The sequence below is a fragment of the Leopardus geoffroyi genome, chromosome D1, assembly GCF_018350155.1.
Source record: "Leopardus geoffroyi isolate Oge1 chromosome D1, O.geoffroyi_Oge1_pat1.0, whole genome shotgun sequence".
Taxonomy (NCBI): domain Eukaryota; kingdom Metazoa; phylum Chordata; class Mammalia; order Carnivora; family Felidae; genus Leopardus; species Leopardus geoffroyi.
This window is the reverse complement of record NC_059329.1, coordinates 66,186,172-66,258,260: the sequence shown is the minus strand read 5'-3', so window position 1 is coordinate 66,258,260 and position 72,089 is coordinate 66,186,172. Positions and strand designations below refer to the sequence as shown.

General features: G+C 38.6%; 1 protein-coding gene, 2 long non-coding RNA genes and 1 pseudogene across 4 annotated transcripts in view; all 4 read left to right on the top strand.

Moving 5' to 3' along the window:
* Positions 1-8,355, top strand: part of LOC123601354 — a 15,441-nt gene extending 7,086 nt beyond the window's left edge. The window contains exons 2-3 of the long non-coding RNA XR_006714063.1: positions 2,217-2,350; positions 7,945-8,355. This is a non-coding gene — a long non-coding RNA (uncharacterized LOC123601354). The remainder of the gene's footprint in view (positions 1-2,216; positions 2,351-7,944) is intronic.
* Positions 8,356-18,863: 10,508 nt separating this feature from the next.
* LOC123601353 lies at positions 18,864-22,871 on the top strand. Its single transcript, XR_006714062.1, has 2 exons — positions 18,864-19,780; positions 22,194-22,871. It is a non-coding gene; the product is annotated as an uncharacterized LOC123601353 (long non-coding RNA).
* Positions 22,872-29,156: 6,285 nt separating this feature from the next.
* Positions 29,157-53,666, top strand: TMEM41B (transmembrane protein 41B). Of its 2 annotated transcripts, none has more exons than XM_045484450.1 (8): positions 29,157-29,292; positions 29,408-29,533; positions 40,411-40,528; positions 42,776-42,904; positions 47,899-47,992; positions 48,551-48,655; positions 49,769-49,907; positions 51,756-53,666. In XM_045484450.1, the coding sequence occupies exons 2-8, from the start codon at positions 29,413-29,415 to the stop codon at positions 51,923-51,925; spliced, it is 876 nt and encodes a 291-aa protein (XP_045340406.1). In that variant the 5' UTR covers positions 29,157-29,292; positions 29,408-29,412; the 3' UTR covers positions 51,926-53,666. The 2 variants fall into 2 exon arrangements, with proteins under 2 accessions (XP_045340406.1, XP_045340407.1); XM_045484451.1 differs by having other exon boundaries at positions 29,191-29,292; positions 29,411-29,533.
* A 10,961-nt stretch (positions 53,667-64,627) lies between these two features.
* LOC123600468 lies at positions 64,628-67,011 on the top strand (annotated as a pseudogene).
* Positions 67,012-72,089: the final 5,078 nt, after the last annotated feature.

Here is a 72,089-nt window from a genome sequence, read left to right as displayed (position 1 = left end):
GTCCCTGAGGACAGGATAGAAGCTGCACCCCTCAGCACACCCCACCCCTGAATTGGCAGCAGTTAACTCCTCCAGCTTTAGCTTCCTCTTCTATGTGGATTCTATACTTCAGCCATGTTGCTATGCCTTGTAATCCTGCAGATAGAGCCATTTTCTCACTCCTGCCTCTTAAAAAAAACATTTTTTTAAAGTTTATTTATTTTGAGAGTTAGTGAGCAAGAGAGGGGCAGAGAGAGAGGGAGAGAGAGAATCCAAAGCAGACTCTGAGCTGTCAGCACAGAGCCTGATGTGGGGCTCAAATACATGAACTGTGAGACCATGACCTGAGCCAAAATCAGGAGTCAGATGCTTAACTGACTCATCTACCCAGGTTCCCCCGCCTTTTGTTTTGTTTTGTTCTGTTTTTAACTGGAATGCTCTTTCTCCCAATGTCTGCTTACCAAAACTTTTGTTCATTCAAGGGCCCAGATTCGACTTCTTCCATGAAGCCTTTTTTTGATCACCCCAGAAAGGAATTATCTCCTTCCTTTGAGTTATGGAGGCTTCTGCCAATCACAAGACAGCTTACACTGCCTCTCTGTCTTTAACATTGTGTTTCTTTCTTTAGTTAAAATTTGAATCTCTGGAGGTAGTGATCAAGTTTTTTTTGCTTTTTTTTTTCTCTAACTTTTTTGTTTTTTAAAGTGGGTTCCACACCCAATTTGGGCCTTGAACTCATGAGCCTGAGATCAAGAGATGATCTATGGACTGAGCCAGCCAGGTGCCCCTTGTTTTTATTTTTTAAACCCCTTACCCCAAAGTCCTTGCAGCTCAAGATGTTCTGTATTTTTTTTTTTAATTTTTTTTAGGTTTTATTTATTTATTTATTTTGAGAGAGAGAGCATAAGTGGAGGAGGCACAGAGGTAGAGGGAGAGAAAGAATCCCAAGCAGGCTCCACACCAGCAGCACAGAGCCTAGTGTAGGGCTCACACCCATGAACCGTAAGATCATGACCTGAGCTAAAACCAAGAGTGGTCACTTAACTGACTGAGCTACCCAGGCGCCCCAAGATGTTTTGTAATTAAAATAAGCACCATTTATTGAAAACCTTTTAGGGCCAGGCACCATATACATTATATCTGTTTCTCATAATAACCCTAGGACATAGGTAATATTATTCCCATTTTACAAAAGGAGAAACAGAGGCTCAGAGATATTAACATGCCCCATATAGGCAGCTAGAAAATAGAAGATTTAAGATTGAACAGGGATCTGATAGGCTCTGAACCTTGTGTTGTTTTTCATTGTATTATGCTGCTATTCTTATGTAATAGTTGAATGAATGAAAGAATACATTTTTGGGGCACCAGGGTGACTCAGTTGGTTAAGTGTCTGACCCTTGATTTCAGCTCAGGTAATGATCTCATGGTCATGAGATTGAACCCTGCATCAGACCCTGTGCTGACAGCATGAAGCCTGCTTGAGATTCTCTCTCTCCTTCTCTCTATGCCCCTCCCCCACTCTTCTCTCTCACTCTCTCAAAAGAAATAAATAAACATTTAAAAAAAAGAAGGGGCACCTGGGTGGCTCAGTCGGTTGAGCATCCGACTTCGGCTCAGGTCATGATCTCACAGTTTGTGGGTTCAAGCCCTGCATCAGGCTCTGTGCTGACAGCTTGCTCAGAGCCTGCAGCCTGCTTCAGAGTCTGTGTCTCCTTCTCTCTCTCTGCCCCTCCTCCGCTCATGCTCTGTCTCTCTCTGTCTCTCAAAAATAAATAAATGCTAAAAATAAATAAATAAAAATAAATAAAAAAAATTTTAAATTTAAAAAAGAATACATTTTTGAGCATTTTTTTTCAACTTGCTTTTCTTCACTATATTTTCAGCCTAGAGGTTTAATCAGCTGGTCAGGCAGAAGGAAATACCAGTCAGTCTTGTCAGCTGTATTAGTTTAATTTAATTTAATTTTATTTTATTTTATTTTATTTTATTTTAAAGTAGGCTCCACACCCAGTGTGGGACTTGAACTTACAACACTGAGATCAAGAGTTGCACACTATCCTGACTGAGCCAGACAGGAGCCCCAACTGTATTAATTTTAAAGTAATAGAAATCCAAGTCCTACTGACTTACACACTAAAAGTAAATATGTTGTCTGATAAACCAAGGAGTCCATTGATGGATTGCTGGCTTTAGAATTGGATCAATGTTGTAACCAATTGGCTTCTCTCTTTCAGGTTTGCTTTCCTTTGAGTTGACTTCATTCTCAGGCAGGCTTTCCCTATGTGGGAAAAAAGATGGCCACCAGCAGCTCCAGGTTACATTCTACCAATTTAGTAACCCTAGCAAAAAGCATCTCTATCATTCTCAGGTAAGACTGTCATTGGTCCAGCTTGGGTCATGTGGACATTTCTGAAACAATCACTGTGTCTGAGGTGTGTTGTGTTGCTCTGGTTGGCCAGGACTAATGCTGGAGTCTGGGTCAGCCCAACCAGAACTTTATGGATTGAGAATGGGGATGGAAAAGTCATGATATCAGAAAAGAAGGGATGATGGGCAGGTAAAATGGATGTCCATCACACACACATCCATTGAACTAGTGGGACTCAACAGTCTCTGATACAGGTTGCCTATGCCTGAATAGACACTATGGGTGATTCTCTGATCTATCCTCAAAGGGCTCACTACACAGGGCTGTGCTTTTCCTAGTTTGGTCTCAAGGGTTGCACTGTTCTGCAGACCAGTTATATAACAAAGCATTCTGTTCAAGGGAAATGGCTCATGCCTGGCTTGAGTTCTGTGGTGGCCTGGGCCAGCTGAGTGAAAGAGACAGGTATCTAATACCACAAGGGGACACAGTGTCAGCTGCAGAAGCACTGAGCAGGCCAAATCTGCCATTGGGAGGGCATACTGACAGACAGCAAGCTGTAACATAGGCCAGCAGTTGGTATCTGAAGCCAAACAGAAAATGATGTGTTGTCTTACTGAGAAGAATTCTGAGATAGTAGATACTCAGGATTTCAGACAAATAGATAAGTCTGGTCAGCTGCTAGTAGGACCCCAGTCCCTGGACCAAAGTTCGGGGACATTCCAGTCCCAAGGAGTGGGTAATTGAAAGGAACAGGCAGGCATGCCCCAGTTGCAGGGTTATCAGGATTGGATGTAAGGCACTAGGACTGGGTCTGGAGTCCAAGGCAGGGCTGAGTCTTAATGAAACTGAAGGTCATCTATCTGATAGAACTTGGGTATAAGTTCAGACGAGCAACCCTAGCTAGAGTGAGGGACTAAAGTGCCATAAATTCCTCCTTCTGTGTGGGATCCAAAGACCAGATAAAGCCTGAGCCTACAGGTGCTATTGATGGCCTCAGCTAAGGGGAAGGAGGGAGACAGAAGATGGCCCCACCACAAGGTCTAACAAATTACAAAATATAAAAGGCATGTGTTCTCTCATTGGAATGCATAACTTAGTAAAAATTAAATTGAAAAATTTCAGCTGGAATGTATTAAGAAACAAAGAACTGAGAAAGAAATAGATGCACTTCTAATTGGATGTTAAATGAGATATCCCTGTTTCCTTAGTTCAGAGCTTAGAATAATAGGTTACAAGTGCCCCCGTGTTGCAAGGAGATGTGTCAGATCATTTAAGCATGACTTGCTCAGGGGGTAGCCCCCTAATTGGTTCTAAAACCTGTAGACTGTCACCCACTTTTGTCCTGAGAAAAGAAAATTAAGGAGAAGAGGGTTTTTTTTTAAGTTTATTTATTTATTTTGAGAATGAGAGTGTGCAGGCAGGAGAGGGGCAGAGAGAGAGGGAGGGAGAGAGAGAGAATCCTAAGCAGGTTCAGAGCTGTCAACGCAGAGCCTGAGGTGGGGCTTTAACTCACAAACTGTGAGATCATGACCTGAGACAAAACCAAGAGTTGGACGCTTAAATGACTGAGCCACTCTTGCACCCTAGGAGAAGAGGCTTAAAAAGCAAGGATTTCTTTGAAGACAATTTTCAGAGTGCTGTGTTTGTCTCACTTTCTAGTCAAGGGAAGGGAAAGAGTGGGGATCTGCCAGGAAAGGAGACTGACTGACATCTCATGGCCGTGTGTGCTGAGTGGAAGAAATGCCCCTGAGGTAGCTGGGAGGTAGAGCAGAGTGTATGGAGATAGAGTTTTTGAGACAATCTGACCTGAGTGTCCAGAGTTGTGAGGTAGAGGGACTGATGTTTTATCTCAGTCCTGAGGGCTAGGTCAGAGGCTGGAGGACCAAAGACTGTAAGTTAAAGGGATTGGAAGGGAGAGTTGACAGAGTGAGTTTGAAAGGCAGTAGTAAGAAAGAATAAATTAAGAAAGAATAAAATTGTTCTTTCCTTTGTATAAAAGGGAAGACTGAGTTTTCTTTTTAGCTGTGCCACAAATTAGCTGGGCGAGTGTGGAAAACCACTTGATCTTTCTGGGTCTCAGCTTTCTTTTCTATAAAAAGAAAAATTGGATTAGACTGTCTTTTTTTAAATTAAAAAAAAATTTTTTTTAACTTTTAGAGAGAGAAAGTGAGTGGGGAGAGGGGCAGAGGGAGAGAGAATCTCAAGCAGGCTCCATGCTCAGCATGGAGCCTGATGCAGGGCTCGATCCCATGACCCTGGGATCATGACCTGAACCAAAATCAAGAGTAGGACACTCAACCCAGTAAGCACCCCTGGACTGGACTGTCCTCAAGTTACCTTCCATGACTTTCTAATTCCATGGGTGTATTTGGCTGAACTCTATGGTGACTCCTGGACTAGAGCAGATTATTATAGTATATATACATTCTATTACACTAGATGCTAGAAATTCGGGTCTCAAGGGTACAGCATTATCCCCTTCCCCACCCCCCTTTTCTCTTAACAAGTATTTAAAAGATGAACTAACTTAAAAACTTCATAGGAAAAAGTCACCCATAATACCACCAACCTGACATATTACTAATTATATTTTGGTACTTTCCTTTCCAGATCTTGACCACTTATACATGTATTTGCTCTGGGTGCAATCACTACCACACACTTTTTGTGTTCTTATAGCACACCAGTTCAATAATAAACTGTGCATGACCAAGAGGAAAAAGCTTAGAGTGCTTCCAATTATTGCACAATAAGAGTAGGCAAGGAACAAGCTGGACTTTGATAATACAGTCTTTTGGGGCACAGGACTACTCTGGTGTAGCCTCTCTTTCTTCTTAAGTCCCCTTCCCCCCATCCCCACCCTCACTTCCTGATCCTTTAGCAACAACAGGAACTCAAGAGGCCCAGTAGGGCTAAGCCACAGCAGCCTGTGATCTACATGACATTCATTCTGAGGTTGTTTCTGGGTTAGAAATACCAGATGATCCATTTAGCAGACATCACGACAGCCACCAGAGAGTTATGTCAAGCCCCGAAAACCACAGAGAAAACTAGTATCAAGAGGGATAGAGAGATGTACTGGTGATTCTACTGTTGTTAAGGTAGGAATGAGGAGATGTTTGCAGATGATCAGTAGGGTGATGACACTCCACCCACTTCAGTGCCAACACTTCTGCCTCCATCCCTATGACTTCAGTCTTAATCACAGGAGCGCAACTGAGTCCAGCGCCATCAAAGTCAAGTTTTTGGAGCAGCCTTTGTACTTCCTCACCTACACAGAGAAGGAGATGGCTCAGTTTAAACCTTGAGATGCTGTGTCTTATAACAGTCTGGTATTATGGAAACTTAAAGAACAGAGCTAGAGGTAAAGGGCAATGGGGCTACAGAAGCAGGTAGGTAGGACTGGTTCATGGAGTCCCTGGGGCTTGCAGGGGTGGAGGAGTCTCAGACAATTTGAAGCAGGGATGTGACATGCTCAGATTTGTGTTTTAAAAAGATCACTCTGGTAAAAGTGTGGGTAATTACTTGAAAACAGCAAGGCTGGAGGCAGAGACCTGAGGTTATCATAATTCTGTTAAGACATTTAAATTTGTAGAAAAAACATAGGATTTCATCATTAGAAGAGAAAAAGGACAAAATGTGCAAGATGCTAGAGAGAATACCATCCCCTTGGAGAGTTCCACAGCTGAAATATCTTCTATGTGGGTTGCTTCTTATTTGGCATTGAACATGCTAAAGAAATATGAGTTCACATTATATTCTGATTACAAAAACAATTGATACTCATTGTAAACATTTCAAACATTTCAGAAATATTTCATTTAGGAAGTAAAAGTCCTGCACAATCCACCCCTTACCCCTCACCCCGAGGTAACAGCTGTTGCTAGTAAAATACCTTTCTCACAGTGGGAAATCCTGCTCTTACCAAAGGACTTGAAATGCCTTACAACCAGATCTCAAAAGGCAATGCAATGCTCAGATTCCCCAAAGAGTAAATGATGAAAGAGTATTCAGAGAAGGAAAGCTATACAGAAATAACTGGGTGAAAAAGATTAAATGCTAAAGGAGGTAATTCCCAATTATATCTCCTGCTCAAGGGTTCACTTGCCTGAAGCTATCTAGGGTACTTGGCTAAGTGGGTGGCTAGTGTTCACTTCAGTGGAATAAATAAGCTGTAAAACTTTACCTTCATTCTTGTTAACTGTTGATATGTTGCAGTTTACTTTTGGAAAGAAAAAGTGTATTCCTGAGGCTAAAAAGGGTTTTCTATTCCTAGCAGGTGTGTTGACCTGGTAGATAACAATAGAAAATAATTAAGATCACAGGAATCTACCCCCAAAACCAAGAGTACACTGTATACGCTTTATGTTAGCCAACTTGACAATAAATTATATTTTTAAAAAAAGGAAAATAATTCAGGATCTTTGTGCCCATGTGTACTTGTCAGATTGGGATATTAACACCTCCTGACTCCCTAGACAGGTAATGAAGCAGTTGGGTGATTTCTTCTTGGTCACTTGCTTTTGAAATGACAGGGGAAAAATCTAGATTTGAGGCCTTTTTAAGAAAGGAATTGTCCATTCTAGACAATTCTTGGAGAATTTCTTTAGAAAGAAAGCCTTTCTTGGAACCCATCCTGAGGTTTAACAATTTTTACCATCAGGAATCCTGAACTTTTTCAGGGCACCTGGCTGGCTCAGTTAGTTGAACCTCCAACTCTTGATTTTGGTTCAGGACATGATCCGAGGGTCATGGGATCGAGCCCTCAGTTGGGCTCTGTGCTGAGCATGGAGCCTTAAGATTCTGTCTGTCTTTCCCTCTGTCTCCTCTCCCTAACTCATGTGTGCTCTCTCTCTCTAAAATAAATAAATAAGTAAAAATAAATAAATAAAGTAATTAATTAATTAAATAAATAAAATAAAAATAGAAAGAAAGAAAGAAAGAAAGAAAAGAAAGAAAGAAAGAAAGAAAGAAAGAAAGAAAAAGAAAGAAAGAAAAATTCTGAACTCTTTCGATTGCTATAACAGAAACTTAATTCAGACAATCTTCTGTGAAAAAAGGAAGGTTACTGTTTCATTCCTCTAACACTTGACAAAGGTAGAGTTGGTTTCAGGTATACAAACTTCTTTGGGAATTATAATTAGATTCGAGAAATTCTACTTCAGTACCTGCATGATGCTTGAGTGGAGGAGGCACATTCTTAGAAGTTGTGGAATGGTCATGTTTGGCCATATGCATGGTCAAAACATTGAGAGCTAGTCTTTGATGGCAGAGGATGCCAAAACAGCTGTGCAGAAAGAAATAGAAAGATGGTAAGGGGATGATGCTTTGCTGAAATACCTTTTCTTTGCACTAGTTTGATGTGAATTTCTCTTAGTTGCAACCCAAAGAATCATGACTGCTATGGATTGAATATTTGTGTCCCCTCAAATTTCACATGTTGAAGACTTTAATCCCCAATATGATGGTATTTGGAGGGGGGAGGCCTTTGAGAGATGATTAGATTTAAATGAGGTGATTGGGTGGAGCCCCCATGATGGGTTAATGCCCTTCTAAGCATTGGAAGAGATACTAGAACTCTCTTTCTCTGCCAGATGAAGAAGGAAACAAGAAGGCAGCTGTCTGCAAGTCAGGAAGAAAATCCTCACCAGGAGCCAAATCAGTGGGCACCTTGGTCTTGGACTTCCCAGCTCCCAAAACCGTGAGAAATAAACATCTGTTGTTTAAGCCACCTAGTCTAGGTATTTTGTTATGGTAACCTGAGCTGACTAGGACAATGACTAAGAAAACTACTAGAGAAAATTAGTAATAGCCTTTGTTGTATACTCTCTAAAAGATGTAGAGAAAACATCTATGCTTTGAGAGGGAAACCTCTCAAAGGTCATCAATTTCTAGTTGCCAAACCCAATGATTCTCATTCAATTTCCATTCTTCTTTGCCATGTTGACTGTCTTTGCCTTCTTTTTGTTTTTTTAAGTTTGTTTATTTACTTATTTTGAGATAGAGGGAGCACAAGCAGGGGAGGGGCAGAGAGAGGGAGAGAGAGAATCCCAAGTGAGCTCCACGCTGTCAGTGCTGAGCCCAATTCAGGGCTCAATTTCACTGACCACAAGATCATGACCCAAGCCAAAATCAAGAGTCAGTTGCTTAACTGAGTCACCCAGGTGCCCCATCTGTCCTTGCCTTCTTGAATCTCTTCTACTTTGGCCTCTGTGACTCCCCCCATCCATGGATTCTCCTTTTACTTTTCTGACAGCTCTTTCTCTGTATCCTTCAGTCTTTTCTTTTCTCCACTTGCCCTATACAGGAGATCTCTGAGATTTGTTCTTGGACATCCTATCCTCTTGCTCTACCCACTTTGCTGAATAATTTTATTTACTCCCACAATTTTCTGTCTCACTCATAGGCTGTTCCTACATATCATTTCCTCATTTTTTATTCATAGCCTTAAAGTTTGCTGAGCTGTAGGTCCTGATTTTTACTGTCCTGGTGAATACCTCCACCTGCATAAGATGCAAAGACTATAAATATGTCCCAAACTGAACTTCTCCTTATCCTAATCTAGTCTCAAAACACTTTTTTAGTTACCAGTACCTCTAATACTGGCAATCCACACTCTTTTCCAGGCTCTAGCTCAGTTTTATAGGCTTCCTTCACCAACACCGCTTCTCCTCTACCCCATTCCATTCTCACTTTCTTGTCTAAATCCTGCCTTGTCCAATATTCATTTTCCTCCTTTTGCTTTGTTGACTACTGCTTTCCAAGAACATGCCATACATTTTTATGCTTTCATGAGTTGCTTATGGTTTCCTTCTCCTTGGAACGCTGTTTCCCCACTGTTACCTATCTAAATCCTACTTATCTTTCAAAATCCAACTCAAATGCTAATTCTTCTATGGAGCCTCCTGACACACCTTGTCAAAACCAAGCATTCACCTCTTTGGACTCCCAAAGAACCACCAGAACAAGTACTATAATCCTTTTGGAGGTATTGTGAGTTATGTATTTTCTTTTCTCTCCTGGTAGCGTGTGATTTTTCTTGAGGGAAGGAAGCATCATAACAGTGCACTGCACAATTCAGATGCTCAATAACATTTGTCAAATTGAATCAGAGAAGAAAATAATTGAAAAAAATGAAGATATCTTTAATAAGAGGCAATGTTGCTTAAGAAAGACATTAATACTTTGGAGGACTATTCTCTTATATAAAGTCTTTGCTGTTAAAAAAATTGAGTGACGGGGCACCTGGCTGTGTCAATTGGTAGAGCATGTGACTCTTGACTCTTGATCTTACGGTTGTGAGTTTAAGTCCCATATTGGTTGTGGAGCTTCCTTAACAAATAACAGTAGAGTGAGAGACAGGCAGTAGCACACAGGGCAGATTCCTTCTTTTTTTTTTTTTTTTTTTTTTTTTTAATTTTTTTTTTTTCAACGTTTATTTATTTTTGGGACAGAGAGAGACAGAGCATGAACGGGGGAGGGGCAGAGAGAGAGGGAGACACAGAATCGGAAACAGGCTCCAGGCTCTGAGCCATCAGCCCAGAGCCCGACGCGGGGCTCGAACTCACGGACCGTGAGATTGTGACCTGGCTGAAGTCGGACGCTCAACCGACTGCGCCACCCAGGCGCCCCGGCAGATTCCTTCTTAACTCTTCTTAGCAGGTGATTTTCATTTGGCCTTTACCCTGCAACCCAAGTGGGCCTTCCCTTTAAAATGTTTTGTTTGAATAAGCTGAGATTTCTTAAAATTCATATCTTGAGACATTTTATTGTTTAAGCAGAAGAGAGAACTCTGAACTCACACATTATCACATTATATGGTTTTGATATGTGGTGGGCTCCACATATATTACTAATTGGCTTATGACGAAATCTAAACCTATCAGGACAGAAGAAGCAGTAGAACATATTAAGTGAAAGCTTGGCTCTGGAGCAGGACTGCCAGAGCCTGAATTAGGCAAATTAACTTCTTTGTGCCTCAGTTCCCTCTTGCGTCCAGTGGAGATTGTAATGGACCTACTTCACAAGCTTATTATGAAGATTAGACAGATTGATGTATGCAAAGTTCTTGAACAGGTTAGGCACGTGGTAAGCATTTGGTAATTATTCTGTGTTATTATTATTTTCAATTACCACTTTCAACTGGGATGGCAAATCCCTGTCTCCTGTACCTTAATGACACCCCTCAAGATTCTATGACTTGACTACTACAATTCAGTTCAATCTGGTTTCAAACATCAGTCTCATGATTGGTTCGAAGTTCTCTGCCTCACCCAATACAAGCTAGACTTACTGGCAGGAGGACACTGTTTGACTTTTTCAATCCCTGGATCATGTTCTGGGGCACTGGGTCCCCTTCCCAGTTCTTGGGACTGGGTCAGGAAGAGAGATGAGTCAGTCAGAGCTCTCCTTATATAGCTAGCTTCCTCTTGTTAGGAATGCATCCCTGAAACTCACTGCTGTGGTTCTGTTTTGTTCTGCTCCTGCTGTGGCCTCTGATGAAATGGTAGCTTCCACTGGATGGGTGCACACTGTTTAGTTTTACCCTAGGTACCTCTTTAGTGTTAGATTACTGAAGCACAGTTGATGCTGGAGAGGAGACTGGAAACGATGCTTGATTTTGTTGTTTTATTGTTCTGACAAGAGGGACAGCTTACAATTAGAACACTCTTATTTCCCACCATGCCTGCTGAATAAGCCTCCAGGGAGGATGTATAATAAAGCTCAGTGTGGCTGAAGCAGATCACAGACCAGAAGCCCAGATGCTACTCAAAGGGTTTCTGGATCTCAAGTACCTTTATATTTTTATTTTAAAGCTTTTTAAAATGTTTATTTGACACAGAAAGAGAGAGAGAGAGAAAGAAAGAGAGAGAGAGTGAAAGGGGGAGGGGCAGAGAGAGAGAGGGGGACAGAGGATCCAAAGCCTGATCCTGGGCTCGAATTCATGAACCAGGAGACAATGACCTAAGCTCAAGTTGGATGCTCAACTGACTGAGCCGTCCAGTTGCCCCATGGATCAATTACTTTAAAGAGATTGATAACCCAAAAATAACATTTATTGAATATCTACTAAAGCTAGGTACTTATGCCTAAAGCTAGGTATACATTATCTATTGTATATGATAAGGATTACTAGTTCTATTTTACAGATGAGGAAAGTGAAGGTAAGAGGAATGAAATCAATTGCCATTATGTTTGAGGGCCTTGCTCCTTACATAAAATTTCCACACTGATCCAAAAAGATTTCAGAGAGGAGAGGTGTTTGAGTGGCTCAGTTAAGCCTCTGACTCTTGATTTCAGCTCAGTTCTTGATCTCACTTGTTCATGAGAGGGTTTGTGAGATGGAGCCCTGAGTTGGGGTCTGCACTTGCTGTGGAGCCTGCTTGGGATTCTCTCTCCCTCTCCCTCTGCCCCTCTCCACTCACAGACTCAGTCTCTCTATCTCTTAAAAAAAAAAAAAAAAAAAAAAAGATTTCAGAGAGGCAATATTACCAAAGTCATATTTTGGACATTTAGGATAAAGCTGTGATTGCTAATGTTAATTTTTTTAATGATGCAAATATACATCTTTACTTGGTATTAATTCATCACAAGTATAAAGGCCATAAAATATCTTAATTTTTACCATTCTTATAGTATTTTCCCCCAGTATTTACTTATTTATTTATTTATTTATTTATTTATTTATTTATTTATTTATATTTAAAACTCCAGTATAATAAACATACAGTGTTATGTTAGTTTCAGGTGTACAATATAGTGATTCAACAATTCTATACATTACTCAGTCCTCATCACAAAAGGTATGCTCTTAGTCCCCTTCACCTATATTGCACATCCCCCTATATTGCCTATCCCCACCTCTCCTCTGGTAACCATTAATTTGTTCTCTGTAGTTCAGAGTCTGTTTCTTGGCTCGTCTCTCTCTCTCTCTCTTTCTCTCTTTTTTTTCCCCTTTGCTCATTTGTTTTGTTCCTTAAATTCCACATATGAGTAAAATCCTATGGTATTTGTCTTTCTCTGACCGACTCATTTCACTTAACATTATACTCTCTAGCTCCATCTGATGCGGTTTTGGAGTGGTGGTGGGGTCTGGAGCCTATGGCCAAGAAAGAATTCTTGAGACATCTTTGGAGCAAAAGGTGATTTTATTAAAGCATGGGACAGGACCCGTGGGCAGGAAGAGCTACACTGGGATTGTGAAGAGTGACTGGTTATATATATACCTTGGAGTTGGTAAAGGCCAAAGGGAGATTTCCACAAGGACTTTGATATGCTAAAGATGACTCATAAGATACTGGAGGCCTAGCTATCGTCAAGCTAAGGTTGTTTTTCTCTCTAGCCAATCATTAACATTAAGATAGTTGGGAGTTTCTGGAGAAATGGTATATTCCTCCTGCCTCAAGTATTAGTCAATGGGCTGCAGGTTATAAAGGAATTTAATTGTATCTACCATTTCTGTCTTGTCTTTGTTCCTCACATCACTATGGAAGGGATGGTGATGATAGGGCTCCAGGAAGCGGAGTCTATGGGTTTCTAGAGACTAGGCTATTGATAAGATTGCCTTTTTTTCTGGTGATTTACAAAGACATTTATAAACTGATGGAGACAGGAATATCACACATACCCCACCTGAGGGAGGAGGGTTTTGCGGGGTGTCAGCTTGATTTATGGTCCCTCATCACATTTACATCATTGAAAATGGCAAGATTTCATTTCTTTTTTATGCTAAGTAATATTCTAATATATATATATATTTATATATATTTATGTATATATATGTGTATCACTTCTTTATTCATCTAAAGATGGACATTTGGGATGCTTCCATATCTTGACTATTGTATAATGCTGCTATAAACAAAAGGGGTACATATGTCTTTTTTTTTTTTTAATTTACATCCAAATTAGTTAGCGTATAGTGCAACAATGATTTCAGGAGTAGATTCCTTAGTGCCCCTTACCCATTTAGCCCATCGCCTGCCCTTGCACAACCCCTCCAGTAACCCTCAATTTGTTCTCTATATTTATGTTTTTGTATTCTCTGGGTAACTACCCAGTAAGTGGAATGACTGGATCATATGGTAATTCCATTTAATTTTTTGAGGAACCTTCATATTGTTTTCCACAGTGGCTGCACCAGTTTGCATTCCCACCAATAGTGCACAAGGGTTCTTTTTTCTTTACACTCTCACCAACACTTGTTGGTTCATATCCATCTTTATAGTCTTTTCACCAGAGAACTAAAGAAAAGGATGATCTTATTGATACTAGTTCAATGGGCCCCTCCCCTTTTTTTTTCTGGTGGGCACTTTTTCTATCCTTTTTTTTTTTTAATTTTTTTTAACGTTTTTTTATTTATTTTTGAGACAGGCAGAGACAGAGTATGAACAGGGAGGGTCAGAGAGAGGGAGACATAGAATCCGAAACAGGCTCCAGGCTCTGAGCTGTCAGCACAGAGCCCAAGGCGGGGCTCAAACTCACGGACCTCGAGATCATGACCTGAGCTGAAGTCGGCCGCCCAACCGACTGAGCCACCCAGGTGCCCCTTTCTATCCTTTTAAAATGTGTCTTCTCAGGGCGCCTGGGTGGCTCAGTTGGTTAAACGTCCAACTTTGGCTCAAATCGTGATCTCATGGTTTGTGGATTTGAGCCCTGCATTAGGCTCTGTGCTAACAGCTCAGGGCCTGCTTGGGATTCTCTCTCCCTCTCTCTCTCTGCCCCTCCCCCACTCTCTCTCTCTCTCTCTTTCTCTCTCTCTCTCTCTCTCTCTCTCTTTTTCTCTCTCAAAATAAATAAACTTTAAAAAAGGTTTTACTGAAAACTATAGAAAGCTTATGAAAGAAATTGAAGAAAACACAAAAAATGGAAAAACATTCCATGCTCATGGATTGGAAGAACAAATATTGTTAAAATGTTGATATTGCCCAAAGCAATCTACACATTCAATGCAATCCCTATCAAAATAACACCAGCATTCTTCACAGAGCTAGAACAAACAATCCTAAAGTTTGTATGGAACCAGAAAAATGACCCCAAAGAGCCAACACAATCCTGAAAAAGAAAACCAAAGCTGAAGAAGGCATAACAATTCTGGACTTCAAGCTGTATTACAAAGCTGTAATCGTCAAGACAGTATGGTACTGACACAAGAACAGACACTCAGATCAATGGAACAGAATAGAGAACCCAGAAATGGACCCCAAAAGGTATGGTCAACTAATCTTTGACAAAGCAGGAAAGAATATCCAATGGAATAAAGACAGTCTCTTCAGCAAGTGGTACTGGGAAAACTGGACAGCGACACGCAGAAAACTGAACCTGGACCACTTTCTTACACCATACACAAAAATAAACTCAAAATGGTTGAAAGACTGAAACGTAAGACAAGAAGCCATCAAAATCCTCGAGAAGAAAGCAGGCAAAAACCTCTTTGACCTTGGCCGCAGCAACTTCTTACTCAATGTGTCTCCAGAGGCAAGGGAAACAAAAGCAAAAATGAACTATTGGGACCTCACCAAAATAAAAAGCTTCTGCACAGCGAAGGAAACAATCAGCAAAACTAAAAGGCAAGTGGCAGATGGGAGGAGATATCTGTAAATGACATATCAGAAAAAGGGTTAGTACCCCAAATCTATAAAGAACGTATCAAACTCAATACCCAAAAGACAAATAATCCACTCAAGAAAAGGGCAAAAGATATGAATAGACACTTTTCCAAAGAAGACATCCAGATGGCTAACAGACACATGAAAAAATGCTCAACATCACTTATCATCAGGGAAATACAAATCAAAACCACAAAGAGAAACCACCTCACACCTGTCAGAATGGCTAAAATTAACAAGTCAGGCAACAACAGATGTTGGCAAGGATGGGAAAAAAGAGGAACCCTTTTGCACTGCTGGTGGGAATGCAAACTGGTGCAGCCACTCTGATAAACAGTATAGAGTTTTCTCAAAAAATTAAAAATCAAATTACCCCATGACCCAGCAACTGCACCACTAGATATTTATCCAAAGAATACAGGTGTGCTGTTTTGAAGCACATGCACCCCAATGTTTATAGTAGTGCTATTGACAATAGCCAAAGTATAATGGAATATTACTCAGCGATCAACAAGAATGAAATCTTGCCACTTACAACAACATGAATGGAATTAGAGTGTATTATGCTAAGTGAAATTAGTCAGTCAGAGAAAGACAAATATATGAATTCACTCATGTGGAATTTAAGATACAAAACAGATGAACATAAAGGAAGGGAAGCAAAAATAATATAAAAACAGGGAGGGGGCAAAACATAAGAAATAATATAACATAAACATAGAGAACAAACTGAGGGTTGCTGGAGGGATTGTGGGTGGGGGGATGAGCTAAATGGGCAAGGGGCATTAAGGAGGATGAGCACTGGGTGTTATATGTAGGGAATGAATCACTAGATTCTACTCCTGAAATCATTATTGCACTATATGCTAACAAACTCAGATGTAAATTTTAAAAAGTTTTACAATGTGTCTTCTCCATACATGTGTAATCTCTTCATGTTAGTTGAGCAAACTTTTTCATTATTAATTTGCATGTTCCATTGAATAACAGTATGTTTTAGGGAGACTCTTGCAAGAGCTAATGAGGAAAACATGTATAATGGTTTCTAAGATTTGCTAATGGTTTTTTATTTCCTCTGATCTCAGATCCAAGTGGTGAAACTAGCACTCTGTGTTTTATACACTCATACCATGTAAAGAAACTGGGGCCAAGAGCACAGTTAGAAGTTGGCAATGGACACAATAATCCCAATTCATTTCTTTTTCTTTTTGGCAAGAAGATAATTCACTGAAAATTAAAAATTTTTCTTTTTAAATCTTTAAATAAATCACCCTTCCAAAGCTCTTTCTCTTAGTCACTTGCTTGCCATCTGTGAACCACCACCAATTCAATTATAAATAAATATTTATAAAAATCCTGCTGTGTACCAAGCAGTGCTGGAATACTGTGGTCACCAAGGGAGACAAGGTGCTTGCTTTCATTGTGCTTAGGTCTTAACTAGGGAAATGGACAATAATCAGATGAATAATAAAATTTCAGGTGACGTGATATGAGGACAACAAGACTAAGTGTCATGAAGCAGAGTGATGAGAAGAGGGTAATAGCAAGTAGGATAGTCAGGAAGGACCGACATTTGACTGAAACCTGAATGACGAGGAGGCAGCTACTCAAAGATTTGGGAAAAGAGCTTCTCCAGCCAAGGAACTAGCAGGCACAAGGACCTGGGAATTATTTGGCAATTTTAATGTTTTGGATACTGAGAGTATGAGTCCTCTCTTCATTCCCCCCAACCCTCACTGACAGAACCCGATGGCAAGTACAGTGTGAGATTGAAAGATTGTGTTTAACTTCTGGAAGTTAAAAGGCCTGTAGGGAAATATGCAGAAGTCAAGAAGAAAATAAAGGTGAACTGAAGCCCAAATTGTAGTCCAGGCCTACTAAGAAGCTTTCCTATCATGAAGGTAAATTTGATTCCGTTGAATTGATTCAATGATGTTATTGACTAGCAAAGAATCCACCCTAAATCACTCTTCTGTGCTCATTGCATCACTTTATTTATAACTAAATGTTTCCTGAAGTAAAGTAGAAAACAACTACTTTGCTCTCCGTATTTATGCTCCTCAAAAGAGATCCCATAGTAGACTTTCTTACATTTGTGGTAAACTACTTTTAACCGTGCATCAAGGCAATAAAAATAGTTTTTATATGATTATGCCTTTGGAAATCTGGCACAAAATGTGATTTCACTTAGTGAGTGTGGTGTGACAGCTGTAAATTGCCACATTCCAGCTTAATGCTTCAATATTGTATTTTCAGTGTGGCTGAGTTGCTGGTTTTTTCTGGCTTTGATTGCATTTTACACAGAGAAGCTGGCACTCAGACAAATCCCCTGAGACACCCTCACAAAGAGATGCTGACAGATTTCTGTCTCTCAGAGGTTCTAACTGGGCAGTGTTCCATCCAGACATGCTGGGCATGAGCCTGGGTTATCTGTGTCTGTTGGCCTATGGGAGGGTCTTCTCATTTTGTTTTGCCAACAGCCAAGAGATATAGAGAGCCCCTTGGGATGGGAGTTCTGTCCTGGGGCCAACATGCTCTGGTAGGAAGGCACTGGACCAGTTTAATAGGGCAAAGAGTCTTATTCAAAGAAGCCAGAAGTATTTGAAGAATCAAATTTGTCTACCCAGTATGTGGGTGGGTCATTGACTAAGTGCTTAATAAATAATTGGTAGAGTGTTCAGGCATTCTCCTCAATACTAGTGATGTATGGCTGAATACCTAATTCAAAGAACTCACCCTAACTTGTTTGGGGAAGTAGCATGTAGTGGCCAACCCTTTTTTGGCTGCCCCTTCCCAACCCTAAGACTGCTTATAACCCATTCAATGAATTTTCAAGTAGTTATTATCAAGTACTTCTTATGGGCTAGGGACTGTGGTCTGCCTAAGATGTGCAGAAATGAGCAAGACAGATTTTTCTAGGATTAGTATTGTACACACCAAAATGTTATAATGGTTATCTTAAGGGGGTAGAATTAGATGGAGACATGGTGAAGGACACTTAATTTTTCATTTTGAACTTTACTATTTGAACTTTTTGTGACAAGCTGTTGGCCATGATACTTTTTTGTATCTCGACAAAAATCTTCCTTGGGTGAACCCTCTTACACTGTTGGTGGGAATGCAAATTGGTGCAGCCGCTCTGGAAAGCAGTGTGGAGGTTCCTCAGAAAATTAAAAATAGACCTACCCTATGACCCAGCAATAGCACTGCTAGGAATTTATCCAAGGGATACAGGAGTACTGATGCATAGGGGCACTTGTACCCCAATGTTTATAGCAGCACTCTCAACAATAGCCAAATTATGGAAAGAGCCTAAATGTCCATCAACTGATGAATGGATATAGAAATTGTGGTTTATATACACAATGGAATACTACGTGGCAATGAGAAAGAATGAAATATGGCCTTTTGTAGCAACATGGATGGAACTGGAGAGTGTGATGCTGAGTAAAATAAGCCATACAGAGAAAGACAGATACCATATGGTTTCACTCTTATGTGGATCCTAAGAAACTTAACAGAAACCCATGGGGGAAGGGAAGGAAAAAAAAAAAAAAAAAAAAGAGGTTAGAGTGGGAGAGAGCCAAAACATAAGAGACTGTTAAAAACTGAGAACAAACTGAGGGTTGATGGGGGGTGGGAGAGAGGGGAGGGTGGGTGATGGGTATTGAGGAGGGCACCTTTTGGGATGAGCACTGGGTGTTGTATGGAAACCAATTTGACAATAAATTTCATATATTAAAAAAAAAAAAAAATCTTCCCTGGGTGCCTGGATGGCTTAGTTGGTTAAGTGTTGGACTTCGGCTCAGGTCATGATCTCACAGTTCGTGAGTTCAAGCCCCATATTGGGCTTTGTACTGTCAGTGCTTCAGATCCTCTGTTTCCCTCTCTCTCTGTCCCTCCTCCTCCTCTCTCTCTCTCTCTCTCAAAAATAAATAAACATATTTTAAAAAGTCTTCTGAGCAACTGTTTGTGCCACTCTTCTGAGCTTTGAGAACACAGCAATGAATGAAGCAGAAAAAGTGCCCTGTTCTCACAGAACTTCCATTCCAACTGGAGAAGCACCACAAAACAAAATAGTCCACACAAGTATGCCATATAATGATGATTAATGACATGTCCTATGGAAAAAATAAATACTTTTTAAAAATAAAAGAGTTATTCTGATTTGTTCAGATACTCTTGACTCTTTGGAGACCAGGATTCTTCACTGGCCTGGGCAAATAGCATTGACGGAAGTGGGCCAGAGGGCCAACCCTCAAAGCCTTGAACCATTTGGACTCATTCTGCACTCTTTCCAGCCAGCATAAATGAAAAGGCAGTCTGAGCTGCCTACATTCTTTGGGCATAAGAGTGATGTCAGTCCAGAGAGTCTGACCTGGCTAGTTGCTCTTGATTGGAGCCCAGGCCTTTTCCCCACCCAGTCTGGGGACAGAACTCACTGCTGTGCCAGTATTTGAAGGTACTGACCCTGCCTACCCCACATTCATTGCCTGCTTCTTTCCAACTTCACCAGCTGGTTTCCAGGGACCTGATCCTGCTGGCTTTTGGCCTGCCCTGAAGCTGCCTGAACACTGGGACTTAAAAATTAGTTCTAACTGCCTGAGTCCAGCCACCACATTCCAATCTATTTTTAGGACCAATCCTCCTTCTTTGGCTCCCTGAGAAACCACTCTTCTTTTTCTGTTTCTTAAACTACTTCCATTCCCAGTTCAGACTGAGGTCTCCTCACCTGGGAATGCAAAGCTTAGGGTTTCCAGTTCCCGCTCACCAGCCAAGGAGAAGATGCTGTTTTCACTCAATTTCTCTAGTCTGAGAAGAGGTAAGACTTGATATGATAGTAAGTTAAAGAAAGACAGCCAAAATTGTATGCACATGGACATTACTAACATTTAAAAATTATTTTTATTTTAATCATGAAAGTGACACAAGCGTATTGCAAAAACTTTAGAGAATACAGTAAGAATAATTTATATTTTAATTATTATTTTCTTCTTGATCTGTTCTTGTGCTCAGAAGTTTGTTGTTATTGGTTAAATATATTATTCGTGCACACAGGATAAAATTCAAGTAGTAAAACATCACTGTTCGGGGCGCCTGGGTGGCGCAGTCGGTTAAGCGTCTGACTTCAGCCAGGTCACGATCTCGCGGTCCGTGAGTTCGAGCCCCGCGTCGGGCTCTGGGCTGATGGCTCAGAGCCTGGAGCCTGTTTCCGATTCTGTGTCTCCCTCTCTCTCTGCCCCTCCCCCGTTCATGCTTTGTCTCTTTCTGTCCCAAAAATAAATAAACGTTGAAAAAAAAAAAAAAAAAACAACAAAAAAAAAACATCACTGTTCCCCTGCCATCCGGCTCTTCTCCTGAAGGGAATTGTTCATAATATTCTTTTATAATCCTTTTTATTTCTGTAAAATCTGTAGTGATGTTCTACTTTCCTTCCTGATTTTGGTAATGTGGTTTTTCTCACTTTATATTTCAGTCAACCTAGGTAAAGATTTGTCAATTTTGTTGATCTTTTTGAAAGAACCAGCTTTTGGTGTTGTTGATTTTCTTCATGTCGTTTTTCTATTCTGTTTTTGCCTCCACGCCATTGTTCTCTTTCTACTGCTAGCTGTGGACTCAGTTTGCTCTTCTTTTTCTAGTTCCTTAAGGTGTAAAATCAGGTTGTTAATTGACTTTGCCACTCTTTCTAATATACATGTGTATGTATTATTTTTATTTTATTTTAATTATCCTACAGTATAATTGAGTTTTTGCAATGCTGTTTTATGAATTTTAGCAAATAAACAGATTTACATAACTAATGTCACAATCAGGATACAGAAGATCTACTTATTTTGTTAGTTACTGAGAAATGAATTGCAAAATCTTCAACTATAATTGTGATGTGTGCATTTATTTCTTTCATAATTGTTACCAGCAGTTGTTGATATGATATATAAAGTTACTTTCTCCTTTTGTAATTAATCATATTTTATGGTGTTTTGAAACTATGTAAATATTATATTTTCATCAAAATTTTAATTTATTCATTGATTTTAAATTTTTATTTATTTTTTATTTCATTTTAGAGAGAAAAAGCACATGAGTGGGGGAGAGGAGCACAGGGAGAGAGGGGGTGGGGGTAGAGAAATCTTAAGCAGGCCCCAAGCTCAGAGCAGGGTCAGGCTTAATTCTATGACCCTGGAATTATGACCTGGAATTATGAGCTGAAATCAAGAGTAAGACACTGAACCGATGGAGCCACCTACATGCCCCTGATTTTTTATTAATATAAATTCATAATTTCATATTTTATCTGATGGGCTATAGTTAAAATATCATTATTTATTTTGCAGCTCACATTACATGCGATTTCATCACTAGAGCTTCTTCAAGCTTGCTCGAGTCCCTTTGATATGTCCCTGTCATTCTTTGAGCACTTCCTTGTTTCTTGCACAAGATGTTCCAGTCTCACTTGTATTTTTCCATGCCCCAAACTTGCAATCAGCCATTTCTCCAAGAAATGGAGAATGTTATTTAGAACCAAGATCTTGACACTAAGTATATTGATTGTTTTTGGGTGTCATTGCCCCTAAGCTCTTTTATTTTTTATTTTATTTTATTTTTAAGTAAACTCTATGCCCAGTGTGGGAGTCAAACTCATGACCCTGAGATCAAAAATCACATGCTCTAGGGGTGCCTGGGTGGCTCAGTCGGTTGGGCGTCCGACTTCAGCTCAGGTCATAATCTCACCGTCCGTGGGTTCGAGCCCTGCATCAGGTTCTGTGCTGACAGCTCGGAGCCTGGAACCTGCTTCGGATTCTGTGTCTCCCTCTCTCTCTGCCCCTCCCCTGCTCAAGCTCTGTCTCTGTCTCTCTCAAAAATAAATAAATGTTTTTTAAAAATTTAAAAAAAATCACATGCTCTACCATCTGAGTGAGCCACGCACTCCTACCCCCAGGCCCTTTTAGTAGACACACTTATTTATATTTATATTCATTCCTACATCGATCCATCATCTATTGATCTACCTATCATCTATCCATGTACTGAAAACTATGATTTTGCACCGATACCTCCAATTTCAATCCAACATCACGGGTTTCATTCCACTTTTCTACCTTTCCGTGTTTCTAACTCTAATACTGGTAAGAAAATCCAGGCTTCTATTATTCCTAATACTATTACTTATTTTTTATCGATCTACTAGTTTGTAACCAATCTCTTATTCCTGTACCCCTCTCTCTCCTGTGCAGATGCCCACCTTATCCCACTTGAACTCCAACAGACACCTTGCACCAGGTTGCCCTACATGGAGGCACTTTCACCCAGTTTTGCCTCTGACTTCTTGTGCCATCATTGCCTCCTGTGGGGACACTCTCCTCATCCTCCTTTGGCATTGAAAACCTGGTTTGAGCTGTTGCTTCTGAGGGATACCCTTGTCACCTGGTGAGCAGAGAAGAGTTAATATAGCAGACCTGAGACTGCTCTCCATAGAAGAGCCTGCTTGAAAGGTTGGCCTGTGGCTAGCGTCTGGTAACTTGGATTTCAGGAAGGTTTCAGCATTCCCATGAGAAGGGTGGCTCACTGTGTCCCAACTGTTTGTATAAATAACATGCTTTATACTGAACAAACTGCTTTCGTTGTGGGTATCTGGGATTCTGGCTAGGCATAGAGTGCCTATATGACCAACTTCCAACAAAAACTTTGGGCCCTGAGTCTCTAATAGGCTTCCCTGGTAGACAACATTTCATACATGTTGTCACAATTTGTTGCTGGAGGAATTAAGCATGTTCTGTATGACTCCATTGGGAGAGAGAACCCTCAGAAGTGTGTGTCTAGTGTCCTCTGGACTTTACCTCATGTACCTTTCCTTTTGCTGATTTTGGTTTGTATCATTTTGCTGTAATAAATCCTAGCCATGAGTATGACTATGTGCTGGGTCCTGGTTAATCATTGAACCTGGGGGTAGTCTTGGGGACCTCTGTCAAACCTGGCTTGGGTTCTGAAAACTTGGAATGGGCTGCCTCTCTGTAAGGACACTCTCTTCACTTGCCTGGGTTTTAAACTTCTATGCCAAACCAGCCTCCTCATTCTGTCTGGACTCTGACACCCTATGCCAGCCCACCCCACTTCAGGGACACTGTCCTCACACCATTTGTTTCCAGTGATTTTAGCTATTGTGATTATAGCTGCTACGAATATTTGTGTATAACTCTTTTTGTGGACACTTGTTTTCAGTCTTGATGGGTGAATACTTAAGAGTGGCATTGAGGGGTCATAAGGTAGGTGTTTATTTAGTTTTATAAGAAGTTGCCAAACCTTGTTCCAAAGTGGTGGCTGTACCATTTAAAACTCCCACCAATAATGTATGATTACCAATTATCTTCTAAAAATTATATGAGGAAAAGTTCTTTTATACTTACCTGTGTTTTAGCATTTGGGGCACTCTTCATTCTTCTGTAGATCTGCATTTCCTTCTATATAGAAGGAAAATTATATATATATATATATATATATATATATATATATATACACACACACATACATATATAAATATATACATACATATATATTTTTATATATATAATTATTTTTGAGAGAGAGAGTGAGCAGGGGAGAGGGGCAGAGGGAGCGAGAGAATCTTAAGCAGGCTTCATGCTCAGCAGGGAGACTGACATAGGGCTTAATCCCACAACCCTGGGATCATGACCTGAGCCAAAATTGAGAGTCAGATGCTCAACTGACTGAGCTAGGTCAGCTAGGTCAGGTGCCCCTCCCACAACATTTCTTATGTTCCAAGTCTGCTGATGACAAATCTTTCATCTTTTGTTAAACTAAAATATCCTTATTTTACCTTTATATTTTAAGATATTTCTGCTGGATTTAAAATTCTCAGTTCACAGTTTTGTTTTCTTTAAGCACTTTAAAGAAGTCATTCCATTTTTTTCTTATTTGCGTTATGTTTTATAAGAAGTCCACATTTGTTTTTATTGCTGTTCCCCTGAATGAAATGTGTCTTTTCCCCCAAGTCCCTTCTGGCTGTTCCAAAGATTTTCTTTTTATCTTTGACTGTCAGTATCAATATGATATACCTAACTATGTTTTTCTTTATGTTTATCCTGCTTGGGGTTCAATGAATTTTTTGATCTTTGGGCTTATTATTTTTTTTTCAACAAATCTGTAAAAACATTGGCCATTATTTCTTAAAGTACTTCAGATACTTTAATTCTTTCCTCTCTCTTTCTGAAGTTCTAATTATGCTTATGTTAGACTCAGCCTTTTTCTTTCTGTGCTACAGTTTGACAGATTCTTTTGCCCTGTCTTCAGGGTCACTGACTGGTCTTTTGTTCAATGGTGTCTGGTCTGATGTTAAATTCATCTAGTGAATTTTTAACATCAGATATTGTGTTTTTTAATTCCAGAATTTTTATTTGGTTCTGTTTTATGGGTTACATTTCTTAATGACCTCTGCAATCAGACAGCACAAAGAAATAAAAGGCATCCAAATCGGCCAGGAGGAGGTCAAACTTTCACTCTTCACAGATGACAAGATACTCTATATGGAGAACCCAAAAGATTCCACAAAAAAACTGCTAGAACTGATTCATGAATTCAGCAAAGTTGCAGGATATAAAATCAATGCACAGAAATCGATTGCATTCTTATACACCAACAATGAAGCAACAGAAAGAGAAATCAAGGAATTGATCCCATTTACAATTGTACCAAAACCCATAAAATACCTAGGTATAAATCTAACCAAAGCGGTGACAAATCTATACACTGAAAACTATAGAAAGCTTATGAAAGAAATTGAAGAAGACACACACACACACACACACACACACACACAAAAGGAAAAAGATTACATACTCCTGGATAGGAAGAATAAATATTGTTAAAATGTTGATATTGCCCAAAGCAATCTACACATTCAGTGCAATCCCTATCAAAATAACACCAGCATTCTTCACAGAGCTAGAACAAACAATCCTAAAGTTTGTATGGAACCAGAAAAATGACCCCAAAGAGCCAAAGCAATCCTGAAAAAGAAAACCAAAGCTGAAGAAGGCATAACAATTCTGGACTTCAAGCTGTATTACAAAGCTGTAATCGTCAAGACAGTATGGTACTGGCACAAGAACAGACACTCAGATCAATGGAACAGAATAGAGAACCCAGAAATGGACCCCAAAAGGTATGGTCAACTAATCTTTGACAAAGCAGGAAAGAATATCCAATGGAATAAAGACAGTCTCTTCAGCAAGTGGTACTGGGAAAACTGGACAGCGACACGCAGAAAACTGAACCTGGACCACTTTCTTACACCATACACAAAAATAAACTCAAAATGGTTGAAAGACTGAAACGTAAGACAAGAAGCCATCAAAATCCTCGAGAAGAAAGCAGGCAAAAACCTCTTTGACCTTGGCCGCAGCAACTTCTTACTCAATGTGTCTCCAGAGGCAAGGGAAACAAAAGCAAAAATGAACTATTGGGACCTCACCAAAATAAAAAGCTTCTGCACAGCGAAGGAAACAATCAGCAAAACTAAAAGGCAAGTGGCAGATGGGAGAAGATATCTGTAAATGACATATCAGATAAAGGGTTAGTACCCCAAATCTATAAAGAACGTATCAAACTCAAAACCCAGAAAACAAATAATCCACTGAAGAAATGGGCATAAGACATGAATAGACACCTTTCCAAAGAAGACATCCGGATGGCTAACAAACACGTGAAAAAATGCTCAACATCACTCAGGGAAATACAAATCAAAACCACAAAGAGAAACCACCTCACACCTGTCAGAATGGCTAAAATTAACAAGTCAGGCAACAACAGGTGTTGGCGAGGATGCGGAGAAACAGGATCTCTTTTGCACTGCTGGTGGGAATATAAACTGGTGCAGCCACTCTGGAAAACAGTATGGAGATTCCTCAAAAAACTAAAAACAGAAATACCCTACGACCCAGCAATTGCACCACTAGATATTTATCCAAAGGATACAGGTATTCTGTTTCGAAGGGGCACATGCACTATCGACAACAGCCAAAGTATGGAAAGAGCGCAAATTTCCATCGATGGATGAATGGATAAAAAAGATGTGGTATTATATACAATGGAGTATTACTGGGCAAACAAAAAGAGTGAAATCTTGCCATTTGCAACTACATGGATGGGACTAGATGGTATTACAGTAAGTGAAATTAGCCAGATAAAGACAAATATCATATGAGTTCACTCATATGAGGACTTTAAGGTACAAAACGGATGAACATAAGGGAAAGTAAGCAAAAATAATATAAAAACAGGGAGGGGGACAAAACATAAGAGACTCTTAAATATGGAGAACAAACAGAGGGTTACTGGAGGGGTTGGGGGGGGATGGGCTAAATGGGAAAGGGGCATTAAGGAATCTACTCCTGAAATCATTGTTACACTATATGCTAACTAACTTGGATGTAAATTAAAAAATAAATAATTAACAAAAAATAATTTCTTACCTTGTCTTTCTGCTGCTATTGGGACACTCCTCAATTCTATCACCGAGAAGTCAGAATAAGATTTGTAAATACTAATCTTAATATGTCCCTTTCCAGTTAAAAGTTCTTCAATGACTTCAGGTATCTTTGAGCATTAAGTTCATACTTCCAGCACTTTGTGACAAGTCCTTTGTCTTATCTCTCTCATCTCATTTCTTTCCATTCTCCCACTCTTTGCTTGCACTTATTTTTCAGAGATTAGTAGTAGCTTCCAGCTTTTGCAAGTTTCCTTCTGCTTTCTTTTGCTAATTCCTAGCCATCCTATATTTGTATTTAGAGAGAGAACAAGCTTGTGAGCAGGAGAAGAGGGGAAGAAGGAGAGAGAGAATCTTAAGTAGACTCCATGCAGGGGTTTTATCTGGCACCCTGAGGTCCTGACTTGAGCTGAAATCAAGAGTTGAACACTCAACTGACTGAGCCGCCTAGGCACCCTTCCTATTCGTCCTTTAAATCAGCTTAATATTCATTCTACCTACTCTAATTTCACTCTACCCACTCTTCACTGCAACCCACTCTAATTTAGCTACCCCTCTTCTGCTAATGCATTCTATGTACCTCTCAGTCAGTGTTATCACACGGCATTAATGAGGTTGTTCATCTTTTCCTAATTTGTTGGCTATTTAACTTTTTCTTCTGAGAACTGACTATTCATATCCTTTGTTTGCTTTTCTGTTGAGTTGTGCTTTTGTTATTAATTTGTAGTAATTATTTAATTTTTAAATTAATCTCTGCACCTAATATGGGACTTGAACTCACGACCCCAAGATTGAGTCATGTGCTCCATGGATTGAGCCAGAGAGGCACCCCCCCAATTTGTAGTAATTCTTTTTTACGTGGCAATATTTTTTCTCAGTCTATTCCTGGGTTTTGGGTTTTTTTTTTTCTTTTGGTGCTTTTATTATACTTTTAACTTTTTTATGTAATAAAATATATCAAATGCTAAAAAATCGTTGTATCTTACTGAAGACTCTCTATCCTGGGATGCCTGGCTGGCTCAGTGGGTGGAGCATGTGACTTTTCATCTTGGGGTATGAGTTTGAGCCCCAAGTTGGGCATAGAGATTACATCACAAAAATAAATAAAAATACAGAAACAAAACAACAATACTTTATCCTAAAAATATAAATTTACTTTCTTAAGTATTTCATATTTTTGTTTTTTATACTTCTTTGAATTTTTGTCTTTTCTTTTTTTTAAAGTTTTTTATTTTGAAAGAGTGCGCTAGTGTGGGCACACAAGTAGGACAGGGCCAGAGAGAAGAGAGAAGCCCAAGCAGGCTCTGCACTGGGGGCTTGATCCCACCAACCATGAGATCATGACTTGAGCTGAAATCAAGAGTCAGTCGCTTAACCCACGTGCCCCACTTCTTTGAATTTTTGAATAAGCATTTTCCACATTAATCTCTTCATAAATATAATTTTCTATGGTTGAACATTTATTCAGCGAATTTACTGAATGCCCACTTAGATGCTGGCATTCTGTCAGCTGCTGGGGGATACAATGGTGAACAAAAAGACAAGGCCCTTACATTGTAGAGGTGGCAGACAATGAACAAGTAAACAAATAACCCAAATAATAATTGCTTTTAATGACGATCATGAAGGAAATAAAATGGGGAGCTACCTCCTAGAGTGGTCACTGAAGGTCTTTTAAAAAAAATTTTTTTTTTAACGTGTATTTATTTTTGAGAGACAGAATGAGAGTGGGTTAGGGGCAGAGAGAGAGGGAGACACAGAAGCAGAAGCAGGCTCCAGGTTCTGAGCTGTCAGCAGAGTCCCACGCAGAGCTCAAACTCATGAGCTGTGAGATCATGACCTAAGCCCAAGTCGGACGCTCAACCGACTGAGCCACCCAGGTGCCTCTGAAGGTGTTAATGCAAGTAGGCAGAGGCTGTGTACATAAAACAGTTCCCTTCAATAAGCTCCCATAATTTAGTCAACTATTGTTTAGCGTTGGGTTTTTAGGTTGCTTCCACATTTACCATTATACTAATAAATAATGCTGTTAGGAATAACTCCCTGTGTATCCTTACTTCCATGAAATAGTTTCTTAGAAATATAATTACTGGAACAGTATTTTATACAGACTGCCAAGTTGCTCTCAAGAGGAAATTCCAATACACTCACCAGTAAGCTGAACACTGTTCTGAGATTTAAGTGTGGAAAAAGTTAACAGTCAACAACGGCACGTTTGGGCTCAGTGAAAGAAAAAGCTAAATGAGGTGACCTGGGTTTGCTAGTGAGGGGCGACAGGGTGAGGCAATGGGAAAGCTTCTAAACCCTTTTCTGCCATCCTGTGACCTTCACAGGTTATAGCTCCTCTCTGATCCTTAACGTTCCTTAAACTCGATCGGTTCGCTTCAGGCTTTGTATTTTTCAACATTTTCAGACGAAACATCTTGACCCGACAGAGTGAAGACAGCTGCTTGGAGAATTGGTGAAGTCAGTAAGCTGAATTACCATTCGCTGCGAAACGCCAACTAATCACTCGCGGGCACTTCCGGCGGCCGGGACAAAGGGTTTGAAGTTTCAAGGACCGCACTTCCGGATAATTAAAGCTGCGCATTAGATGCCTCTTGTCCTCGAGCTACTACCGACTCTGGGACTGCGACTGCGCATGCTCTATACAGTCGTGGGCAGGGGCGGGGCAGTGAACGGGGCGGGCCAGGGCCCTGACTTGTCTCGCGGTTACTGGGCGAGCGTGAGCGCGCGAGGCACGGGGGTGGTGCGGGGCGGAGCCGACTCCGAGTGGGCGCTGTAGGTTTCAGCAGAGCGTCGCTGTGCTCTCGGGGCTGAGGTCGTCTCAGGTGAGGTGGTCGCCCCGGAAGTGGCTGTGGCTGCGGCCCCTGATGTAAGGATCCTGAGGCGGAGGTGTTGTTAAGCGGGGGCAGCATCACCTCTCTTCCTTCACCTTCCCTGCAGCAGCCATGGCGAAAGGCAGAGTCGCCGAAAGATCGCAGACGGGGGCACTCCACACGACCCCTGTGGGGGACAGGGCAGCGGGGACGCGCGGTCTCATGACGCCAGGCAGCGGAGACTACTTGAAGGGTGAGTAGAACCGGAATCAGAGCTGGGGTTGGCCCAGAGGGGGTAGTGTGCCGGAGGGGCTTCGGAGTAGAAAGGACCCCGGTCTGTCCCAGGGATTTTCGAGGGGGCCTGCTTGGCACCCAGGGGCGCGGGAGCAGAGAGGGTTAGGGACCTGGGCTTGCTTGGGCCGCTGCCCACCTCAAGGCCAGACACTTAGGAGGTGGCTCGTAAATGCTGTTGTAGTTGAATTCAATTAAAAGAAGTGATGACACTGGCTTGTTTGAAGCTCAGGGAGGTTGTAAGCTTCATAATATTGAAGCTAGACAGAGCTGGAAGGAACTTAAAGACTCTTGCCTTATTTTCACTGATGAGGAAACTGAGGCCCAGAGTGGATATGGAACTTGCATAAAGTCACAAGATTAGTCAAGTAGTAGTTAAGAGCAAGGATTTAACTATGTCCAGGTGCCACTTCCAAGTGGCCTGCTCAACCACTTACGACTTTGGACTTGTTATCTTTAAAAACTCAGTGTCTAAACTGTACAGTGGGGATGACAAAGGTGATAGTAATAATAGCTTAGCTTGCCGTGTGGATTACGCAAAAATAATGGATGTAAAGCATTTAGTGTAATGGCTTGTGTGGAGACTAAATAAATGTTAATTATTATCATAGCTGAGACCTCCCATTCTCAAGCTTTTTTCCATTACACCATTCTGGCATTTCTCTGGACTTTAAATATTATTTTAAGAAGAAAGCATACCTGGAAGCTAAATACTTTGATTCCATCTTGGCATAGAGGTTTTCACTGCTTTTCAAAAGTTAAAATGATTAAATTCTTTAAATATTTTTTAAAAAGCCCATAAACTTGAAGGGATCGTAACAAATGGCCATTGTGGTCCACCACCGGTGATGAGTAGGGAGAGGGTCTTTGAAGACTGTCTAGCAACATCATAAGTATAGACAACAATAATGTATCGCACACTTTAGTTTAAAATGTCTTTAGTCTAATTTGACTTTTTAGGCTTTATGTATTTGGGTATTTCTCCATCTTATAGACAGTAGAGCCAAATAACTTCAAAACCCCAGAAATGAATTGTTGTTTAAGTATAAATCCACTCTAAATTAAAGGAACATTGTTTTGAAGATGCTGTTATGGAGACTGACAGTAATCCAAGTGTGTCCTGAAGACTTCTTCAGGAAGTCTTTCCAGATAGATCATTTCTAAAGATTGTCATTTGGTTTGCAGTAGCAGTCAATTTTTTTTATTACTGATTTTTGTTGTTTTAACCTAAAGCTATTTGGAAAATAAAACCTTGAAACCTCCAAAATGCTTTTATAATTGTTTATCTTTTATCATTAGAATAACCCATTAACACAATTATTTTTATGATGCTATCAAACGACTTCTGTGCACTACACATCTATAGAAGGATAGAGGGAGATGTGAAGGCATGCCTTCAGGAAGAAGTAGGGTTTGCATTGTTAGAGAGAAGGTAAGGGATTCTGCGCGGAGGAAACATTAAGCTGGAAAGTTAGTGTGAATCTTTATGTCAGCAAACTTATTAACATTAATTTGTCAGGAATGGAGGATTTCTGTTGGGTATAGGAGATAAGGTTGGCTATGATCAAAATAATGTTGGTACAGAGGGATTTAAGTGCAAAGTTAGTGTTTTTTGTTTTTTTTTTTTAATGTTTATGTATTTATTTTGAGAGAGAGAGACAGCAGGGGAGGGGCAGAGAGAGAGGGAGAGAGAGAATCCCAAGCAGGCTCCGCACTGCTAGCGCAGAACCAGATGTAGGGCTCAAACTCACAAACCATGAGAGATCACGACCTGAGCTGAAACCAAGAGTGGTTGCTTAACCGACCAAACCACCCAGGTGACCAAACCACCCCGGCGCCTCATTGCAAAGTTAGTTTTTTGATCCATCCTGTTAATTAGTGATTTCCAGTGTTTTCTTTTTCTTGTCTGCCTCTCAGTTTCTGTCTCTGTGTCTCTCTCTTTAATTAGTGTTAGGAATTCTTTCTCTGGGCAAAAGATTTTGTAGATCCCTTACATGATAGGGTTTGGTTGCTTATGGTAATGGTAATGAGCCGGTGATGTGGTGTCATTAGTAACTACTTAGCAACCAATTTTCCAGATTATGAAAAGCAATTTTTGTTAATTGCAGATGGTATCTAGTTTAACATCTCAAAAAAATTAAAGGTTTTGGAGAAGAGATAAAAATTTTAATAACTTTTTTTAATATTTATTTTTGAGAGAGAGGGATAGAGAGCAAGTGGGGGAAGGGCAGAGAGAGAAGGAGAAGAGCTTGATGTGGGGCTGGCTGAGTGTTGTGAACTGTGAGGTCATGACCTGAGCCAAAATCAAGAGTTGGACGCTTAACTGACTGAGCCACCCAGGCGCCCCAAATTTTAGTTAACTCTTGATTGAGAAATACATCTATGTAACTTTGACAAATAGTTGTCATTGTGTGTATGCTTGAACTACTTTACATTCTACATGCAGTGTTTGGTATGTTTTAGTGGATTCCTTGCTATGACTCTGATCTCTAGTCTAACATCTGAGCCTTACAGACTGAGGACCACTGTGAAGACTTGACCAAGATAATAACACTGAGAGTCTAATTCTTGCATGATTAGGAAGAGTAAGTAAGAAGCACTTATGAGGCTCTTGATATAATCTACATGCAAGAGTGCCTGAATGAGGGTATTTTATTTTCTTCTGTGTTATTTGTTCTGGCTGATTTGTTTACTAGCAAGTCATAGAAGTTTCCCACTTCGATTCAAGAGAACTGCTAGGACTGTGTTTTTTAAATATATATAGATCATCATCCTTGTGAGCAGCGAGAGCACTGTGAGATCAGTTGATGGGTAATGATGAGTCATTTTAAAAAATGGAAGAGAAAATAGAGTGCTTCACATGTAGTAGGGCATAAGTGTTCTTTGAATTTTATTTTTCGTTTTATAGATTTTTGTGTGTACTAATCATGATATAAAGCCGTTTATTATGATTGCAGCCAAAAATGTTTGAGAAACATTGTCTCAAAGTTGATTTTACTACTTTTAGAAGACAATATTGTTCAACTTTGGATAATACACCCCTCTCAGGTGCCTGTTCTAGATCCTGCCTTGTTTATTTGGTTCAGTAAATATTCTTTGAGCATCTGCTGTGAGCAAGGTACTGGCTTAGAGGAAGAAAGAAGCTCTGATTACTGATAACCGGGAGTTAAGACTAAAATTGGCAACTGGATGTCAACCAAGGTGTTAGTATAATTTGTTGAGACAGTCTCAACCAAAATATTATGTATCAGGATTTTTGTGCTTATCAATAGAAAATACAATTGAAACCCTTGCTGAAAGAAGGTTGATTGATATATATAACTAAAAAATTGATAGATTAAGTGGGATTCCCTGGTTTCAGCCTGGAACCAGTGGCCCAATGAGCCCAGTGATCAGGATCAGATTTCTTTCATATCTTTGATGTCAGCTTTACCTTAAGGTTGATTTCTTGTGAAGGTCCAGGTAAGCTAAATACGTCCTTGATAACTTTGATAATGTTTTTCCTAGCATTGCCAATAAAAAATCTAAATATTCACACTGATTAGACTGTCTCAGATCAAATGCTTGTCCCTGAACCTATCACTGTTATCAGATTGGCTCAACCTGATTCATGTTTGACACCTAAAAAAATGGGAGTAGGAATGAGGCTAACTCAGTTTTCCCAAAGATGGATCTCTGTGATGGGTCACTCATGATTTTTCTCTATTTGTGCTCAACCATCTTCGTGAAGAAGGTGAATTTATATTACTGGTATTGGGTTAGATTAGATATAAGAAAAGGGTAAGGATTCTAATCAAAGGTGTTGCTTCAGATGATACATCATGAAATCGAGGTTGGGCATGGAAGGAAGAAAAGTGAGGAGCCCAAGAGAAGGGAGAAAGTGGAGGGAATAAGCTCACGAAAGAATAAAGGTGATCAAGGAATAGCATGTTGGAATTGAAAATGTCCAAGGTAGAGAAGTCTCGGGATGTGAGAACTTAGTGTGTCGCTGGAAGTGGGTGGCTAAAGTTGAATAGAAATGAACCTTAAAGACTTTTGAGCCTGGGTGGATCATCTAAATGGATGATGAATCTTTTAGGATTATGAAGAAATTTATTATAAGCTTGATCTCAGTCTTTGGTGAATGGAGGTGGGAAGCATCTGAAAGTGGTTAACTGAGTCTGAAGGTATGTGGATTGAATGGTACCACAATTGCAGGGCATAATCCTTAGAGAATGAGCTTTCATACAAAATTGGTAGTGCCATTTTGTCTGCTACCTACAAACATGTTTTGTGTGTGTAATAGTCAATTACTTGTATTTTATAGTTAGCTGTTTACATTTATACTTGATGATACTGCTACCATTTTTTTATTTTTAAAAATTAAAAAAAATTCTAAAGCCCTTGAAATAAAATTTACTTACAAAAATACTGCAGTAGATTCTTGTGACCTTGAACACTTGTTAGAGTTTCTGTAAAGAGATGGGTCTTTTGCTTCTTCATGGTAGAATCAAGTAAGTTTAGAAAACATTGAATGTTGAGAACCTGATGACCTGATGGACCTGATGACCAGTAGAGTCATTCCTAAAATCTTGCAGATTTAGGAAGATTTTGCTTTTCAAAGGTTTTTTTTTTGTATGTATGTATGTATGTATGTATGTATGTATGTATGTATGTATTTAAGAGGGAGTGAGCACGGGAGAGGGAGGGAGAGAGAGACAGAGAGAGAGAAAGAGAATCTAAAGCAGGCTCCATGATCAGTGTGGAACCTGACTCGGGTCTTGATCCCATGACCCTGGGATCATGACCTGAGGCGAAATTAAGAGTTGGGTGCTCAACTGACTAAGCCCCCCATGCCCCTCAAAAGATTTTGATATGAAAATAGGGAGCTACTATAGGGCCATTAAGGTTATGACTTTTCAGAATGGATATATGCATATTAGGAGTTAGAGAAAAGGTGATCTTAAGAGGAAGAATTGAAGATACTGGGTGCATAGAGAAGAGACAATTCTTTGAGCAAAATCTGGAAGGAAGTGTGTTGGCATTTAATGCAAAGGTAAGGGGAAAGGAGCAAGGGAGGATAATTTGAGGAACAGATCTTAAGGTAGAGATTGGGAAGCTCACTGAAGTGTGGAGGGAGTGTCATTGTTTGAGAATTGATGAAGATAGAATTAAAGGCTTGAAGAGACTTGAAATAGCCCTTTTGGAGTGTGCTGTGAAAGGATTATTTGCTAGTGATAACCTTATTTGAAGATAGAAAAAATTGTGAATTTGTAGGCTAAGAGAACATAATCTTGACTTTCTCTAGTAGTCTAATAGTAATTTTCCCCTGGGAGGAGGTTGGAAAGCAAAATATGGGGATAATTCAGATTGGGAATTAGTATGATGGAAGATGTGAAGGTTAATGAATGTGTAAAGTACTGTTGTGGGTAGCTCTAAATGCTAAATGACATGGCACATTATAAAAATGTATGCTATACATGTAGATGTATAATTATTATTAAAACAAGATTTTCAACTTTTATTTGTGTAGAACTCTAAATCAATTACATGCTAGTCTCTGGACTTAATAGAATTACACTCAAGAATAATTGTTGAATCATAATATCTAACAACCCCTAGTTACCAGTTAGTGTGAAAGAAAGGAGAGCTTCAGGGGCGCCTGGGTGGCTCAGTGGGTTAAGCAGCCTACTTCGGCTCAGGTCATGATCTCGCGGTCCGTGAGTTCACGCCCCGCGTCTGGCTAGTGCTGACAGCTGAGAGCCTGGAGCCTGTTTCAGATTCTGTGTCTCCCTCTCTCTGACTCTCCCCTGTTCATGCTCTGTCTCTCCCTGTCTCAAAAATAAATAAAACGTTAAAAAATTTTTTTTAAAAAAGAAAGGAGAGCTTCAATATTGAAGGTCATTTAGTTTCTGCATTCTCATCAGTTTGTTTTCTGTGTTACTGTTGAACACAATGCTTGACAAAATTTTCCTAATTTTAAAGAGTGCAGAAAATAGGTATCAAGTTAAACATGGAGGTTAATTTTATTCAAATGTCTATGTGTTTCATCATCCAACTGTAAGACAACAAGTAGCAGTCAGAGAAATGTGTACTCTGGGAGCATTCAGGGTAGTGTTCTGTAGTCCAGTTAAATGTTGCCTGACACCTTTCTTCCCTCTGGCTCCTTACTTAGGACTGGCAAATGAATAATGGGAAGAAAATATTATAGTTTAACTTTAAAGCTAGCTTGCTTAATGTCTTACTTAATTTTTTTTTTAAGATTTTATTTTTAAGTAATGTCTATACCCAATGTGGGGCTCACTCAGAACCCAAGATCAAGAGTCTCTTGTTCTACCAACTGGGCCAACCAGGCACCCCTAATTGTTAATTTAAGAGAACTGTATAACCTGTTGAAATCTTTTTATATTTAACTACAGTATGGATTAGAAAGCTGTAAATTCTTCTTATCTTTTAGTCTTCAACCACGTTTCTACCTGCTATGTGAATCTTGCCTCCATTACTCCAGCCCAGTAATCTTGCTTTCCTATATACTCAAAACCCCTTTGTGCCATTCATTCCTTGGTAATCTAGCTAATGGTGCTATCAGTTTCTTAGAAGCAGAGATTGAGGAAAACATTTTGTACATAATAGATGCTCAGCAGATCGTCCTAAGCAACTCTACATTTGACTGCATACCTTGCAGAGGAGAAGTCCTAAAGGAAAGTACCAGGAAAGAGGTGGGGGTTGGGGGGATATCAGCCATTTATTCTTACCAGTAATTCTTGTGTGCACAAATGTCTGCCATATGAAAAACAACAACAACAACAAAAAAAACCAGTGGTTTTGAAGAGTTTAAAAGATGCCAGTAATATTAAATTATTTGTATCAGTCCTTTTTGTACTCTGGACTTGATTCAAGCAGGAAAGTAAGTGAAAAGTGAAGGCTGAGCAAGTTAATTCCAGGTAGATTTAAAAGTAGCATGCCTTTAAGAAGTAGCAGGCCTTTCGAATAATTGTACAGAGTATGTGTGTGTATATACACTTTGCTTTGATGTCAGCCCATAGAAAACTATGCCATAAACCTCAATGTTTATATATTACTTTTATTTCTTTTCCTGTGGATTACCTCTTTATTAACAAAGTAGGAAAATAAAATTTTAGCCTTGTGAGAAGTTTGTATTTCAGTAGATTTTCTATTTAAAATCACATTTTTGGGGGCGCCTGAGTGGCTCAGTCAGTTAAGCGTCTGACTCTTGGTTTTGGCTCAGGTCATGATCTCACAGTTCATGAGTTCAAGCCCCACATCAGGCTCTGTGCCGATCTCCCTGAGGCTCCCTCTCTCTCTGCCCCTCCTCTGCTCTCTCTGTCTCTCAAAATAAAGAAACTTTAAAAAAATAAATAAAAAATTAAAAAATTAAAAAAAAAAACATTTTCGGTTGAATTGGTTTTATTGCACACTGATTTTTTTTGTCACTTTTGGCTGATTATTCTTTTCTTTTCAGAGTAAATATGATTTCTTAAATTCTCAAGAGAAGCATTGAATTAGATATCATAAGCAAGGCAAAGATATGGACAATTAGGCATTTGTTATCATAAGATTCTGCAGAGGTCTTTTCATATTATGCCCACCTCAGATGTTTAAGGTCTCTGTTCAATTTTCTGTGCTGCAAAACATACAAATACATTAGTGGATTAATGAACTATAGTGTTCAGTGCCAGGCATCCTGGTTTATTACTCCATTGAAGCCATCTTTTGTAGTATTTTATGATCACATTGCTTCCTGCAGTAAATTTTAGAAATATGATACGAGTGGAGTGCCTGGGTGGCTCCATCAGTTAAGCGTCCAACTCTTGATTTCAGCTCAGGTCATGATCTCATTGTTCATGAGTTCAGACCCTATGTGGGGCTCTGTACCAAGTCTGCTTGTGATTCTGTCTGTCCCTCTCTCTGCCCCTCTGCAGCTCATGCTCTCTCTCTCTCTCAAAATAAATAAACTTAAAAAAAGAATATTTAAAAAAAAAGTATGATATGAGCAAATAAATTTCTATTTGTAACTTGGTTTTTGAAGTACAGTCCTTTTTTTTTTTTAATGTTTGAAGTAAAGTCTTTTTTTTAACTTTAGTGTTCATATACTAGAGCTTGATAAACCTAATATTGTCTTTCAGAAAGTCAGCTTTAATGAACAGATAAGAACAATTTGTATCTGGTATATCAAAGCACCAAACCTAAGCAATTTGTGTTATAGCAGAAATTATGAGTTGATTATACATGGATATTAAAGGGCTTTGGGGATATACTTTATGCCATTCGGTTCTTTAGGAATTTTTTTAATAGCGCAACCTCCTTAGGGCCTCTATTTACTTACCTATAAAATAGGCAAAATGGGCCATATTGTTTTCTCTTAAGTTTTAATGTACATGCAGATCACCTGGGTATCTTATTAAAACACAGATTCTGATTTAGTAGTTTTGGCATGTTGGCCTGAGAATGTGCATTTTTTAATGTTTATTCTGAGAAACAGAGAGAGTGAGCTAGCAGGGGAGGGGCAGAGAGAAAGGATCTTAAGCAGGCTCTGCTCTGTCAGCATAGAGCCCAATGCGGGGCTTGATCTCAAGAACCAGGAGATCATGACCTGAGCTGAAACTGAGAGTCGGATGCTTAACTGACTGAGCCACCCAGGCGCCCTCTGAATCTGTATTTCTAACAAGCTCCTGGTGATACCAATTCATGTAGTTCACACAATACACCTTGCGTGGAGCTAGGTGGTTTGTATTGCTCCATGTTTAACATAGAATTGGGCAAAATCTTACCAATTCAGTGTGAAATATATAAAACTACAATAAAATGAGACAAGGTATAAAAATGAAGTTTGTCTTTTAGTTAAGGCTTTTTGGTTGAAAGGAGCAGAAATAAGTTTAAACTAGCACCAATAAAAAAGGAGATTCTTCTAAATATATGAGACAATCTCGGGGCTCCTGGGTGGCTCAGTTGGTTAAGCGTCCAACTTCAGCTCATGTCATGATATCGCAGTTTGTGAGTTCAAGCCTTGCATGGGCTCTGTACTGACATCTCAGAGCCTGGAGCCTGCTTTGGATTCAGTGTCTCCCTCTCTCTCTGCCCCTGCCATGCTCACTCTCTCTCAAAAATAAACGTTTAAAACTTTTTTTTTTTTTTAAAGAGGCAATCTCACTGGCATCCGTGAGCAAGAAATGAAATATAGCTAGGCTTTAAGGGAAGTGGAAAGTTAGAAGTTAACAAGTGGGTTAGCTATAGCTCCCACTTGGGCTCTCTGGGTTTTTGTTTTAACCTCCACTCTTAGATTTTCTGGTACACGTCTTTGGCCTGCCTTGTCATTATCTGTGGCCTTCACTGCTTGATCTTTCAGCCTCAAGACATACCACCTCTTGACAACAGTATCTCTTTTAGTTCAAATTTTCAAGAGACAATTTGGTCAGCCAATAATGAGTTTCTACTTGAGTCAGGTGTCCAACCTTGGGCAAGTTAGCCTTCTGTTGTTTGGGAAGGTAGAGTGTTGGAATCAAACTGTAATAGGGCCAACGAGATTAGCCCCTTTGAGAGGAAGGGGAATATGAGAAAGTTTCCCTGAGGAGGAGGGTGTTACTCAACTGTGCAGTGACACCTATCTAATACGTTTATATAAATGTTTGAGAATAAGAATTTGCCAAATGAACAAATAGAGTACAGGCATTTGTTTTAGGATACTTCATAAAAAGTATGTATAAAAGTTACACAGGCAGTAGTTAGGGAGGGGCATAGTGGTAGATTCATTCTCAGAGAACTAAAAGTAATTCTTATGGTATACATATATTTTTTAATTCCCTGAGCGTTAAAAGTATGTACATGGAATAATGGTAAATGTGCGCAATAAAAATTATGCCACCACTTCTGTTTCCACAGAGACCACTACTAAGGTATCTTGGCCTTGCCTCCCCACTATTGACTACTTCCTGATAAAAACAGCTCATCTTGCTCATTCTTCTACTTGCTGTTTCCTGGATCTCATTCCATACTTTTATCTTTTTATTTATTTACTTATTTTTATTTTTATTTTTATTTTTAGAGAGAGAGCATGTGAGCGGGGGATAGGGGCAGAGGGAGAGAGAGAGAGAGAGAGAGAGAGAGAGAGAGAGAGAGAGAGAGAATCTTAAACAAGCTCCACACTCAGCAAGGAGCCTGACACTGGGCTCAATCCCATGATGCTGGGATCATGACCTGAGCCAAAATCAAGAGTCAGACGCTCAACCAACTGAGCCACTCATGGACCCTATACTTTTATGTTGCATATAATTTTTTAGATAACACGAAGAGTACCTTGTGAGGGAATGTGAACAAATTCTGCCATTCTTGGAGTCCCAGAGAGCCACCCAAAACATTTGAGGCTCAACTATATTCTGAAGCGTTTGGTGTAAAAAGTACTGTATTAACATTCACCAGTTGTATTAGTCAGTTTCTGGGTTCTTGTGACAGTTGAAGTAATTGCCACTTTACCTCATTTTTCCTAAGAGGGCATTCTGTCTATGTTGTCAGCTCCCAATATAAATACATTTGAAAGTCAGTGATAGTTAACTAGAGCAATGCCCTCTTTTCTCCTTTGGCTTATCAGCAAATCAGTGCTGCAAATTCTGGTGTTCTGTTTTTTAATGCTTCTGAAATGGGTATATCCTCCCGAAGCAATATGCCTGGTTAATAAATGGCAAATACATTAGTAGTTAAATTTTTATGTTAAAACTGAGCAAAAGTATGAACAGTTTATTGGGGAGGAAAGTCGTTAAGGAAATTATTTGCTGACTTGGAATACTGTCTTTTAAAAATATTTATCTTAATTATAGCTTTTTTTTTTTTTTTTTTCCCTTTCAGAAAAAGCCTGTGCAGAAGCTGGGTCAGCAAGAATGTCACTTCTTATATTGGTGTCCATTTTCTTATCTGCAGCTTTTGTTATGTTTTTGGTATATAAAAATTTTCCTCAGCTTAGTGAGTAAGTATACAGAAAGAAACTGAAAAATGCCTAGACATTTATAGATAAAGTAGATTAAAAGTTAAACTAATTTGAAGCAACAGAACTGTCATGGTGAGTGTATATTAGCTATCATGATTTGTAGCAAGTCTCTAGTGACACTTATTTAAATACTCTTTCCCAAATATGCCTCCTGATTTTCTGTGCAGGGTTATCCTAGCACTGCTCCTGTAATTAAAGCCTCATCTTTCTAATGGCTTTCAAATTAAAAATATATATATAACTATATTAAGAAATAGATTTTTATGTCATGATCCTGCAGGCATGTGCCTGTCCCTTGTACCCCGCTCACTTGCATACATGTATACATACAAAATTAAAGTTTCCTGAAACAGGTGGTGGTCTCTGATATTTTCTAAACTATTCTATTTATTTAATTTTTCATGCTAGTAGTGACTAAGCAAGCTTATTTTAAAATCCATAAAAGACACCTGTGGTTTGAAAACCATTGATGCTCTTCTTCTCTGCTTTCCCTACCTTTCCATCTATGTTTCTCCCTTCCTTCTTGTGATCAGTTTGTCTGCTTCTATTCATTCATTTCTATCCCCACCACATCTCTCTCTCCTAGCTCTTTTTCTTTTCCCTGTTTTATGGAAATGATATGACCTGAATAGGTAGTTTTCACAGTGAAATGGACTTTATAAAAAAAATAACTTGTATTATCTTAAATACATCCAAAACTCCTTAGCCAAAAACTTGGGGTGAAATGTGTTTCAGAATTTAGAATTTTTCCATTTTTGGACAGATAACATGGAACAAATACTGTTATGTAGTACCTCCAGCAGGATCTGGGGAAGGATCCCATTATCAAATTTATTAATATTTTTTGCAGAGGAATGGGCATGATAAAAGACTATGATATTTAAGTGTGGGTCAATTTTTGCTGACAAAAATATGAAAAACTTTTGGTTTTCAGAGTTTATTGAATTTTAGGGAAGAGATTATGGAACTGAAACATACTTTAAGAAGGCAGAATATCCCAGGGCTGTTTAACCACAGTAATACCAACCTATGTTAATCATAGATTACATAAAAGACTTACTAAAATGTAGTTAGACTTTCAACCAGAGCCAGACTAGTGTGGTAATGGAGAACTGTGAAATATGATTTCAGGGTGTTTGGAAGTTCCCGTTTCCTCTAAATTCCTTTCAATAACAATTCCTCATGCTTGAAATTTTTGTAATTAAACTTATTTTTATTTTCATACTTCAATTTCTTATGTCAGTGTAAATGCCTTTGGGAGCTAGCATGTTATATTGTTAGGTTACTATTAGTGTTATTGAATTTTAGATCCTTTCTGGTTTTGATCAAGGAGGAGGCAGTTAAGAGCTGACTGAAAGAGGGCAAGAATATATAGATTAAGGTTGTCTTTGCTCCCAATCTGCTCTAAGAATGATAACATCACTTGTGTACAAGTGTGCTGTTCTACACCTGTTATGTTCCGCTTATTTCTTTCTGTGTGTGTGTGTGTGTGTGTGTGTGTGTGTGTGTGTACACACCCCTATAAGGAGTTTTTTGGTTTTTAAATTTATAAATGAGAAATCACAGTTTACCTACTATTTTTATAGAAATTAGGCAGCAGTCTATCATTGTTCTGCAAGATTGGTTAAATTGTATCATGTAAACAAATGGGCACAATATACATTAAACACAAACGTAATTATTTGAGCCTTTTATAAGTAAAAAATTCAGTTCCAAATAAGGCACCAAATATAAAGTAAGATTAATAGAAAAGGAAAAATGTGTAAGTTTTTATCTGAACTTTGAGTCGAAATATTCCAGAAGATATGTGAACTGTAAATTCATCAAAAATTTTACTTAATTTTAGTTGTAATTAATTATTGATTTTAGCTTCTCATGAGGATTACCCAAAATGATGTTAAATATGTTTTGAATATGCTAACATCAGTTCACTTTTTAACTCAAAATTTATACCAGCATTGGAGCAAATGCTTTTAATCTAATTTAGTTTGGGTCATTCTGAACTTTCATACATAGATAACATGTCTCAAGAAATTATATTAAATCATTAAAAACAAATATTTATAGACTTTTGAACTTAAAACTTATGAATTTATGGTTAATATAATACAGATCAAAGCGCCAAATCATTTTGGATAAAACTTCATGTTTTGAACTTGATTTTGATATTAATTATCTTGGCAAATTTCTGCTTTAAAATTTTTCACTTTAATTTTATTTCTTTAGAGAAGAAAGAGTGAATATGAAGGTTCCCAGAGATATGGATGATGCCAAGGCTCTAGGAAAAGTTTTATCCAAATATAAGGACACCTTTTATGTACAAGTACTTGTAGCTTATTTTGCTACATATATTTTGTATCCTTTTAACTAAAAAAACTGTTAATCTAGTTTTGTTCAAGAAAGAGGTCTTAAAGGGTCTGTTTAGTTATGCATAACTATTTTTTTCTTTTAAAAGTTATTAATTTCATGTAACATTAAATAAAATATTGAAAAATTAAATGGAAAAAATTCTCACTTTAAACCTATCTCCCTCAACTCAGTTATTATTTTTGAATATTTACCAGTTTTTTTGTATTCTGCTTATTTCACTTATCATAAACATTTTCCTCTCCTCTGCATTATTCAAGATAATTATCTATTTAATTTATGATTGTATTAGTTAGTTGATTATTTTAATTTAGTTTATTTATTTTGAATAGTCACCACAGCATAATTTTTAAAAATACTCCCTTAGGTTTGAAGATATAATTTGTAATTAATTTTTTGCTTTTATACATGTTGTGTTATAAAACTTTCTATTTGTGATTTTTTTCTTCCATTTAATGGTTTCTTTGTAAAAAGATCTTAAGTGGAAAATTAGTCATTCAAAGGATATAAATTTTTAAAATAACTCTTGGATGTATTTCTTTTTTTTATAGAAATATATGTTGTATTAATTAGTCAGGAAAATAGCTTTATTCTTCCTGCGTATTTTCAAACTGCTTATGCTACTGGTGATTAGTCTTCCAGTTACGGGCTTTAACTTCAATCTGATTTTTGTATCTTTTATTTTAATCCAACCTATTTTCAAATCTTCTCGTTTAATGAAACACATTATCTCTTGATCCTGTAAAGGTAATCATTCTCCTTTTGAAACCAACATTTATTTTTAAAAGTTAAACTAGTTACTTTATTAATTCTCTCAAACTCTTTATATTCTTGCTTCCTGTTTTATTTCCTGAATTTCTTTTGGCTTATGGGACTTCGCAATTAAAACTTTTTCTTGTAAAATTCATTAGCATTTTCTTTTTCTTGGATTGATATTAGACTAGATATTATGTATTTAACATATATGTATGTTTTTCTGTACTTGCCTCCTTATATAAATGTTGTCAGTATATTCTTAAATACCCTGAAGCAGTTATTCCTAGCATAAACAGTTTGTTATTAAGTATGTTAACAAAAACTTTTGCTGATAATACAAACATTATTCCTTTATCTACCTGGTGAGAATACATTTTTATTTAGGTGCTTTGTCATCTTATTTATTATGAGAAAAATCAAATTTGGGAAAAATTTAGAGGATAATTATTATGCATCTGTCTTTCAGCAGGTTATTTGGCATCTATTTGTAAAGTGATTTAATAATACATAAACTGTTTTAAGAAATCCATAACTGCTCCCCTTTCCTACTAATTCCATTTTAGAACCTATCTGGGAAAACCATAGTGTTAGTGTTAGACTTAAAGGTTATTTTGCCTCTATACACTTTAACCATAAATTAAAATATTTTCCTCAAGTAAGATAAAAACTTGATCCCTTTTTTTAATTTGGCATTTATAAGGTTTTTGTGAACAAGGCATATAGTTTTTGTTTACTTTGGAAAGTCATCTTTTTTTTTTTTTTTTTTTTTTTTTTTACCCTACTTTGCCTCTCAGCTTTGGGAGGGATAACATGTCTGAGGGATAAAGGAGATACCCACTCATAAGGTCAGTCAACCAGTTAGCATAAATGGATCTTGACAATCTCTGGGGTTATAAATGTTATAGCCTAGTTGTCTTAATATCCATATGCAAATTAGTAGAAAAGGATAAACTGTCCTATAGAAAGTGAATTGAAAGTATAAGAAGGGCTTTATTATTACAAAATACACTTGGTTTGAAGTTTTAAATTTTATCAATTTTTTAATTTTTTTTAATGTTTATTTATTTTTGAGAGAGAGAGAGAAAGAGAGTATGAGCAGGGGAGGTGCAGAGAGAGAGAGAGAGAGAGAGAGAGGGAGACACAGAATCCGAAGCAGGCTCCAGGCTCTATGCTGACAGCTCAGAGCCAGACTTGAACTCAAGGACCGCGAGATCATGACCTGAGCCAAAGTCAGACGCTTTACTGACTGAGCCACCCCAGGAGCCCCTAAGTTTTACATTTTAAATATTGGTTAATAGTAAAAATACATATATTGGTTAATATTGTCAATTCAGGAGGTTTTATTGCATATTGTTATTGTTACCTTGATATGTAAGTGATTGTAATGATTTCACATCTCATTTTAGATTTTTATAACATAACTTGTTAAATTCATGTTGTCTTATAATTTTCTATTTTCACTTTTGAATCTTAAGCTCTTTATTAAAAAGATACTTTTTAAAATTCAGTGAACAAAAAAGAGAAAAGACTTTATCTTAGGGCATATAACTGATACAGTGTTAATTAATAGAAAGAAATTAATTGAACAACATGTAATTTTTAAATTTTCTAGTTGACATTAGAAAAAGTAAAAAAACACTTGAAATCAATTTAAGTAATACATTTTACTTGAACCAATATGTCAAAATATTATCATTTTAACACGCAATCAGCATAAAAATTGAGGTATTTTTACATTCTTTTTTCACACTAAGTCTTTGAAATTTGTGTGTTTTGCACTCATAGCACTTGAGTTCAGACTACGTACATTTCAGTGTCTCCATAGTTACATATGGCTAGTGGCCACCGTCTTCAGCAGTGTAGTATTAGTACCTTCACTGGTATTATGTAATGTCAAACTTGAATATAAATGGCTTTTTACATTATAATTATTTTATTCATAATCAGTTTTCTAATTTACTAATTATATTCTAAGTACAAATCTAGTGTTTTGAGCATTCAAAGGTAGAACAACTATTTCCATCTGGGGCACTAGGGAATTATGGGTAGAGATGGCACAGTCTCATTCTGAGCAAATCTAGAGCAGAGCTTACAAGCACAGGGTGTGGTTAACAAGTGATCAGTTATCCAGTTTAGTTGGACTATAGGGTGTGAAAAGGGGAGGATAGAGACACAAGTGTAGGGAGATAGGACAGACACTGCACTCAGACTGTAGAGGACTTTGAGTACCAGGCTGAGGAATTTAGAATATTCAGTGGTATTGGGTAGTCACTGAAGACTTTTGAGCTATGGATGACATTAAATGTGTCACCATCATCTCTTTTTTTATTTCCCTAAGGCTAAAATCTTAGGGTAATTTAAAAATTTCTTTTATTATGGAAAATTTTAAACCTACACTAAAGTAGAGAAAATCATACAGTGGACTCCTGTGTACTCATCATCCAGCTTCAGTAGTTATCAATATTATACCAGTTTTGTTCTTGGTGGTTACCTTTCTTTGGCTTTGTATTTTGGGCTGTTTAGAGAAAAAAGGGAATAGGTAGAGGACCCTGTTTAGGGTTGGGAAAGGAAGGTAACATTTACTTTGATTTAGGACATGCAGAATTTTAAATATTCAAATAGAAGTATCCGTACCCAAATGTCAGTAGGGAACTGGTTGCATAAGCCATGGCAAGTCTAAACACTGGAGTGTACTCTAGCTATTTAAAAATGAGAAATGTCTCTCTATGTGGTTAAGGCATTCATACCTCCAGGATATAATGTTAAATGAAAAGAGCAAGGTGCAGAATAGTAAGTCAGTATGCAATGTTTTATCTAAGCAGGGGAGGATGATATGAGTACACACATACACAAGGAGATAATTTATCTGTTTTTGAAAAGAAAAAAAAGTTTTTTTAATGTTTATTCATTTTTGAGAGAGCACAAGCAGGGGAGGGGCAAAAAGAGAGAGAGAATCTGAAGGAAGCTCCAGGCTTAAAGCTGTCAGTGCAGAGCCAGTCGTGGGGCTCAAACTCACAAGCCTGATCACGACCTGAGCCGAAGTTGGATGCCTAACCGACTAAGCCACCCAGGCGTCCCAAGAAAGGGTATTTTTAAAAGCCAATACAATGTTTACCTGTGGGGAGAGAGATGACAGAGGGATGGAAGTCATTCTCTAGATGTACTTTATTGTGTAGATTTGACTTTAGAACCAAGTAAATATTTTACATAATTATAAAATGAGTTAAATCAGAGTGAAAAAATAAACAGGAAAAAATCATTACTTTTGGCCGTGAGACGGGTGGATGAGTAAGTCAGGTTGCAAGGAGACAGGGAGAGAATCTCCTCTGAGGAAGTGAAGGTGAGGCACACTAGCTGGATAGAATACGATGGTCAAGGAAAGCCTAGGTTTTCTTGAGTTCATAGGCATCAGAGTGGGTTTATACAGCAGGGATCCTGTGGAAGAGCAAGAAACTGAAGATGAAAGAAGCCAGAAAAAAGAAGAGATTGAGATGAAAACATGAATAGAGTAGGAGAATGGGTGAAGATAGAAATTTTAAAAGAAGCATAGACGTTGAAGGAATTCACTCTGACTTGTAAGTAAATCATGTTAGGGGTTTTTAAAAGGGGGTAGGGGGATTCCAGACTAAAACTGGGAGCAAACAGGAAGTAGTAAAAAGCATAATTCTTAAAAGTAAGCTTTGTGATCTTTATTCTGTAACCCCTATCCTTTTTTTTTAATGAGTAGTGCACTGAGGTAAATGTTTATAAGTTAAATTAGAAACAAGTAATTATCATACCCTAGATTTCCACAGAAACCATGTTTCTTGAACACATTTAGGAGTAAATGCAGTGCATTAGAGAAGCATATAAGATTACTGAAGACCTTTGTTCTCTCTCTTTCTCTCTTTTTTTTTTTTCCCCTCCCTTTTGTTTCTTTTGCCAAAGTGCCCAGTTCTTTATCTGGAACACATTGGATATTTGTCTTGGTTTTTCTTTCAGTAACACACTCTTAATAGCATTGTATTTATAATAATGCTAGAAAATGGTCAATTTAGAGTTAAAGGCATCATAACTGATGGTTTTTTAAACTTTTAGATACAATTTTGCTTTCTTAATACTGAGATACAGATATAATCTTATTAACATGATAACTTCTGTATTGATACTTGTTTTCTGAAATGTTTGATTTGTCTTTTAAAAATTCCATTGTATTATGTTTTAATCCTTAACTTAGAAGTTAACAGCTTGCAAACATTTGCTATTCCAGGCTCTATATTTCTCAGTATACTCTCAGGGTTTCTTTATCCCTTTCCGCTAGCCTTATTTCTTGTTTGTTTGGTAAGTATATAAAATGAATTTGGGAGACTAGAAAAAAAGTAGCTTTTGATAGAATGATGAGGGAGAAGGATGGCATCTGGTCCCACTAGTTTGTGTAAACATAAACTCATTAGTTTTAAGAGGTGATTAATGTTTAAGTAATATCTTTTAAGTCCCCCCATAAGCAGATGTTATAGTTTGCTATTTTCCTAGAACAGGGGCATCACAGACTTAAGTCCAGAGCTGGAGGTGGTATTTTCAAGCATAGCAGTTGAAAAAAAATTAGCTTTTAAATTTTATTCTTAGGCTAGCTAGATGCTATTATTAACTATTTGGATGTAATCACTAAGTTTAATCATAAGTGCCAGTTTGTTTTAGTTATTCTCATTTTAGTTATAATTTGGTCTGAGAAGGGACTGGATCAGATGGGTTCTTGTTCTCTGCATGAGAGATGTCATGTAGAGTACCCTCCCTTAACCCCCCAAAATATATACTAGTTGAGCTTTGCTTTAAGTGACTATATCCATGTGACTAAGATGGAAAAGTACACAATGCTTATGGCTTTTTGTTATTTCCTAGTGTTCTGGACTCGGTGCCTCATTCTGCTATATGCTCTCCTATTTAGTTGGGAGGCCAGTTGTATACAAATACCTAACAGAGAAAGCAGTAAAATGGTCACAACAGGTAAACATGTATTTTTTTTTTTTAAGTTATTTAGTGTCATTCTGTGCCTAATTGGGAGGTCAGTGTATAGTCCCTACATAAATTAACCCAGACTCAGGGCTTTAATAAAAATGATTTTTGACCAAAGTAAATTATAGTAGTAGTAGGCAAATAATGAATGTTAATCATTTCAAATATGCAGTTTCTGTACTGTAACAGTAATTGTAATTCTTCATTCCTAGTAAGTTCAGTCAGAGCAGAGAAGTCATCATTCTGGTGAAGACATTCACATATTTGGACACCTCACCTGTTTTGTGTTGATGCAGTCCACTGTCAGGGGGTCACTGAAAAACTTCTATCAACCAACTCCTTGAATGTATTTCATCAGTAGAAATGACTGTTCTCTTTAGTCAGGATTTCTACAAAAACATGCAATGACAAATATAGGCACCACTACACGGAAAGGTTTAATATGATGTTGCTAAGAAAATCTCATTTTTAGAAGGAATTGGAAGAAACAACCTGTTAAATCTCAAAGGAATTGCAGAAATCGTTCTGCCTTACCCTTTTGTTTTACAAACTAGGAGATGAGAAGTTAAGCATTTTGCTGCAAATCACAATCATCAATTGTAAAGCAAGATTTAGAAGTATAAACTGCTTTTATTTAATTGACTAAATATCTCCCTATACTTGTTCAATCTCACTTATCTAATGAATGAATCACTTATGTAATATATATCATAACACAAAAATAAAGATTAAATTAGAAGCTAGGTTTACTGATGTGCTATACTAGCCTTTTACATTATAGGAAGTTAAAAATTAATCACATGATATGTATCTTATGTATAGTTATAAATTTAATTTTGCTCTTTCAGGTGTGAAGGGTCATTGTTGAGCCATCTAATAGTGCAACATTAAGCTATATGTACAATTAAAAAAAAAAAACAAACTCATCTCATGTTACTTAGCTTTGGTAATGAGATCATTGTCATTTTCAGGTTCCTATGTTGATCATTTCTGCTGGATAGATTCTGAACTATCAGGGAATGAGAATTTGAAATAAGTATATTAAGGAACTTTTTCTCGATATTGGCCTTATCTTGATCCTAACTGGTTTCTTTCTTATGACAGGTTGAGCGTCATAGAGAACATCTCATTAACTACATTATATTTTTGAGAATAACACCATTTCTGCCGAATTGGTTTATTAATATCACATCCCCTGTGATAAATGTGCCATTGAAAGTTTTTTTTATTGGCACTTTTCTAGGTAAGGCCTCTGGTTCACGCTGTGTTAGAACTCGTGTACATACCTAACAGTGTCCAGCTGGGCTAGATTTCATGTTCTTTGCACATATTTCAGCACAGAGCCTGGCATACATAAATAGCTATCCTGAAATGTTTGCTGGGTTGTGTTGATTTAAGTGTTCCTTCTTTTAAATTTTTTTTTTAATGTTTATTTATTTTTGAGAGAGAGAGACAGAGACAGAGCATGAGTGGGGAAGGAGCAGAGAGAGGGAGACACAGGATCCGAAGCAAGCTCCAGGCTCTGAGCTGTCTGCACAGAGCCCAGTGCGGGAACTGCGAGATCATGTCCTGAGCCGAAGTCGGACGCTTAACTGACTGAGCCACCCAGCCGCCCCTGTGTTACTTCTTTTAAAGAAGACTACTTTATTGGATATTTTTTTAATCATAATAAAAGTGCCCGTTTTGAAATACTGAACTTTAATTTTCAATAGAGTTGATTCTATTTTCTTTTCATTGACATTAGTATTTATTATGGGCATTACGAAAAGTATGGGGGAAACAAGGATTCTTGCTTTCAAGGAGCTGGCACTTAATTCTGAAATTAATTAGTGGACGTAAAGATGCTTATGTATTTTGTGAATTCTGATGGTTCTTTAGTAAGAGTATTCTGCTTTTCTTTCAAATTTAATTTGAGTTGTTTAGATACCAACGAAGTGAACAGACCTCTTGTATTAAGTATCAGTTAAAGTTTAAGTTAATACTTACAGATCTTGAAAAGAATAATCAAAATCAGTTTTTTGTTGCTGCTCTTAAAGAATTCATTGAGAAACTTAAAAATCTTAGGGATATTTTGGATTTTGTAAAATGTTACAGAATCAGAAGAGAGAATTTTGTCCCCATCTCTTTAATTTTACAGATGGAATACCCACAGATTTAGTTAACTTCAACTTTGGCTAAAGTGACTTTTCCAATTTGTTCTGGTTTTTTAATAAAATGTAGTTGTTCCATCCATGCTGTGGTATAAACTGTTCTTACTCATATTTTGAGTATCTTTCCATATCTGAGTATCTCCTACCACTTCATTTTTATTTTAAGTATATTCTGTCAAGGATGAATGACAGTTTACTCAATCTTATTGTTGAACATTTAGATTGTTTCCAGATTTTTTGTTGTTTATAATGCTTTGATGGACATCCTTGAGCCTAGGTCTTTGCTCAGGTACATTAGTATTTCCTAAAGTGCAAATTGTTGGATCAAAGCACATTCTTTTTTTAAAAGCTGTTAAGAAATGTTCTAAATTATTTTCTAGAAAATTTTCTTGAATTTTTAAATTCCTTATCCTCCAGAGGTAGTTGAAAGATTGAATTCTTTATATGGAAATAAACTTGAGGGGCCTTATTTATTTTTAATTTATTTTTAATGTTTATTTATTTTTGAGAGAGAGACAGAACACAAGCTGAGGAGGAGCAGAGAGAGAGGGAGACACAGAATCAGGAGCAGGCTCCAGGCTCTGAGCTGTCAGCACACAGAGCCTGACACGGGGCTTGAAACCACAGTCTGAGATCATGACGTGAGCCAAAGTCGGATGCTTAACCGACTCAGCCACCCAGGCACCCCTTGGGGCTTTAAATTAAATAACAATGTACCAAAACAGAGATTACTATATTCTTGTAAGAAATTTTATACACACAGAAAATTTTAATTTTTTAAAATTTAAACATGGGTTTATTTGAATCAGTTTAAAATAGTACGTTACAAAGTGTTAGAATAATGTCAGTGCTGTTTTGAGTTCTGAATAATTTTGTGAATATAAAATATATTATAAAATTTTATTTTTAAAAAATGGTTATGTTTTTCTTTTTTCTTTTAGGTGTTGCACCTCCCTCTTTTGTAGCGATTAAGGCAGGAACAACACTGTACCAGCTTACAACAGCAGGGGAAGCTGTTTCCTGGAACTCAGTATTTGTTCTAATGATTTTGGCTCTTCTTTCTATTCTGCCAGCCATCTTCCAAAAAAAACTAAAGCAGAAATTTGAGTGAGAAATCATCTGGGTTTCAGTTTTCCTATCATCATCATCATCATCATCATCATCATCATCATCTCAGGATTGGCAGGCTTAGGTGTTAAAATCACCTCTTCAGTAATTGAAATGAGTTTGTAAAATAAAATTTCCTGTCACACAGTTAAAATAATTCATGTAAGAGGTAAGGGAGAGAAGAAAGTAAAAGTGGAAATTGATATATTACGAAAAGTACTGTCAGTAGTTACGATAGACATCTTCTAAATTACTACTCCAACGGTAGCTGTAGATAATCAGTAGCTGTGTAGTGGGAAATTCTTGATCCAACTGATTCAATTTAATAGTTTCATGAACTGGCTATCATATTTATTCTTGACTTGATAATTTAATATTTTCCTCTCTTTTCCCTTACTAATAACTGAAATAGGGAAAGCAAATACAAAATACAAAAGGAAAGATTCTAGATTTGTAAAAATAGTATTGCGGTTCTTGCTAATGTTAGCCTTCTTCAAGAGCGTAAACTTGAAAACTAAAGCTCAAAAAGGAGATTTACATTTTCTTCCTTTTTTAACTTTGAGGTAATGGATTTGTTTAGAAGGTACATCTGGTGGACTACTGAATTTGGAAAGGATATCATGCTGTATCTGTTGTGTAAATTTTATTTTTGTTTATTCCTGTTCTAGATTATCATGGGTTAGTCTGAAATTTAAAATTCTGGCCAGTCTGTTTCCATCTTTTTTTCTAGCTTTCACAGTATTTCTACTGTGCATATAAAAATGGCAATTACATGATAATTGTATTATATTGGTGTTGATGATTTATATTCAGATAATATTTTGTTACACAGTCCCCCTTTACTATCTCAAAAGGGGATCAAAAACAAACATTCAAAGTATGCAGTTTTTAGATGATAGGTTAATTATATTACTTTATATTTTGAAACGGAAGCAGTGGCAGCGCAACACTTAAGTGGTTAAATATAGTTTATTTGTTTCAATAACTGTAAAATTTACCTCATTTATTTATTGGTCTGGTCATTAGAATATGTATTATATAATTATCCTTTTTATGCATGATATAAGAATGCCTTGTTTTGGGTTTTTTGGATAGCTTTTTTGTTTGGGGCTGCTTTTGATTAATGCAGTTACCCAATTTAGTGTGTTTACTTTTTATAACTCCAAGTAAAATTAAATCCTTACATGGTAACTACTCTATTTAAATGGTCCTGGAAAAGCTTAAACAGCTTTCTGCTGCTTGCTTAATGGTAATACCCTTGATTTCCTGATTCTAGGACATAGCTGATATCTAAGGTACTTTGTCAGTTTTACCTTCACCCAAGACTGTCATGTTGAAAAGTACTTTAGCTGTGGGAGAAATCCTTGTATGTTTTTATTGTGAGAGGAATGGTCATCCTCAAAGCCTGTTTCTACTACATAATGTGGACTGATTATTTTTTCTATCACAGTATTAACAAATGGATTTATTGTAAATACAAAGAAAATATATTAATTAATATACTATTCTTACGTCACCTGGCCTTTTGTGTGAAATTATTTGTATTCATTTCTAGCAAGGTTTTTCTTCCTTCCTTATTGGCCAGAGATTGAGTGATAAAGCTTTTGTTATTTTTACAAATGAACTTAAAAACAGAAGTCTTTTTGGACAAAGTTCACTAAATATTACTGTATAAAATGTAATTGAGTACATTTTTATCAGACTTTTAAAAATAAAAGTAAGAGCTTGGACTCAAGAGAAGCCTATTTACTCCAGTGTGTATATATTATGTTTATTCTCAGAGTATTATCCCTATCCTTATCATTGATTCTATCCCTTCGCGGATTATTTTTTTCTGAGTTTCTTAGAAAACTGAGCTGCCACTTGGGTGGGGTATATATTCTTCTCCCAAGAGAATAGCCAGTCTTTTTTAGATTCATCGTAATTGGCTGCACCCTAAATGTAGTCAGTGGTCTATATTCATGGATATGTAGACTTGGTCTGATACCAGATTCAAGCTTCAGCCACATCTTGAAGACAATTACATAATAATAACCACCAGAAAGCAAGTATGTGTACACTGGGAGAGGCAAATAGGCTAACTAGGTAGCTGACCCACTGAGACTGCTAAATAATTAGTTAATGGCCTTTCTCTGGAGTTCTATTTGAATATAATATTTCCAAGATACTTAATAAATGCAAATTAAAATGTAATAAGAATAAGAATAAATTGTACTGAAAAATTTAAATGTAGTACTTGGGATTTATTTCATGGAAGTATTTATGTTAAAACAAACTTGCATTGAATAAAAAGTAACATTCTCCTACAATTCTGATGCACATTTTCACCTCTAAGAACAAAGAAAATTTTGAAGACCTTTTATTTTTATAGTTGGCTTTTGAGAGTCTTAAATCAACTTTTCAAATTGTAGAGGTGGGGCGCCTGGATGGCTCAGTTGATTAAACATGCATCCGTGTGCTGACAGAGTGGAGCCTGCTTGGAATTCTTTCTCCCTCTATCTTGCCCTTCCCCCACTTATGCTGCTCGCTCTCTCTTTCTCAAAATAAATAAATTAAAATTGTAGAGGTAAGTAAATACAGGTAAATATCTAAGTTTCTAGTTTATATAATGATTTCTTTATAAAAATTCTTTGTTCTTTTGAAAATGGTTAGAATAAATCAAAAGGACTGAAGCTTTCCTCATGTTTAAATGATCATTCACCGCTTGTAGTTTAGATGTTTAGAAAGTGGATCTTAGTGCAAAAATATTTTACATATTTTCTTCCTTACCTGGGAAAAACTTGCTAGGCTGGGTGACATTAGGAGGGATTGTTTAAACTCTAGGCCTCATTTTTCTCATCTGGAACAAGTGAGTTCTAAGGTCCAGGTTCCTTACAGCTCAGACATGATAGAATTCTGAAATTAATGAAAAATATTAATAAGCCCCTTTTTTAAATGTTCATTTGTTTTGAGAGAGACCGCACGCATGAATGGGGGAGGGACAGAAAGCGAAGGGGAGAGAGAATCCCAAGCAGGCTCTGTCAGTGCAGAGACCGATGCGACCTCGATCCCCATTGACCCTGGGTTCATGACCTGTGCCCGAATCAAGAGTTGGATGCTTAACCCCATCGGTGGCCCCCCCAATAAGCCCTTCTAAATAAAAATATTTAAGCATATCTTGCCTTCTATAGCTTGTTTTATAGCTTATAGTGTGCTTTCATGTACATTATCTCATTTAGACAAATTAACCATTTTATTTGTAATGAAATATTTCAGAAAACAAAAGGGCTATTTCCATTTGCTTACTTTGCTAGTAATACAAAGTAGGGTAAGATGGAAATTGTATAGGGGGCTAAAAGGACTCTTCTAATAGAAAAGTCTTCTTGTCCTGGAAATAATTTGGTATGAAAAGCAGAAACCATAATATCAAGTCTTATGATGACCACTAAGTATTAGCAGGGACTGTATTTTGAGAGTAGAAGGTGGGGAGACTCACTGAATTCCTAAATCCAAGGTTCAGTATCATCCAGCATCTGGAGCTGTGCCAAATGGGTACTCTTGTCATGATGACTGAACTGCTAGGTAAAGAGGGCTGGGGAGTAGAATTGACTCAGTATATTAACCATGAGAGTTCTGGAGCACCACCTCAAAGTCTGAGGGGAGTTTTAAAAACTACTCAGATCAACATAATAACATGGAAGTCAAGGGAGGGAGGGAATATACTGTTCAAGTTTGTACATTTTAGATGGCAAACTAGTCATATTTTAGCATTGTCTCAACTTTCTAGAGTGAGTCTCTAAGAATCTTCATCATGAAATTATAGTCTGGAAGATAATATTTTGTCCAGCATTAACTGATACTTCTTTGAGAAAACAGGTTCTTTCCTGGAAAACTAATAGGCCCAAGGCAGACATGAGTGTGGGTTCAAAACACCTACTTTACTTTGACCTTTGAGACAGGATTTCCTGGTGACTAGGTCAGCAATTGGGCTTGCTTTTAAATTGTTAGAATACCAGTCAAGGTTTGTGATAGTTAATTTTATGTGTCAACTTGTCTGGCCAAGGGATACCCAAATAGCTCGTTAAACCTTTTTATGTGTGTCTGTGAGGGTGTTTCAGAAGAGATTAGCACTTGAATTGGTCAGAGTAAAGCAGATAGCCTTCCCCAAGTCATTGAGGGCCAGAATAGAACAAAATGGTTGAATTCACTCTGTCTGACTGTTGAGCTGAGACATTGATCATCTGCCCCTGCCATTCCTGTATCTCAGGCCTTCAGACCTGGACTAGAAACTGCCATCGTTGACTCTCAAGCCTTCCAACTATGCCACAGGCCTTCCTGGGTCTCCAGCTTGCAGACAGCAGATGGTGGGCCCTCTCAGCCTCCATAATCACACTAACCAATATCTTCTAACAAATCTCTTTACATATCTATATATCTATATATCTATATCTGTATCTATATCTATGTATCTCCTCTTGGTTCTGTTTGTCTGGAGAGCCCTAATTCAAGGTTCTAAGCTACTGTTAACTAGAGACGTGAAGTAGCAATACATATTGCAAAGGAAACTTGGAACTTCTGGCTAGAACGTGCCAAAATGTTATATAAGTAGAGGCTTTGGAAGTGATGAAAGAGTAGTGATTGATACAAAACATTACAATTTATCATCAAGAATTATATGTGGTCTTAAAGGTATAAATGCTCATGTCACTGTACTGGTATGCATGACTTCTCATATAATGTATTTGGTAACGTGGATAATCATCAGAATTTATACATACAGCTTCTGGCTACACAAAAGTAGAAAGGAAGAAGAATCTATGTAAGGCTTGGGAGATTTTACATCAAGTCATGTGATAAGGGTCCTATGGGGATGCATCGTAGAACATCAATCCTAGCTGAACTCAAACCTTACAGGAGTGAAGAGTTAAGTGTAGGAACTAAGACCACCAAAAACCTGAGAAGCAGTCAAATCCTCTTTCTTAGGGCTGTAATCTGGGTGGAGGAGAAGCAGGATAAGAGACTGGTCATCAGATAGTAATTCTAATCAGTCTTGTTGGGAAGGGAGGCCTCAGTTCAGACTTGAGCTGGAATTGAGTTCAGAGGCCCACGGGGTAAGGTTCTGGGCAGTGGAAATAACCACATTCCTGTTTGGTCAAAATGCTGCCTGAATGCTACCCTGGACATCAACTTACTTCGGCTATGAATGTGTGGAAAGGCATGGTTATGAACAAAACAGAAGCCTAGGAGGCCTTAGAATACACGGGGAAGGTTCTGAGAAAACAAAGGGCTGCTTGGGGGTGGGAGGGCAGGGGTTGGGATCAACACTAACACATTTGTTACTGTTGTGGTGAAGCTGGACATTTGGGGGGCAGGTTGCATTCATGTCCTGGTACTTTATAAACTGATTATTATTAGGTTTCATTGATTGCAAGCAACAAAACTTGACTCTGGCTTGAGCAAAAGGATTTTTATCAGCACCTCTGGAGGCTGGAACCCAGAAACACTGGAATAACCTCATAGCAGGATGAAAGGCTACTGCTGATGGAATGAATAAATTACTGTCTTAACCATGTTGTCAGTTTCTCTGCATTCACATTCCAGGAGTCACATGCCCACCATTCAGCCAGGGCACCTGATTACAGTTCACCAGACTAATGCAAAAAGAAGTTGGAATGCAGACAGGGAGGAAAAATGGATTCAAGGTAACTAAAAAGCAGCAAATGGGAAATTTGAAAAGAGCTGCAGTGACTGAAACTTATGAGTAGAAAACGTGGAGGTCATAGATGCCATGCCATGTCCTTTCCCCTAACAGTGACAGAGACTCTGAAATGAAACCCTAAAACCATCAGGAAGTCCATCTATGATATGCTTTCTTGGCAAGGGACAGAGACAAAAGAGAGACCTGGTTCCGAGGGTGAGGAGAGTGGCAGGCAGAAGACCCTGCCTGGGAACTCACCCAATTTGGAGGTTTTGCTGTTTATGCAATAAGAATATGCAATACAGAACTCTAAAAGTCCCCCAATTTTGCCTCTCTGTCAGTCTTTATCCTAAAATGGCTCCATGCACACATCCAGTTTTTTATGCCAAATAGTAGCCATTTTTTATTCTCTCTTCATCCAAATACAGTTAGTTCATCAGCAAGACTTATTAATTGTACCTCCAAAACTCTTGAATCTAACTTCTTCCATTTTTACTGCTAGCATCCTAGTTAGTCCAAGTCCATCATGACCTTTGTTCGGAAGTACCTCAATAACCTCCTAATTTGTCTGCTTTGTCCCAAGCTTGCTTCCTAAACTCCAGTTTTTACACAGCAGCCAGCACAATCTCTTCAAAACTCAAGTTACCTATCAAAATGGTGAACTAGAATAGCCTGCTGGCTTCCTCTCCAAAACCAACCCTAGAGAAACGATGGAAGCAAGAGAGAAGCACAATTCTGAGAAGTCAACAACAAACCATGAGAAAGCCCTGGGGGGAGAATGAAAGCTTTAGTTAGCTCTGTGTCTGTGTGCATGTGCGTGGTCACTAATATTAGCAGCTATAGCCATGGTGGAAGACTAGAGGGCAATGAGACAATGGAGTTTAAAAATTTTTTTTTTTTCAACGTTTATTTATTTTTGGGACAGAGAGAGACAGAGCATGAACGGGGGAGGGGCAGAGAGAGAGGGAGACACAGAATCGGAAGCAGGCTCCAGGCTCTGAGCCATCAGCCCAGAGCCTGACGCGGGGCTCAAACTCACGGACCGCGAGATCGTGACCTGGCTGAAGTCGGACGCTTAACCGACTGCGCCACCCAGGTGCCCCGAGACAATGGAGTTTTAAAGTTCTGTTTTTCCCTTCCTGCATTAAATGATAGCTCAGACTTGCCATGTCACCAGAATAACAGGATGGTGCAAAAGCCCTGTTGGGGTGAAGAATTGGTAAATATCACTTCTCTCTCCCTGCTCCTCCATCAAGGACTGGGCAATTATAAACTAAGGAGACTACCTCCTACACTGGGGTTTCTGACCAAGAGTTTATAGGTAACCTGTTGCAAGCCCTTTTGGTTCCACATGTCCTTGGTTCTGCCTGTACAGACCCCCACCACTGTGACTTCTTGCAGAGCCAGCTCCTGGATGAGGAGATGAAACTCAGCAAGAAGCTGGCCATCACCTGACTAATCTCTGCAGGCTTGTTCCCAGACTGGGCTGGGCGAGGATCTCTTCGAAAAGCTCATCCTCCTCATTAGATTTATTTACTCTTCTGCTTCTCTTAACATGGGAGATCCTTGGGCACAGGACCTTTGCTGGGGGGAGGGAAGGTTGATGAGGTCTCAACCAACTGGTATTGCTTGAAGAAATGAAGGGGTAAAGGAACTACAAACCCTCAGGAGGTGGGAGAGCAAGTAGTATGAGTGTGTACAAAGTGTAGTTGGAGGGACAAGATGTGGGGCCAGCGTTGTGCAACTTCAGGGAGTGGAAGCTGGGCCTGGAGCTTTTCTATTTACGGTCAAAGCCCGGATCTGAGGCTTCATAAGAAGATCTTGAGCAGAATGGACTTTTCAACTCATACTTTGAAAAAAGAGAAGTGCTGTTGAAAAAGCTCTGAACATGAAGTCTGGGAGTTGGGACCATCACAGCAAGGGATCAGTGTCATCAAACTACTCCAGGTTTGTTTGTTTGAAGAAAGGGTTTAATGAATAAATGCATACTTACAAGTTGTGCATTGTATTTTTTTTAATTGACCAGATGTTTTAGCTTAGTTTCATCATTATTAATGGTGGTATGGTAGGGGTGTATTCCAGTAGAACGTGTGATGTTTGGGAGTTGATTTCAAGCAAGTTGATTTTGAGCAAATTCTAGAAATTTTAAATGCAAAAGAGAACCTAATGAAGGGATTTGTAGGTTTTATGAAATTATTGAAACGTTTGGAGGAGCAGGTGTTAGACTGAAGATCAAAGAATGACTCCTAGAAAACTCCAGAACTGGCAGTAATTGTGTTCAGGAATTCACCAAATAGCTATGATTCAGAATTTAGGAGACAGGATCTAAGCTACTGTATCAACCATTGCTGCTTCTTAGATCCTGGAAGAAAGAGGCTGCTACTTTTGTCACTGAAATTTTGTCACATCATCCACAAAGCTGGAGATGGACCATTGGCATCTCTACAATCCTTCCTGCCAGTGGAACACCGCCAAAAGCAGCAGGAAAATAGCCTTTGTTTTTCTTTTCCATTCAAATTTCTTGCAAAGGCATCTAATTTGTGAAAACTATTTTGCATGCAGAATTCTAGTTTTTAGAGTTTGTAGCTTTCCAGCCTCTGCAATATAGAAATAATCAGGGCCACCTACATAATTTGCAGGGCTCAGTGCAAAAATGAAAATGCAGAGCCCTTTATTTAAAAAGCAGGAAAAAAAAGTTACCATTAAAGGTAGTAAAATATAAAGATTTTTCTTTTCTTCCAGGGTCTCCTCTTGACTTGGATATGGTATTTGTCTTTTCTTTCTTACTTTTTTTTTTTTTTTTTTTTTAAGTAGTCTTTATGCCCAGCACGGAGCCCAATGCGGGGCCTGAACTCATAACCCAAGCTGAGATCAAGAGCCAAGACCCAAGACCCAAGCTGAGATCAAGAGCCAGCCGCTTAACTGACTGAGCCACCCAGGTGCCCCTAGTGTTTTTATTTTCTATTTAATGTTGTTCTAAGTAAAGAAAGATTAAAATTGTAATTTGTTAGCTTGAAATTTACATTTATTTTTATTTTGTGCCATGCCAGCCTTAAATGCAAATATTAAGAGTATTTAACTGCATGTGGAATCTCTGAAATTATACGGTTCTACTTTAAAGCTCATACATGCGTATGTATTTAATTCTAACATGAATAGTAGAAATGCTGCAGAAGGTAACTCAACTGTTTTTATTTCATTTCTGATGTGAGCACATTCTACCAACAGCTTCTACTTTCAACTTAGTGATGAGTAAAGAAGGACTCAAAGGAGAAGGAACTATGGGTTGCCCTATTTTTCCCTTTCCTTCTATGTCATCATTTTTAGCAAGTGATTGTTACAAGGAAGACACATACATAAAAATGTGGTAGCATTCCTCTGTCGTTTGTGTCTTAGAATGCCATTGCCTTCTTTCTGTGTTAGAGCCTGGGTGGCTCAGTTGGTTAAACATCTGACTCTTGGTTTCTACTCAGGACACGATCTCACAGTTCATGAGTTCGAGTCCTGCATTAGGCTCTGTGTTGACAGTGCAGAGCCTGCTTGGGATTCTCTCTCTCTCTCTCTCTCTCTCTCTCTCTCTCTGCCCCTCCCCTGCTCCCTCTCTCTGTCTCTCTTTCAAAATAAATAAATACAGTTAAAATTTTTTTTTAAAGAAGCAAGTTCTGGTTTAAATGGAAAGCATGTCCTGTCAGGACAGTCAGCACCCCTGCTTATGCAGTTGTGGATATAACATGCTAGTTTTTGGGGTTTCTTCAATGTTTGTTTCTTTTTGAGAGGGACAGAGACAGAGACAGAGCATGAGCAGGGGAGGGACATAGAGAGAAGGAGACACAGAATCCGAAGCAAGCTCCAGGATCCGAGCTGTCAGCACAGAGCCCAAAGTGGGGCTCAAACCCACGAACCGCGAGATCATGACCTGAGCCAAAGTCAGAGCTTAACCGACTGAGCCACCCAGGCACCCCATAACATGCTAGTTTTGCTGAGCCCTCAGGTATCACAGGCACACTGGAATTGTCTGCTCATGGAATATTGCAAATGCTGTATGGGAATGAAGCAGCAAGGAAGAGCAGGTGTGCACATTGCCCATATAGCATCTGCTCATGTGCACGCCACTTTGTCCCATCAGACTTCACTTACAAAATACGTGTTCAGAGATAAAGTTATTAAGAATTTTAAAACAGCAACAGCAAAGCATTAAACCAAGTTCATGGGCCTTCTGAATACAGAGCCCTGTGCATAGGTGAAATACCCATGAAGCTGGCCCTGGGCATAACAAAAGGAGGTAGGAATGGATGTTGACTGTGAACCACTTTCTACTTTTGTGAAGCCCGGTTATGCTTACTGTGTCCTGCTGTTTACTGGCACCACTTTGGGCAATGTAGAAAAAAAGCAGTCCCTCTGTTAGACCTTACTGATTTTGAGTGAACTACAAAAAGGTGCCCTTTCTTAAGATACTTTACTGCCATCTGTTGGAAAACTGTCATAACTTTATAAATAAATGCTGACTACAATGAATGGTGTCTCTTGGGCAATGCTCAATCTGTAAAAATGTGAGTGGCAGCCCTGCCTGTTACCTTCAGGGTCCCTGGGCACCAGAGGCATACACGCTGACAACTCACGACCTGAGCTTGGCAACTTCAGTGGGCAGAGGGCAGGGGTTGAGGTGGCAGACCTACAGATGGCCCAGGCGTACCTCTGAATTCCAGCCTCAGAAGCATTCGGTTGAGAATCAAGACCAGTTGTTCCTCTTTTTACATTGTCCCGCCCCTTGGCAGCCCATGAAGATTGTCACGGTGGGGGCTTTTGGCCAGTTCCAACATCTGACAAAGCCTAGTGGATGGAAATAGTATTTTTTATCTAGAGCAAGACTATACAGGCGAAAATAAAATTGAAAAAAATTTCCTTTTTTTTTTTTTTTGGCTTTTGGCTGGAATTACATTAACTCTTTGTGATCCACATAGCTTGTGCTAATGAAAAAATCTTAACATCAGATAAATGTACCTTTGTTTATAAAAAATAGGAAAACTGACCATAAATGCAATTTGTTCAGAGATCTTTCTAATTATAGGGCCCTTGGGGTGGGAAAGCAATAAAAGGACTCCCAAAGATGCAGTTATTGGAAACCCTGCTCATGCATAGGCCCTACTTCACAGATGTGGGTAAGCCAAAGACTTGAGGGAGCAATGGGTCTGCCTGAGGTCACAACATCTGAGTAAACTGCAGAGTTAGGATTCTGACTTGGGCATCAGAATCAAGTGGCTCCTGAGCCTGGCACCTTCTCAATCCCCAAGAGTGGAAGAGTGGGCATCTGCTTCTTTCTTCCTCCTCCTTCTCTTCTTCTTCCTCCTGAAATTTCATGAACCTTTATTCAGACTCAGAAAGAACCCAAACCATTTCATTAACATTTGCCAAAAGATTACTGGATATTGTGACTGCATTGCATTTAATAACAGTGGCTAAGAATTCTTTTGTAAGCTCCACACTTACTAGTGAACCAATGATATCTCTTCTTTGTCCACAGAATACATCAAACTGTACTCTTAAAAGTGGAGCATCTCCTTATGCATGGGTAAAGACAAAGTGTTCTCCAAATACGGTCTAGGACATATTGTTCTGAACTTTGGAAATACAGTTCATTTTGTGATTACAGTTAATTTTTTTTTTAAGTTTATTTGGGGGCGGGGCACAGAGAGAGGACAAGAGAGAGAATCCCAATCAGGCTCCACACTGGCAGCGCAGAGCCTGACACAGGGTCAAACTCATGAACAGAACTGTGAGATCATGACCTGAGCCCAAGTTGGATGCTTAACTGACTGAGCCACCCAGACGCCCCTTGATGTGCTGTTTTAATTCTGTCAATATTATTACTGTAAATTTAATCATCTCAATAATTAAATACCATTAGTTTTCTCTATAGTAATTCTGGTATCATTTTTCTGTCACACTAAAAGCAGACTGATATAACTTGGAAAACTGATAGTATAACTGTATGTTTTTGTTTACAGTCAGCTGGGAAAAAAGTTCTAAAATATTCAATTATCAATTCTATATGTGTTTTCCCATTTTTTATTAAGGTATCATTTACATATAGTTAAATTAACCCTTTTTAGTGTATGGTTTCATGAGATATGACAAATAGAAACAATTATGTAACCTCCATCACAATCAAGTTGTATTACAATTCCATCACCCCCAAAGAAATTTTTGAGAGTTCGGCCACAGTTAAATATATCTTCCTTTTGGGATCTTGTCCAAGGGCCTTTCACTTCCCTCACTAGACCATCTGGCCTTTCCCAGGAAGTTCTTAGCCCTCAAGTTGATGGGAATAGCGAGGCCACTGTGTTCACAGTCCAAGGGAGAGGGCTGGCAACAGCACATATAAGGCCATGTACCCAGACTCTCAAAAGAGTCCTCAACCTAGGAGGATTGAGGGGAGGAGTGGACCACCAGTGAGTCACTCCTGGGTTTGTCAAGAGGCAAAGGTACCCTATACTTACCTGTTCTTGCCACTCTGCCCTGCCTTAACCTCCTCAGGTACACACAACACACAGTTATTTACATGTGCACACACACAAAAATATCTCTAATATACATAAATACATACATATACATGATCAACCCTATGCACAAATGTTCACTGACATATAAACTCAGACATGTACATAGACATGCACATGCATGTGCTCATGAACGACTTCTGGGAAAGTTGCAACATGTGTGGACATTATCTGCAATTTGCTCTTCCTGTTGCTCAACTTCATACTTCCCCATGCCAGAAGACATCAGATGCTGCTTGATTCTGACTCTTCCTTGGGGCTTCTCTCTTGCTATAGGTTATGGTAGCTACAGGGTGATTTCTAATTTTCAACCAATTCAGGGAGTTTGTGTCATTGAGAGACAGAACGAGCCTGATGCTCATTATGAATGAGATATTGGGGTCTGGTGGGACAATAGGGCATGGGAAAGTAAAGCCTGTGTGACTTCTTTTGTAGACGTGGATCACTGTGCAGAAGTAGCTGGCTGCCAGAGATGGCTGTGAGGGTATCAGTCTATATCTAGCTGAATTTGTGTCTCTAGTCTTAAGAAAGCCCATATTGTAAAGCTTACATTTCTCTGGATCATCAATAGGATGGTGCACATGGTGAATTTTGCACATGGTGAACTCTTCACTGAGCATTGGAGAGAATTTTGAGCACCTGTGGGTTCATCAGCTGATCTTTCTTGAATACTGTGCTGTGAGCTGGGGAGTGGGCAGGTTCTACTTGGGTGGAGTCAAGTTAATTCCGGTCTTGCTAGAGGAAGTGCCCCTGCTAGTATAGGCCATAGACTATTTCTGGAAGGATAAACAAAGCATTGCGAACATTGATTGCTTTGGGGGAAGGAAACTGAGTAGCTGGTATCAAGGCCCTGTGTGGTGAGATGGGGAGGGCTCTGGGAGTTCTCAGTGGAGGACCCTTAGAAGAGGCAGGGCATGAGCTCAGCCCTGAATGGGGTCAATAAGTGAAGGAGGACAATTAATCTGGTATTAGCTTGGAATCCAGCATTGGCCCTACCTCCTTTTCAGAGGTTCTACAGAGAACCAAGGCAAGAATGTATAGATGAAAAGGTTAGGGAGGTTGTCCCAACCTCCTTGCCTATCTAGTATGTCAGGCCAGCAGAAGGTCCTCATATTTGCCTGGCACAGTGTCCCACAACTTGCTTTTCCCTTTGGGCCCAGGACAGGCCTAGCTTAGAAGGAGAAGGTGGGGATGCCCCTGTTCCCTGAGTTTTTTGTGGACAAAGACCATTGACCCAGTGATTTTTGGACCCACATAGCTCTTCCTTTTGGAATTACAAGTCTGAGTTGGAGCAGCAGGGCCCCATTCTAAAGCCTGAACTGCTAGGGCTGTTATCAGGGAGGGTCAGGGAGAAGGTTTTATACATGTTTGCTGACACAAATCAGAGAAAATGAGGTGGGAAAGGAGGTGCAGGGCAGGAGCTATAAACATGTGGTTCACTTTGGACTTTCCAAATTCTGAGGGGGGATGGGTAACGGACACTTTGGTCCCAAAGAGGGTGGCCGCTTGGAAAATAGTGAGCAGTAAGGCTTGACTAGACATATAGATGGTGTGAAGGGAGATTCTTGGAAGAATAATAGGATGGGTGGGTTGAGCCTGGATCAAAGAGAGCCTTAACAGTCACACTAGAAAGAGTTAGTTTCCTACTAGCAATTTAGCATGACCAGAGTTACATGGATGGCACATTAACCTTGTGTGAGTAGGCGAGACCGGAGAAAGGGGATGGCATTTAAAAAGTTTTAATATTATTTATTTTTGAAGAGATAATACATTAAAATGGTTTAAAACTCAAAAAGTACAAAACAATATAAGATGAAACGTTTCCCTTCTATTTCTTATCCCAGCCATTCAGTTTCCTTCCCTAGGAGTAACCAACTTTAATAATGTCTTATTTTTCCAAAAATAGTATTATGTGTATACAAGAAAGAAAGTACATAGTTCTTTTATTTTCTCTTTTTTACACAGACGCTAACATATTATACACCCTTCTTTTTCTTACATGTTTCATCTCATTTAATTAATGCAGCAAACATGTAAGCCAGTAATATCTCTATTTTACAGATGAGGCAATCGAGGCATAGAGGGGTTAAAAAATTTACCTAAAATTACAGATTTTATAAATGGTAAAGTTGAGATTTGAACCTGGAGAGTCTGATTTCAGAGACCCATATTATTATAGGAATACATTATAATACCAATATTTATTGCACCAAAAATCCTAGCAGTAAAATTTATAAATCAGGAAACTGATCCCTTTCACATCAACTAAGAAGTGCTATCTTAGCATAAGTGTCTGTAAGGTAATTTTCAATTATTGACAGAATTTTCAGTTCTAGTAAGAGCTGTCTTTCATCTATCTCACCTAGAGCCTTCTGGTCGCAGACCTCCTCCGAGAAGTTTCCTGTCCATAGCAGAGGCTCTTCAGGTTTTCCTCGGTCATTAGGTTCACAGTCTCAGTCCATTTGAGGAGGAACATTGGTATTATAGCAGCAGCATTTACTAAGGAACTTGATCCTGTACAGAAACTTTTCATCGATAAGATTAGAGAATAGAGAACTAAGCACAGGCATCTGGAGGACGTGTTGATATTGGCCCAGAGTACCAGCAAGAGCCGGAGAGGGAGTTTTTCAAAACTTAACCAAATGTATGGTAAAGCAGACATGAATACATTCCCTAACTTCACATTTGAAGATCCCAAATCTGAAGCCATCGAAAAACTCCAGTCCTGAAGAAATAATGTAAAATTTATTTGGTAATTTGTCCTAGATTAGTTGCACAACTGGTCAGAAGTATCAGAATAAATATGTATTTCTCAACTGTCAAAAAGAAGTAAAAAGCTGTCTTTCAATACATGAGTTTATTTCCTCTACATTAAAAAAAAAAAAATCTCTGATGGGGTGCCTGGGTGGCTCAGTCGGTTAAGCATCCAACTTCGGCTCAGGTCATGATCTTGGTGGTTCAGGGGTTTGAGCCCCCCATTGGGCTCTGTGCTGACAGCTTAGGGCCTGGAGCCTGCTTTGGATTCTATGTCTCCCACTCTCTCTGCCCTTACCCTGCTCATACTCTGTCTCTCTTTCTCTCTCAAAAATAAACGAGAGTGTGTAAGGGTCAGAGAGAGAGGGGAGACACAGAATCTGAAGCAGGCCCCAGGCTCCGAGCTGTCAGCACAGAGCCCGACACAGGGCTCAAACCCATGAGCTGCGAGATCATGACCTGAGCTGAAGTCAGATGCTCAACTGACTGAGCCACCCAGACACACTTACTTTTTCATTTTTAAAAACTAGTGTCCAGGAAGTAAGTTCAGAACAACTAAATAAAGATGAGTTACCTTGAAATTGCATTATTTTTCCAAATGTGGGATTTTTCTCAATTTAAAAATTTGTGGCAAAATAAATTTACATAACATAAAATTTACCATATTAATAATGTTTAAGTGTACAGTTCAGTGGTATTAAGTACATTTATAATGTGTAACCATCACCACTGTCCATCTCTAAAACTCTTTTCATCTTGCAAAATGGGAACTCTATACCCATTCAATAATGACTTCTCACTCATTCTTCTCTCCCCTGGCAACCACCATTCTACTTTCAAGTCCCTAGGATTTTGACTAGTCTAGGTAACTCGAGTAAGTGGAATCATATAGTATTTGTCTTTTTGTGACAGGCTTATTTCATCTAGTGTAATGTCCTCAAAGTTCATCCATGTTGTAGCACGTGTCTTCTTTTCCTTCTTTTTAAGGCTGAAAAATATTCCATTGTGTATATATACTACATTTCACCTATCCATTCATTCATGGATGGACATTTGGGTTGCTTTCACATTTTAGCTATTATACACACTGTTTTGCACTTGCTTTTTACATTAACAGTGTATCTTGGATATTTTTCCACATCGGTACACAATGTGTCTCCTTTTTTTATCTTTCCTTCTTTTTATTTTTTTGTTTTACAAAGTACTTCAATTTTTTGCACAAACTGTAGTTTCTTTGACTTGTCTCCTATAGCTGGATATTTGAATTGTTACACATTGGTTATGTTTTTGTTGCTACATACTATGATGTATATATTTACTTATCTCTCTCTCTCTCTCTATCTAAATATGATCCATCATATATATGATCCAAGATACACCAATGACCTCATCCCATCCTTCAAAGCAGGGTTTGGCTCTGCTGTTGGGCTGATCTGTTGTGATCATATCCTCCTTCCCCTTTACTTTGCTATTGCTTTTTCAGGCTACAGGCTCACAAGGTACAGCCCTGCTGTTCCTACATTCCTTCAGGGCAGAGACAACATTCAAGGGAGTAATAAAAAGGCAAATAATTTGGTGTCCCTTCAAACTGTTTTTTTTTTTTTTTTTGGCAGGAATTCTATTTTTTTTAAATTTTTTACTTTTAGAAATTTTTTTTAAAGTATTTTTTTATTTTTTAATTATATCCAAATTAGCATATAGTGAAACAATGATTTCAGGAGTAGATTCCTTAATTCCTCTTACCCATTTAGCCCGTCCCCCCTCCCACAACCCCTCCAGTAACCCTCAGTTTGTTCTCCATATTTATGAGTCTCTTCTGTTTTGTCCCTCTCCCTGTTTTTATATTATTTTTATTTCCCTTCCCTATGTTCATCTGTTTTGTCTCAAAGTCCTCATATGAGTGAAGTCATATGATTTTTGTCTTTCTCTGACTGACTAATTTCACTTAGCATAATACCCTCCAGTTCCATCCACGTAGTTGCAAATGGCAAGATTTCCTTCTTTTTGATTGCTGAGTAGTACTCCATTGTGTGTGTGTGTGTGTGTGTGTGTGTGTGTGTGTATATATATATATATCACATCTTCTTTTTTTTTTTTTTAATTTTTTTTTTCAACGTTTATTTATTTTTGGGACAGAGAGAGACAGAGCATGAACAGGGGAGGGGCAGAGAGAGAGGAAGACACAGAATTGGAAACAGTCTCCAGGCTCTGAGCCATCAGCCCAGAGCCCGATGCGGGGCTCGAACTCACGGACCGCGAGATCGTGACCTGGCTGAAGTCGGACGCTTAACCGACTGCGCCACCCAGGCGCCCCGCATCTTCTTTAACCAATATCCATATATCTTTCCATACTTTGGCTATTGTTGATAGTGCTGCTATAAACATGCGGGTACATGTGTCCCTTCGAAACAGCACACCTGTATCCCTTGGATAAATGCCTAGTAGTGCAATTGCTGGGTCGTAGGGTAGTTCTGTTTTTAGTTTTTTGAGGAACCTCCATACTCTTTTCCAGAGTGGCTGCACCAGCTTGCATTCCCACCCTTCAAACTAGTTTAAAATACTTGTTGAGGGGTGCCTGCCTAGTTCAGTCAGTAGAGCATGTGACTCTTGATTTTGGGGTCATGAGTTCAAGCCCCACATTGGGCACAGAACTTACCTAAAAAAAATAAATTATTAAATAGATATATATCAAGCAAAAAGAACTGATTTATTAATAAAAATGGTATATTTTTATATTAAAACGAGGGATTTATTACATTCATTGTATATATCATTGTGTTTTATTCAATGTGAATTTGTTTTTATTTCCCAGTTTTTCCACTATTGATATCATTATCTAGCAACATGCATTAAAAGTAGAGGTAACTTATAAAGTTCCAAAGTATTTTTTGAAATATGCTTAGTAATTTTCTGGATTTCATATAACCAGAATGTTTCACACTTTCAGTAGCTTGTTCTTTTTTCAGTTTCCTTTTATAATTTTCTGAGCCAGACAATTTTAAAGGGATTATAAGTTAGAAAGCATTGTGCTATGCTTTAATCATTATTTTCTGTAACTAAGAGAACTTTCTAATGTGTGTGTGGAGAGAGAGAGAGAGAGAAATCAAGAATGAGTGTAAGGTTTTTGCATGAGCTGAAAGAATGGGGTTTCCATTTGCTTATATGGGGAAAGAGTGTGGAAGGGGCAGCATCATGGAGACAAATCAGAAATACAATTTGGAATATGAAATGCCTTTTAGACCTCCAAACTGAGATGTTAAGAAGTCAGTTAGACATACAAATCTTGAGTTCAGGGACAAGTTCTAGGCAGAGTTAATATACATAAAGTGCTTAAAACAGTGCCTTGGAGATATATATAAAGTTTATTTATTTGGAGAGAGAATGCGAATGGGGGAGAGGGGCAGAGGGAGAGAGACAATCACAAGCAGTCTCCATGCTCAGTGCAGAGCCCAACAAGGGGCTCGATCCCACAACCTTGGGATCATGACCTGAGTGGAAATCAGGAGTCAGATACTCAACTGACTGAGCCACCCAGGTGCCCCTCAATCTTTTATATTATGGATAGTGCTTTCTGTAACTTGTTTACAAAGTCCCTACCCAGAGGTTAGAAATGTATTTGTTAATATTATCTTTAGAAGATTTAAACTTTTGTTCATGACATTTATAACTTCTTAATACATCTCAGGTTGATTTTTGTTCTGGAGCCTTTCCTCTACATGCTTGATTCAGAGATCCAGGCTCCTTCTGTCTTCTGTTGCACCTTTCCTTAGAACCTCAGAATTCTTCTAGCTGGTGAAAAGCCTACAAGAGAGACTGAAGCCTCATTTACTTCTTAAATACCCTGACCCAGCAGTGACACACATAAATTCCTGCACATATTCCATTGGTAAGAACTAGTCACATGGCCACATCTAGATGCAAGTGGGACTGGGAAATGTTGCCATGAGCAGACAGTTGTTTCCTAGGGAAAATGCCACACACTGTGTTAAGGGGAAACATGATTTTTTGAGCTACAAGGTAACTCCACAACTTTTACCGTCTTCTACCGCTCTTCCCACCCCAACCCTTCCCAGCCACCTTAGGCTTCTTATAGCTCCTTGCACACTCCAGGCACACTTCTGCCTCCTGCCCTTTCCTGGAATTACCTTCCCTTACGTGTTTACTTGCTCTCTCTAATGTCCTTCGTTATGAAATGGGTGCCCTGGAATGCCACTTATTAAGAATGTATTATGTCCCAAATATCTGAAATTCCTTTTTTCATTGATTTTTAAAAATTAATTTAATAATCTTCAAATCAATCTTGTGAAAAAGGTTAAGAATGATTATTCTTACTCCAGAGAGGTTAATTGACGTGCCTCAGTTCACACAGCTAGTAAAAGCAGGAGTGGGGATTTAAACACTAAATCTAAAGAACATCCAGCTTTGTTTTCTCTCTGACTCTCAATAGAAGCAATCACTCTGCCAAACATATTTCCTACTGGGAAGGAGATCACTTTACAATTGAGTATTCTGGGCCTCTGAGCAGTTACATTTCCCAAGGCAAATTAATACAGTTGGGGTTTTGTTTCGAATTTGTGTTTTATGAGTTGACTTGGTGTGAGAGATCTCCCAGCACCTGATTGCCTTGGATGCATTGGATAAAAAGTCTCTGGACTAGAGACAGCATGCAAGCTGGGAAGGGGCAGAGAGAGAGGGAGACACAGAACGTGAAGCAGGCTCCAGGCTCTGAACTGTCAGCACAGAGCTTGACACCGGGCTCAAACTGACCAACTCACCAACTCCTAACCAACTGAACCATCCAGGAGCCCCAAAAGTCTCTGGACTTTTAAACTGAGGACATTTAAGCTTTTTTTCAAGTCTCTTTTTCCATATTGCCCTCAGTAATCATTTTAAGATGTCAGTCAGATCTTGTCATTCTTCAGCTTAAATTCCTCTAAGTTACCATTCCTCACACACACTTCACAGAGTAAATTCTCTAGCCTGGCATTTGAAGACTTTCCTGCTCTGTCCCTCTTCTCTTTCCCTGGTTTCATCCCCCGTTAATTCTCCATTTCCCATTAAAATGAATTACTTGCTGTTGCCTGAATGTACCATTTTAATCTGTCACTCCCTGTTGCTGCCCATGCTTCCTGAAACATCTTCTTTCTCTCCCTTTTTACCTGAGAAGTTCCTTTTGATCC

Coding starts and splice junctions, on each gene's coding strand:
- TMEM41B (XM_045484450.1), top strand. CDS start 29,413: ATGGCGAAAGGCAGAGTCGCCGAAAGATCGCAGACGGGGGCACTCCAC. Junction 42,905..47,898: donor TATTTTGCTACATATATTTT/GTATCCTTTTAA, acceptor AGAAGTTAACAG/CTTGCAAACATTTGCTATTC. Junction 48,656..49,768: donor CAGTAAAATGGTCACAACAG/GTAAACATGTAT, acceptor TTCTTATGACAG/GTTGAGCGTCATAGAGAACA.